The sequence below is a fragment of the Cydia amplana genome, chromosome 4 (genome assembly GCF_948474715.1).
Source record: "Cydia amplana chromosome 4, ilCydAmpl1.1, whole genome shotgun sequence".
In the NCBI taxonomy this organism is placed as follows: Eukaryota; Metazoa; Arthropoda; class Insecta; order Lepidoptera; family Tortricidae; genus Cydia; species Cydia amplana.
Window position 1 is genome coordinate 22,285,890 of NC_086072.1, and position 72,089 is coordinate 22,357,978.

At 39.3% G+C, this 72,089-nt stretch overlaps 3 protein-coding genes and 1 non-coding gene across 4 annotated transcripts in view; 3 read left to right on the forward strand and 1 right to left on the reverse strand.

Moving 5' to 3' along the window:
• The window catches only part of LOC134647434 (galanin receptor type 3), a 12,133-nt gene extending 975 nt beyond the window's left edge, over positions 1-11,158 (forward strand). Inside the window, exons 2-4 of the mRNA XM_063501781.1 lie at positions 392-567; positions 8,778-8,922; positions 10,328-11,158. Of these exons, the coding sequence (XP_063357851.1) occupies positions 392-567; positions 8,778-8,922; positions 10,328-11,007 (1,001 nt within the window). The 3' untranslated portion in view covers positions 11,008-11,158. The remainder of the gene's footprint in view (positions 1-391; positions 568-8,777; positions 8,923-10,327) is intronic.
• Positions 11,159-31,411: 20,253 nt separating this feature from the next.
• Positions 31,412-36,404, forward strand: LOC134647562 (uncharacterized). Its single transcript, XM_063501915.1, has 4 exons — positions 31,412-31,440; positions 34,795-34,931; positions 35,461-35,554; positions 36,266-36,404. The coding sequence occupies exons 1-4, from the start codon at positions 31,412-31,414 to the stop codon at positions 36,402-36,404; spliced, it is 399 nt and encodes a 132-aa protein (XP_063357985.1).
• Positions 36,405-37,177: 773 nt separating this feature from the next.
• Trnah-gug (transfer RNA histidin (anticodon GUG)) lies at positions 37,178-37,249 on the reverse strand. Its single transcript has one exon. It is a non-coding gene; the product is annotated as a tRNA-His (tRNA).
• An 8,743-nt stretch (positions 37,250-45,992) lies between these two features.
• On the forward strand, positions 45,993-51,494 carry LOC134647694 (calcium and integrin-binding family member 3). Its single transcript, XM_063502049.1, has 5 exons — positions 45,993-46,043; positions 46,463-46,497; positions 48,533-48,650; positions 50,303-50,430; positions 51,257-51,494. Exons 1-5 carry the CDS (start codon positions 45,993-45,995, stop codon positions 51,492-51,494), a joined length of 570 nt encoding a protein of 189 aa, XP_063358119.1.
• The last annotated feature ends 20,595 nt before the right edge of the window (positions 51,495-72,089 follow it).

The window sequence follows — 72,089 nt, forward strand, 5'->3', positions numbered from 1 at the left end:
GGGGAGAAGACCGCCAGGCTGAAGTGGGACTGGGCGGGTCACGTATGCCGCATGCATCCAGATAGGTGGGCTAGTATAGCCACCAAGTGGATACCGCAAAAAAAGCGCGGACGTGGCAGGCCCAGACAGAAATGGCGGGACGACTTGGACGCCTTCATCAGTAACTGGCCGGAAATAGCACAACAACGGGAGCTGTGGAGATCAAGGGGAGAGGCCTTTGCCCAGCAGTGGGACTCCTTTAGCTTTAATACACAAACACACACGTGAAAATTGACAGCAATATGTAGCAGTGAAAATTCTTTGTCAACGTATTTTTGGGCCACCAGCACCTTTTAGAAATGCGCATAAAGTGGACAATAAATATGATACTGTAATTATTATTAATGTGCAGGTAATATAAGTCTAATGGCGGCGCTGGCGTCCGGCGGCGCGGCGCGCCTGCGCACGCCGCAGCTGCTCAGCGCATGCGCGGCAGACCTGCTCGTATGCGCAGCTTCAGCCCCGCTCGCCGCCACGCGCGCCGCCGAGCTACACTCGGAGACGTGCCACGTAGGATACTACGTCGAGGTGAGTCAATACTGACTGGTAACAGCTGCCGAACTCCTAACATACAGGTTAACTTATATAACCTATAAGATAAGATAAGATATTATTTATTGTAGAGTCTGTGCGGTGTAGTGTGCACGCACACTCTCTCACATGTACCCTATATATATACCCTAGCATAAGTATCATAGATCAGAATAAACCTATACTCCAGAGATAGTGTTTGTCTTTACGTCCCACACCACATGGCGATCCTGCCAGTGCGGCCTTGCGCTGCACTGGCGGCGCGCCGCGCCAGCCAGAGGACGAACAACAAGAAAACGAAGAATACAAATTAAATCAACAATATTTACAAGGACATTACATTTGATTTCAATCATATTGACAGTTATAGATACTGCACAGTGTGGACAGTTTTGAAAGTTAAACTAGTGCATAAATTAAAGTGTTATAACAATTTAAAAAAAAAAACCTATCGGACTATTGGAACAGTTGATAAGTAGTGATCCGAACTTATAGTGATTTAACGGAACTCTGTTACAAAATTAACGGAAAAAAAAAAAAAGTTCGACCTCGCGTTCGACTAAGTAAATAAATAGTAATAAAAACAGTGGAAAAAATAAAGTGCGTATGAATATTTCTCGAGCAGTGAAGTAAACAAAATAATTTAAAGAAAAATAAGGTGTGACTGTAAACGAGACATAAATAAGAATGGCCTTAATAAAAATTAAAAATAAAATTGAGACTTGTAATTTTTGTGATGTTGGTTGCTGCTGGGCGTTGCTCGTGTCGGTGGATAAGGGCGTGGTCTGCAGCTACGGGTGCCCTAAGCCAAGGCACGAGATCCAGCGTATCACAGTGGTAGTAAAAAAGTGAAAAACAGACATAATTGAAGTGACTTCTATTTTTAAAGTTTTTAATCGTACATTTTTAAGGCATTCATTAACTAATTATTTTATAAGTGTATGAACTATTGATAACATTTCATTTATGATAATGCCGCTAGATGACGAAACACAATATGGATAAAAGGGCGGTCATTATATAACGAGAATAATAATTAATTTTCAGTCTTAAGTGTATTTTGGTGCTAATTTTTTTTTCCTATAATTATTATTTTTCCTTGCCTCAATTTGCTTTCCGGTGATCATTCATATTTTTTTCAAATTTGCTTAAGTATTATGACACAATTACTTCATCCTTCTCCAATACCTATAGCCCACATGACGGCGGCGCGTGTACTCCATATATGGAATGGCACGTGAAGTCTGTCATTTCATCTCAAATTTCATAGTCTTCCTGCAGTGTTTTAGATCTTTTGAATTCAATGTAATTTATATATCATACCTCACAAAACTTAACACATTAATGCAAAAATATACCTCCATACCTCCTTTTAACCATATATCATATTATTATTATACTAGATTAGTGATGTTTTATTAATTAAGGATTATTTTGATTTTAAGACAATTTCTTTTTTGTAATTTAATGTGTTTAGAGTTGACATATAATATGGACTTGACGGATTTAAGATCAAAGTGAAATTAAATAATGACAATATTGATAAATGACGATAAATGAATCGGGTGGTAAAAAAAAGTATTAAATAAAACAGGATTGTGATCGTTTATGAAAAGTTTTATTAGTTGGTATAGGTATGCTTAGGATTGTTTTAAAGCTGGATTTGATATGTGTAGATGGAATTGGTTTTTATTTAAGTAGTGCTTGGGAAGGCTGATATATATAAGTTTTTCAAAGAACGATTAGCCTGATCAACTAAGAGTTGTTGAAATTCTTACATGTTGAAGCTTTCATGGTGTTGCGTTATATGGTTGGTTTTTGAATGTTTTGTGTATGAGAGGGAAATATGAAGTAAAATATATAAGTATATAAATTGAACACGCCTATCGCATCTTCGGTGGCCCGAGAGGCGGCCTTGAGCGATACGGTATAGCGAGGGTACGCCAGGATACAAGGCAGGCACGGAATCCTTGGCGTCTGACCATGATTCGATCGAGCATCAATCGTGGAGACTCCTTGGACACATGGAAGGTTTTATGTATGGACGTGTTAAAAGAACTGCCTGAGTGTATAAATAACGAAATAATAGGTGTGCGTAGGTAAAGAGTCGTGGAATGTAGGTATTGGGCCCCATACATTCCACGACTCTTCTCTTTCCGCACATACTATATAACTGTGTACAAAGATGTTGACATAATACAATTAGGAACCAACAGTCTATCCATAACGGACGTACAATATATTAATGACTAACCTATAACGACTAAATAACAAAACTAATATATGCATACACTATTATCATAATCGTCAAATTCTTTCATGCTGTAGAAGACTCTACTAGTAAGCCATTTTTTTAAATAGTTTTAAATTGTTTACCTTCGACTTCGACAGACTTTATTTCAACAGGCAACTTGTTAAAAACTTCTATTGCTGCAATGTAGGCACTTTTATCCATAAGTTTATTATTGACGTTTGGAATACGATAGTTATATTTATTATGCATGCGCAAGTTATCATTGATTGTCGACAGTTTTATGAAATACTCTCCATTACGCTTTACAAAGAGGCAAAGCTCCAGTATGTAGATTCCAGTAAAATCCGCTTTTCCCTGAAAACATTTCTAACTGAGTGACGCTTGTGCAAGTGAAACATGTTTCGTAAGCATCTTTTTGTAACCTGAATGTAGTTAGAACATCAACAGAATCACCCCAATAAATGATACCATATGTGAGTTGTGAATATACATTTCCATAGTATGCGCTCTTAACGACATTCTCTGAACATGTTTCAGAGAGTATACACTCGGGTGCAAAGAAATCGGACCACCCCAGCATTTTTATCATTTTTTCAATTTCTGTAAAAACTGTATGTGCTACTGTGACATATTATATACCTAATGAAAGGTTGGCTTTTCCTCTATAAATTGATGTGCTTTTCACAGGTTTACTTCCAATATTTTCAGGCTTTCAGGGCTAAGAACTTTGTCACCCTAAAAATGCATACTGGAGTGAAACTTATGCATAATGGGAAAACTGCGATTCTAAAGATATCAAGTAAAAATTAAAACAATTTTCAGCATTTTAATACCGTATATTGCCTCCTCTAGCCCTACGACATGCAGTCATTCAGTTTTTCATTGATCTTATGAATTTTTTTACAGTGTCTTGAGGGATGCCCGCCCATTCTTCTTCGATCGCAGTCTTTAGCTCCAGTAAGGATTCAGGGGCGGGATTTCTGGCCCGGATTCTTCTTTTCAGCTCGTCCCAAATGTGCTCGATCGGGTTTAGGTCAGGACTGCGGGCTGGCCACTCCATGACTCTGATGCCGACCTCCTCCAAGTACTCCTTAGTGATCCGGGCTGTATGCGGCCGAGCGTTATCTTGCATGAGGATGAACTCATCGCCGATATAACCCGCAAATGGGACCACATGATCAGCCAGGATTTCCTCCACGTACCGACGTGCAGTCAAACCGCCTGAATTCGGTCTGGTACCTGGCCCTGTGATGAACACAATGTCCGTCTTCGCTTCCAAAGAAATACCAGCCCAGACCATGATTGACCCCCCACCATAAGCAACACGTTCCTCGATGCAGCATTGAGAGAACCGCTCCCCAGGTCTTCGGTAGACTCGTACCCGTCCGTCATTGCCAGACAAAGTTATCCTGCACTCGTCGGAAAAAAGTACGGAACTCCATTGCTGAAGGGTCCATTCTTCATGTTCGCGAGCGAAGACGCGTCGTTGTCCACGATGTATTGGGGTGAGTTTTGGGCCATTTGCAGCTCTGTGAGCTGTCAATTCCTTCTCCTTCAGTCGTCTTCTAACTGTCCATCGGCTGATAGACACATTCCTGGTCTCTAGGAGCTTCTGCTGAAGCTGAACGGCATTCAGTCGACGATTTCGTAGCGAGGTAAGAACGATGAAACGGTCATCTCTCTCAGAAGTGATGCGAGTTCTGCCAGTTCCGGGTCTTCTGGATAACGTCTGATCTACGCGGAATCTCTGGAAGACACGTTGAACCGATGACTTCGATAGGTTGAGTTGTCGAGCCACTGCACGTTGACTAAGCCCTCCCTGCAATAGGGCAACTGCTTGGCCGGCTTCAGTCGAGGTAGTATCCGTTTTTCTCCAGTTTTTCCAGGTTCAGGCGATGAGAGTAGTGTTCAGGAAGACGTACCAATCACGAATGATGCATAAACAATGATAATGACTGTTTTTATACCTAATGATAAGTGGTCAATTAGTGCATGCGCTAATGAGGCAGTTGGAGGGGGGTGATTTCCAGGCCCATATTTTGCACAATATCCATCCCCACTCCTGAATATTGATGTCATTTGATAGGGCAGAAAATTATCTACCACGTGGTATTTAAATTATCATGATCGAGGTTACAGTTTTTACACAAATTGAAAAAATGTTGAAAATGCTGGGGTGGTCCGATTTCTTTGCACCCGAGTGTAGATAGGTATATACATATTTAAGCTATGTTTTCTGAAACAGGGCTTCTAATATACCTACATATAAATTATGTAACGTTTTGAAGTTATATCTTGAATACTTTACCTTAACCCTCTACTATTGAAACTACTTTAATAAAAGGAACCAGAATTATTAAAAAAAAATTAAGAATCATAAATTAATTTGGCCATGTGATCATCTAGTGTATTAAATACGTTGTGAACCTTAGTACCCATCGTCTTTTATGTGCAGACTGATTAGATTTGGATTTTGAAATACTAACCCTAAATAAATAAATACCCTATGTAATTATAAATATAGCTACTGTAAAACATCTCCTTATAAAAGGCAATACTATCATAAGATTAATAAATAATAAATTATATTTTTTAGAATTTATCTCCTACCGGGCCCTACCGTGACCAGATACCGTGAACAGTAGTAAGCCCTTGCTGTTTGTAATCTAAATTGTATATTTTCCTTCCATATATCCCTTCGCTAACCTAGCTAGCTAAGGAAAATAACTTTATGTAAACATTGCATATTTTAATAATTACGTACAAACATACTTTAGCTACTGTCACGCCCGGATGAAGACAGGTCCCTAGACTAAATAATACCCATTTTATTTTGTTTTATTTTTAATAGGTATTCCTAAACACTATGTAAAATATACTTAATAGCGTTTCGTTATCTAATTTCAGACGAGAAGAAACGCCAAGAAACTCATCTGAATATATTTTTAATGTATGAATTACTGAAACAATCGTCTACTAAATATGACTTAATTACCCTTATTTACCCCAGTAATAGAAAAGCTCTATTGTCACTAGTGAACTGCTCCGCTTGTCACTAGCTCCCTATAACAAAATTATTTAGTATGTCCTCAAATAACTTTGTTCCCCTATCTTTCCCAATATAAAAATATGTTACCTTTAAATCATATTTAATGTACGAGTCCCAGCAACCCATCCATATGCTACTGAAACTAGATTTTAATATATTTTGTACTTTAAAACAATTAACACTACTGATTTTAATACCATATGCAATTAAATTACATGTGAAAAGAAAATAAATAAGCCTAACACCCAAATAATGACTCTACCCTAACTCTACCCCAATTTCACCTATTCTAATGTGTAAATCTAGAGGTGAACCTCTATCTTTACAGGGAGGAGTGTGTGTGAGAGGAACCCTAATTTTAAGCTGTAAGCGTTCGGCCGACAAAACCGAGGTATTGCAAACCCTAGTGTCTGTGTAATTGCCTCCCTCCGCTGTATAGGCCGTAGCCAAGGGTACAGACGAATAAGGCGCCCTATCCAAATATATGATGTGAATATATAAATATATATAACAAGACCACGCTTCTTCAATTACTAACAGATTTCAGTGAGTAAGGATTACTCCTAATGATCCACACGCGAGATCCTCACATCCCTCTGTCAGACCTTGAAGACAACGTAAGAAGTATGTTCGTCACCTGTGTTGGTAAAAAGGTTGACGCCAGGCCCTTCTCCCGACCTGGTACTAACACTACTGGATTCCCGGAAAAGCCCGTTCAACATCCGCTAGGTTAGGCGTTTCCGGTTGATTGACCATGCAATCAGACACTAATCTGGCTCTAAAACACAAAAATCACCAAAACACACGTAAGTATTTACACTAAACTAACAATTGAACAGTCTGACAAAAAGCAGCATAGTAACTACGTAATGTCAAACATTCAACCGTCAAAATAACACCTTTGTTTTAACGTCTACGGGTGAGCCAGAGATCGTGACAATTCGACGGATAAAAATAGAATAATCCGTCCCAGCTTCAACTTGGGGTTTATATAACCTAACAGGCCATTAAGCAGACGTGTTTGACGCGTTAGACGCACTTGAAGTGGTTTGTGGTGGTAAATTATTACCTTTGAACTCGAGCACCATTCTTGAGTATTTTTAGCAAAGATGCAATGCAACTCGGAATAGATACGCAAAGTCTAAGGAAATACGTGCTTCGGTAATCTAGAAAAAGTTATTCTCGAATAGACGGCTTCACACCTCCCTAATTTATACTCGGCTGGTAAGTGTTGAAGATACCGTTTGATATTTAACAATCCCAACACATATCAATGAAAGGACATAGATCAAAATCATATGGTGATCCAGAATAATAATAATAAAGACAAATATAAATAATTTAACTATATATAAACATTCTTTTGATATTTCTATACATTTTCGTTTTTAGTTTCAATGCTACATCAACAAATGACAACCAATTTACGGTGACTACAAACTCACCATGTCAACAACCCTCTATTCCAATCTATTCTCTTTGGTTTAGCCAATCACTTTTTTCTAATTTATGGCCCTTTACGAAACATGATTTAGTTAAAGTTTTTGTTTGTTGTTTGGATTTCTCGTGTGAATATTTTGCTTTTAGTTAAAAATAATTTACTGAATGCATACATTATATTTACTTGTATGTATTTATTTTAATTAAAATTTGTACATAATAATTGAAGTTTTAGGTTTATGAAAATATTAAAGACCGATCAGCTGTGTCAATCATTTTATATGTTAACTAGTTCAGCTAGTGCGTCTAGTTACAATACCTTGATTATAAAAATCAAATCATCATTAGGTATCAATAAATTGACCACTAAACATATTGTAATTGCATTATGAAATAATAATAAATTGCGAACGTATTGACTAATAAGTAATAACAACACGCGCCCGACAAATCACATTAGCCAGTCGATTCCCTCGGCTGCAACAAAATAAACACAGAACGAGCGCCACTCCGACTTCACAATTCTTTATTTTACTTAAGCAGAAGACGGGCGGCATCTTAAAAGCACCCATATTTAAGAGCAGGCGAAAGGCACATAGAGAAGGTTCTATAAGGTAGGTAGGTTGTGTCATAACACTATAGAATATCCTGACAAAAGTCAGAACCTCATAATAAAATCGGTAACGGACCATTACGACGAAGTATAAAAGCGCCTATTAAAGCCTTATTCCAAAACCTTTCATGAACACTCGCCAACATTTAATACTGCAGCTGCAGCATACTCTTCTCTCTCCTCTGCCCCAATCCAAAGATTTAGCCAGCTTCTTGTCTAGTGCTTAGTTGTGATTTCTAAAAAAGCCTGACACTCATCAAGTCCCCCGCAATCCTGACAAAGGATTTTTCCAAAAATCCTGACAGCCCTATTAACTGTAACATCAGATATAAGTACAACAAAAATGTCAATTTCCAAATTGGAATGCCGCTCCTGCGTGGGTGTGTTAGGAAGGCTTGCTTGCGTGGGTGCAGTTCAGTAGTTCCCCAAGTGTAAACAAGTCTGAATTAAGAGCTAACCTTTGCCAGGATACACTCCTTCAAAGGTGATTGCATTGGATTAGAGAGCCTAATTCGGTTACATTTATACTGATCTATTGCGAATTCGATACAAGCTTACTCTGTTTTAAACAGATATTACGTTTATCCACTTATACTTTACTCTGAAAGGAAATGTATAATTCTCAAAATGACGGAAAAAATGTGGATGGAAAGGAAAAGTTATCGCTGGGACAAAAAAAAAATTTCGGTGTTGGTTCCATACTACTTAAGTAAAAGTTGTTCTAAGACACACTTCGCAGAGTCGTTGTTAAAAATAAATTAATAATCAGTGAGGTCTCGTAGAATATAGATTGGTGGAAATGCTAATGCCCCACTGAAATCCACTAAAAAAATGAATTTGTTTGTTTACAGTGTTTCCCCGTGGCCGCCAGCACTTTGAGCCTGGTGGCGATGGCAGCGGAGCGCTGCGGGGCAGTGCGGCGGGGCCGTGGGGCCTCCGCGCGTTCACGGCCCTATTTGGCAGTGTCTGCCGTGTGGCTCAGCGCACTGCTGCTCAGTAAGTATACTGTCTTAGTACCTGGTGGTGATGACGGAGAAGTGGTGCGGGGCGATGCGCCGAAACCGTGGGGCCTCCACGCAGTGCTGCTTAGTAAGGGGCCTGGATCGACTTCACGGGAGCTCTTCAGGCATGCCTAGCTCTATAAGTACTACAAGTAGGTAATAGTAAGTAAATTACCTACATTTATCTGGTGCGTTATTAATCAATGAAGTCATTAGGTACCTATATCATTTTCTCGATAAATGCCGAAGATATGCAGGGGCACCGGACTACGTAAATAAACTGCAAAAGTTATATCGCTTTTTCTTTTTGACCGACCGGTCTGGCCTAGTAGGAGTAGTAGGTAGTGACCCTGCCTGTGAAGCCGCGGTCCTGGGTTCGAATCCCAGTAAGGGCATTTATTTGTGTGATGAGCACAGATATTTGTTCCTGAGTCATGGTTGTTTTCTTTGTATTTAAGTACTCGTATTTGTACATTATATCGTTGCTGAGTACCCACAACACAAGCTTTCTTGAGTTTACCGTGGGGCTTAGTCAATGTGTGTAATAATGTCCTATAATAGTTATTTATTTATTTCTTTATTTATTTATAAGAATTATGAGTTGTTGAGTAACGTTCATAAAAAAATAATAGATCCAAACTAAACGATGTCTAAGAGGGGTTGAATAGAATTTTTTAACCAAATATTTTTTGACAAATAAAAACAGAAGAAATTGTATTTATTGACCTGAAAGATGAGATTTCACCTTTGCTGTTTATGTCAGTCCTCCATTTCATTCCAGTCAATATATTTTTTCTAAAAATAATAAACGCCTAAGCTAATAAATTTCTGAAATGGATCAATATTAAAAACCCCGTCAAAGGTACACCGTACGAGGTATGAGCCGAGTTAATACAAAACTTTATACATCCAAAGGGATGTAAGCGCCTGCGTGGACAGGTGATTTGAGCCTTTATTCCGGAGTTACCATCGCTGGCCTCGGCCCGGCCGGCGACCTGTTGAGTCGCACAACTTTACACCCATTAACAACTTTTAAATGAGACTCCCTAACTTTTATTTAGTCCCGGAGAACAATTTCGGATATTCTTTAAAAATAGGCACAGTTTAACGCGCGCCGAATCGTATACTAATTTTATTAAACAAAAAGTTTTAATAGCGAGGTATTTTGATAAAATAATGGTAACCACACTCATTTCCAGCAATTAATATAATATGGTGTCAGTAAGGTTTTAAATTAGTTCGTAAATACTAAAAAAAATGTGTTATGTTTAGCTTCACATATAGTATTTTTCATTCACTTTTGTTGATGCTTACTTACTATATCGTGCACATGCACAGTATAACTAGGTACTACCCCTACTTAATACGCAACGTTAATACAGTATGTTATCTATCGCCAGGTATGGCGGCCGTGACGGCGAGCTGCGTGTCATGGCGGCCGCTGGCCGCGGCGCACGCGCTGGTCACCTACTGCTTTCCCGTGCTGGCCGTGGCGCGGTGCCACTGGGCCGTGCGCGTCAAGCTGACGGCTCTGTCCCTCACCGCCCGCGCCGCGCACGGCGAGCTCCCCCTGCCGGTGCCGCTCATGCGCCGCCCCACGCACGTCATCATCGTCGCCGGCGTCGGCCCGCGCGAGCGCCGCGACGCCGTCGACGTCGGCGACGTGCGCTCCAAGAGACTCCAGCCGAGTCTGCTCGGTCCTCAACCGTTGACGTCGACGTTACACGCGCGCCGGCGGCTGGGTAACGTCCTCGTCGCTATTGCGGCGATTTTCGCGGCATGCTGGTGCCCGCATGCGGCTATAGTCGTTTGCGGGGCGTTCGGGCTTCAAGCGCCGCCGCTTCTGCAACAGTACGCGCTGCTTTTCGGGCATGCGCATTCGGCTCTTAATGCGGCAGCTTATTGGGTGTTGAATAGACACGCGTTGACGTCGGCGTGCGCGGCGTGGCGCCTGCCGCAGCTGCGGGTGCGGGAGGAGCGGCCGTCGTCGACCAACGAGGCGGCGCTGGGAGCCTTCCACCCGCGCCTCGCGCGCCCGGCGCCCTCGCCGCGCCCGCCGCCCTCCAGCTACCTGTACTAGGTCGGTGCCGATGCCGGCGCGACTACACTTTGTTAATGGATAGATAAGTGTCTATGAGTGGTTAATGTGTGTTGTTAGCGCTGCTGCGCTTACGCCGAGGCACGATCCTCGATATGACCTACGTATCATATAAAATATGTCACCGACCACAGAAAACACGTCAAATGAATCTGCCGTCACTGTCCGCGTCTCCGTTGTTTTCCGAAGGACTAAAAGAAATTATTCAAAGAATCATTTCGTAAATTTCCTCAAAGGGAAAACCACAATTTTAAAGATTGAAAACTCGATGATAAAACTCCTGAGTCAGGAGTCCTGACATTAATATCTCAGTGCATTTATTTGAAGATGATTAAAGTTACCCCACTTGTTCTCCGAGCCCGCAGAACTTTGGGCTCCGTTATCCGCCGCTTTAAAGATTTCCTGCCGAGCCAAGTGGACTTTACCGACAGTTAAATCGTAGAAACGTCTGTAAATCGACTGTGCAATTTTCTAAAGTAAGTGTTTGTCTTTGAAGTCCTCCTCCTCCTTTCGAACTCGACTGGAAGTTGGATAGCATGAATACAACCTCAGAAGCAAATCTGTTGGAGAATAGTCTGTTTCTGCTCGGCTGACTAGACACTTATTTTTAAAAAGTTTATAAACACATTACGGAATATTTATAAGTTGTTATACCTCAATTTTAAATCAATCAAATTTTAATTCAATCGACTTCAAGAAAAGAGGAGGCAATCAATTCATAATGACATTCTTACACTCTGTTACTCAAATTTTGCGCAGATTTCTAGCTAGATCTAAGTCAAAAGTTCTTTCACAGTTTGCTACTGAATGGTAGGTATAAGGAAATGTTGCCCCGGCGTAAGCGAGCCCTCAGTGGTATGTGCGCGCGCGGCCCTATCCCACAGGAGTAAACAAACGGAACAGAGTCACACTCTTCGTCTCTTTACTCCCGTGCCTATCTTCTAAGTTCTGTCGATCTGTGATTCCTGTCTCTCAGTGCCTCGTTAGTCCCTCGTGGGAAAAAGCCCAGGCGACGGGGTCCGTCCAGACAATAATTGTTCCATTCGAATAGTTTGTTGTTGACAGGTTTACATTTATTTTGGTGTCAAATTGACGCGGGCTCACGCTAATCATATTATTATTATTACTTATATTGTTATAGAAATACTTTGTGAGAACTCAACATTCAGTTCCTAAAGGATAGGTATATTATATAGGTACGACTATGATTTAATAACTTATTGTCCTAAATGCTAAAACTGAGGTGACATCACACTGTTGATAGTAGCTGAACTAAAAAGTGTGTTTAAATATACATTTTGCTTTTAGACATCTTGTAACCTGTTTACTTGTTATTTACCTATTTAAATTTTTACAAATGTCTACTGTTATGGATCTTTAATCAAGCTTATGATTTTCATAATTTTATCACCCAATATTATCAGAGATTTGGTTTATCTCTTTATTATTGCGCAGTAAACGCGATCATCAAGTAGGTATGCTTGTCCAATCGAAGCTTATCTTTACAACAGGTGTACCTACATGAAGTGTTAGAAAGAGACGGGACTATTATTGTCGGTATATCACGACAATGATCCTCGTCGCCTGGGCTAAGATTTCTTCGTTATAAACGTGGTTGTTTGAATTTTATGGAGAATAATATCCGTGAAGCAATAAAGTGTATGAAACACTTACTCTCGTTTTATTTTACAACCTGTTCACACGAAACGACAGACGTCAAACAAAAACGGCCATAAATATGGATTAAACTTTTCACTTTATGTCATTGCAATAAAGTAGAAATTAGAATAAAAATTTATAGCCATTCTTGTAGGGATATTCAGGTCTTTATATCTTTTAATGTATTTTTAAAAGGCAGTATAATGTGTTTGCTCAAAGCATACACTTGCCTAATAATCACGACAATAGTTACAGTGGCAAATAGCAGGGCAGTGGCTAGTTGAGTGTGGACATTAGCTACTGTTTGCCCAAACTAACTTAAAGCTAATTGTAGGTGCTTCAATGAATCAAGCAACAGCTATAGAAACAGTTATTATTAAGTTTTAAGGAAAAAATATAGCAGCAAACAAAAAAATAAGACATGAATATATTGCTTAGCCTGGGTTTAGGCGACTCCCCGGCACTTTGTATTCGGTTTATTAGAGTTCAGACTACCCCCGACCGACTGTCCAATCTCTGCTCTCAATTTTATAAGCGTCGACAGTTTCCTCATTATTTAGATAGTAACCTGTTAATATGTACTTTCCCTGTTAATCTAGATTAAGTAAGTCCCCTACGGCAAGCTGAGCACGGCTTCAGTCTAGGTGGTGGGAGGGGCGCCATTAACAAATTAGAATGGAACGACGCGACGCGCGTTTACGGTTCAGACTCGTAGTGGAAAACTAGTTATTTAATGTGACGGTAGAGGTGGGTAAATTTTCAGATTCTGTCAATTTACCCCATTTCACACACAAGCGCACTTCACGCACACTACCTCACTTTACTGGGACAGGTCATTGACCCATCAAGTTTTTTTAAGATTGCGTTTTGAGTTTAGTGTTAACCACTGACCTCTTTTGAGGAACAGAAACTGTAAAAACGTTCCATTGAAAGAAGAAAGAGAAACAATACATTAAATCTTGCTCTCCTTGTCTGTTCATGTCACACGTGACGTATTTAAATTCTAATTTAATTCATTTGATTGTTAACTATTTTCTGCATATTATGGCTTTGTCGAGATACGCGTTTTGTAAAGTTAAACCGAATAAACCCAGATGTCATTAAGTCAGATGTAAAATGTTATTTACTACTCTATACGGTTATTCATAAGGCGAAAAATCAATTCAATTAAAAATTTAAATAAATAAAGTTTCGGCAGGGTGGAAATTTAATTAAGGCCGACAAAATAAAATTTAATAATATATGTCGGCTGATGTACCCCTAAGATCTTTACAGATTTACTTGTACGAGTATCCTATATTCGCTATTTATTTTGCTATTAAATTTATAAAATTAAAATAAATAATTAAATATTATACTGGCATTCCACCGCTATTATTTCAGTGCTGAACTGATTATCTTCGATCGTAGCCTTGATGATGTAGTTGTACTTACACTTACGGCGGTAGGAGCGGCAATGAACCCCGCGCAGCGTAGAACGAGAGGTGCGTTGGGATAAGTGCATATACATATAATTCTTCGTGCGTCTGTCTGTCTGTCCGTCCGTCTGTCACAGTCTATTTTCTCCGAAACTACTGGACCAATTCAGTTGAAATTTGGCACACATATGTAAATTTGGCACACAAATGTAAATTTGTGACCCAAAGATGGACGTGTAACGTAAATAAAATGTATTTTAGAGAATTTGAAATACGGTAGCCATTTTTGGGGGGGGTAAATGAAAAAATTAAAAAATATGTTTTTTAAACTATATAGTGTTACATATCAAATAAAAGAGCTCATTGTAAGAATCTCAAACATAACTTTTTTTATAATTTTAGGATTAATAGTTCAGCAGTTATTCATGAAAATAGGCAAAAAATGATCATTCTCCGCCCACTTTCTCCGAAACAACTGGATCTAAAATTTTGAAAAAAATACACAAAGTAGTTCTTTACCTATATATGTCAGGAAAATCTATAAGAAATGTGCAGTCAAGCGTGAGACGGACTTAATATACGGAACCCTTAGAATGCGAGTCCGACTCGCACTTGTTTTTGTTTAGCTCTTATTAGGTTTAAGGAGTTTTATGAGTGAAAAAAGAAGTTTTTTGTTTTATGTGCCCGCGTTATTGCCGATCGATTGTGTTTTAAACGATAATTAGACAAAAAAACTTGTTTTTCACCCAACGAATATAGATCCCCATGACACATCTTCCAAGTCGCCTTTGGATAGGCTTAATTTTAAAAATAATTGAAATAATGTTCTATATCATTCATACTTGCAAAAAAAGACTAAAAATAATTTACGTGACCAATGCTTATTATTAGTAAATATCTTACAATTTAATATCTGATATATCACACGATACAAAAAAATGGCCGCAAAGTTAAAAGTTTATTTATTTACGTTACTAGTCCATCTTTGGATCACCGACTCTTTGTCATATGTGAAAAATGTGTACCAAATTTCAATTGAATTAGTCTATTAGGGGCGGACACACGAGTGATCTTAAAAGGGATTTTTTTCTTGAATGATTTGTATGTACTTACCCCAACGCACCTCAAGTTCCACGCGGCGCAGCGTAATCAGTAAGTACCTAATAATTAGTGTCCGACCGAAACACAAATTTCTGTATATATAAATATTGTTGTCCTACTTGCTCGCCAACTTTTGGTCTTTGTCACATAGTTTAGTTTCATAATACGAAGTACTATTTCGTATGTTTCGGCCAGGCCGAAAGATTCGGCCGTTTTTTGGCCGAAACCGAAACTACGGCCGAAACATGATTTTATGGCCGAAACCGAAACCGAAACCGAATCTTCGGTCGGACACTACGAATAATCACAATGGTCTTAAGTACCACAGACCCTACTGTCGCTTAAGTCCTTTATGACAATCTCTGCCTATTAGAACTTATAAAAAAAAAGAAACCGAGTAATTATATCCAACTACCGAACCTGCTTACAAATTTTCTCGAGATATTTGAGAAATGTGATATGCAAAGGAGAACATTCGAACAAACGAAAGTATTTTTGCCCAAGCTGAAACGGAGACCTTCGCCTACGCTCGGTCAGTGATGGTTTAGGTACAGTCAGCTGCAGGTCACCCCTGCATAGAAGATTGTATGCAGGGGTGGTACCTTTTCTCTGCAGCTGACTGTACACCTATAAAAAATTGTTGTACCTGCTGCAATTTTATACCGGTACCGTACTTTATATTTCAACAGGTATAGTACCTTCAAAACGAAGCGGTATTGATAAATAATAACGGTACCGTACCGCCTATAAATAATAATAATAATTCAGCCTATATACAGGGTGGTCCAAACCTTGACGTCCAAAAATTTTTTTTTAGATTCCTCACGTCGTGGGCTATCAGAATATACCCCATGTATGTTAGCCGATTTTTCGTAGTTATCGAGTTATGTTTTTTTTTTACTTTTAACTTTTCATATGAAATTCCGGGGTTCCCATACAGAGTGGCTAAAAAATAACTGCATTTCCGTTGCCAGGGAGGTTTTGGGATTATACTGAGCAACTTTTACAATGGGGCCAACCCCGAAACCGCGAAAAAAAATTACCCTTCCATAGAAAATGGACTAGCCAAAATGTATAAAAAGCCAATTTTTTTTTCGCGATTTCGGGGTTGGTCCCATAATAAAAGTTGCTCAGTATAATCCCAACACCTCCCTGGCAACGGAATGCAGTTATTTTTCAGCCACTCTGTATGGGAACCCCGGAATTTCATAGGAATAAGAATAAGAATAGAATAAGAATAAGAATTGTTTATTGCCACATACATGAACATAAAATAGAGTTAGAATTACTTACATAATAAAATAAAACAGTTGTTATCATATACAAAACAAAAGTGAGAAGATCTTTGTATTAGGCAAAGGGTTCCAGTCTCAGCGTGTGCCGGGCCTAGGTGCCCGGCGCTGGTTTTCAGACCGGTCCCAGACTAAGGACGGTCGGAGAATATTACCTACATAGGAAAAGTTAAAAGCTTAAAAAATCATAACTTGAAAACTACGAAAAATCGGCTAACATACATATGGGGTACATTATGATAGAAACACAAAATTTTGCGAAAAGACAATAGAACTTCTAGAGAAAAGAAAGGTACTAATAGCAGACAAAGTGAACAGTAAGGACAATCGAAAGATAATATCAAGCATAAGCAAACAAATAAAAGAAAGCATAAGGAAAGATAGAAAAACTCAAAGACTGAAAAAATTAGAAGATACAATTCAAAGAACGGGTGGAGCCAAGAAAGCTTTTAAAGAACTTAAGGAACAGGGCATGGAATGGATCCCGGGACTAATAAAAGACAAAAACAGCAGATCAAAACAAGTGACAAAACGAACGGATATCCAGAAGCTTGCTACGGAGTACTACAGAGCCCTTTACTCCAACAAAGATGAGAACCTAAACAAAGGTGCCTATCAAATATCACCCGACAGCCTTGAAGAAATACCACCAATACTTAAACGAGAAGTGGAGAAAGCCATCATGTCTCAAAAACTGGATAAAGCGCCCGGACCAGACAATATATACAATGAGATGATGAGGGGCACGTTAGAGGAAGTATGCCCAATCCTAACTGATTTTTTTAACAGCATTCTAACCTCGGGCATAGTTCCAGATCAGTGGGGGGACTCGTACATAATTCTTCTCCATAAAAAAGGAAACAAGGACGATATTGGAAATTACAGACCAATAAGCCTTATATCAAACGTCTACAAGGTCTTTGCAAAAATAATCCTAGAAAGAATCACACAAACATTGGACGAAAATCAGCCACTAGAGCAGGCAGGATTCAGGAAGAACTTCAGCACCATTGATCACATCCACACAATCAAACAAGTAATGGAAAAATACAATGAATATCAGAAGCCCCTATACATTGCTTTCATTGATTACTCCAAAGCATTTGATAGCCTGAATCACGATTACATATGGCACAGTCTAAGCGAACAAGGAGTGCACAGCACGTACATTGAACTAATCAAAAACATTTACAAAAAGAGCAAAAGCCGAATAAAACTCGAATCGAAAGGAGCCCCTTTTCCAATAAACCGAGGAGTCAGACAAGGCGACCCATTATCGCCTAAATTGTTCAATGCCGTACTGGAACATATCTTCAGACAACTGGACTGGGAAGCTTATGGCCTCAAGATCAACGGAAACAGTCTTAATCACTTAAGATTCGCGGACGACATAATCCTTTTAGAAGAATGCCCAATTAAACTAAAATACATGATGGAGACGCTAGCAGTTATCAGCAGTAGAGTAGGGCTAGAAATGAATGCAAGTAAAACAAAACTGATGACCAATACCAAAGAGATAAACATAGAAGCAAATGGAAACACCTATGAATATGTGAGCGAATATGTCTACCTGGGACAAATTATCTCCCCTAACGACTCAATGGCCAAGGAAGTCAACAAAAGAATAGCTTGTGGATGGAAAACGTACTGGTCTTTAAAAGAAATAATGAAAAACACAGATATCAGTATGCACATTAAGAGAAAGACTTTCAAAACTTGTATTCTACCATGTATAACTTACGGATGTGAGACATGGTCACTTACTATCAAGGATAGAGAAAAATTGGCAAAATGTCAAAGGGCAATGGAGAGAAGTATCCTAGGAATTAAGCTTAAGGACAAAATCTCAAACTCGGCGATAAGAAGAAAAACCAAGGTTATGGACATATTAAGTCGGATAGACCATCTAAAGTGGGGGTGGACAGGACACATGCTGAGATGCAAATTAAATAAATGGAGCAAACAAGTCACCCTATGGCACCCAAGAGACGGAAGTAGAAAACAAAAACATCCAAAAACAAGATGGGTAGATGAAATCCGCTTAACCCTGGGGCCTTACTGGTCCAGAGTTGCAGAGGACAGAGTACAGTGGAGAAGGTTGGAGGAGGCCTATGCCAAGAGGCACACCGAACTGCGGGACATATTGTAGTAAAAATAATAAAATCGACTTAATAACCGTTGTACCCAAGGATCGGAATAAAAGGCTATATAGATAGATATAGATAGATAGATAGACATTATGATAGCCCACGATTTTTGGACGTCACGGTTTGGACCACCCTGTATAGACAATAATCTCAACGCTAGCCCAATGCGGATTGGGGACTTCACACACAGCTTTGAATTTCTTCGCAAATGTATGCACTACGAGTATGCAGGTTTCCTCACGATGTTTCCTCCTTCACCGAAAAGCTAGTGGTAAATATCAAATGATATTTCGTACATAAGTTCCGAAAAACTCATTGGTACGAGCCAGGATACCAATGAGTTTTTCCTTACCGCTTATACCGTAAAGAAATAATGCAGTCTCTGCTTTGCACGATTATTGTGTGGACATAATTCTTATAATCACCGAAACATACATACCTCTACGCACAGAATGTCATTGAAATAAAACATTGTTTTTTATAGTAAATTAATATAACATTCGATTTATACACATAACAATAAGCAGGCCAGGCCGCAGCGATATTGGCCTGTAAGCTTCATCTCGGTCTCCAAATCCGCAAAACTCGCTGGTACTAAATGCTGGTCTTGCCGTTATTAATTATCTTGATTCTTGAAGATTATCAGAACAGCACGTTACGTAATCGCATACATAGACGGAACGAACGTCAACAAAGTAGGTGTAGACACTGCAAGTCTTTAGGTATTAAACGAATTACGCTTCGTATTAATAGATGAGTAATATTTAAATGAACATATAATATTCTCTAACATAAATACAAGATTACAATTAATTGACATCAAAAGTCATTGACGTACAGAAGTCATATACATTTTTATAATGACGCAAAATTGATACCAGCATAATGAAAATCAATCCCAATCAGTAAAACGAGTCTTTAAACTGTTTTCATTTTAATCGGGTTTTGAAGGAACAAGTTACTTAAATTCGATTGTAATCGTATTGTTTTAGGATAATTTACTGCTGTTTTCGACCGTTACGACCCGTAAATAACAACAACTCACATTTAAAATTTGACTGGAGCTCGACGTGATTATATTTATTTACCCTATTTTATGAAATACAATTTATCTACTGGTATACATTTTCGTATGCGTATATGATGAAATGTCTTTATTAATGTCAAAAACGAGCTATGATGATGTACACGTCTGCTTCGATGCAAGGCCAACGGCCATCTGACTCGAAGAAGAGTTTTGAGTGATGTCGTCAATGTATGGAAATTATACGAAAGTTTACATTTGGGATTGAATTTCTGTGTTGTATTTGTGAGTAAAAATATAAGTAGATAATAATCTGGTAGTTTAGTTATCTAGCCTTCAAAATCCCACAACAACTCAATTACTGTCAAAGACAAAACTGTAATGCGTCTTGCTCAAACGGAACTCCATATTTTGATTTTTGGACACTTTTAGTGTCGATTTGTAGAGAAATACAGGAAATAAAAAAAAATATGGCGTGAAGAGCCGGTACACGGCTTCTTCGTGAACAGATTTGCGTATAATTTAATGCAGTTATTAATCATTCATTGAACAAATTGATTGCACAAAGTGAGGTCTAAATCGAAAACGTCATATACCGTCCCCTTAATATCTAACACTAACTTAAACCACGATTTTCTACACCCATGGAGTCCATCTAAACTATCATTAATTAACTACACAGAGTTGAACAGAACAAAGTGCGTCTCATTATAAACGTCATATTTGCATAGAAATTTGACATTAATGACGACATTACATCACTTTGTCATTGCAAATTCCATGGAGAGTTAGCTAAACGGGTCCGATTCTAGCTTACGTGATAAGCAGATTGTAAATAACAAGATAATAGTTTTTGTATGAATTTTACATCAAGCTGTGTTTAGGTAAACCTAATCATCTTGTTTGGACCGATGTTGTACTAAACAGCATCCCAGTTGCCCGGTCTTTAATGGATTTAACACAGCAATTTTCAGAGAAATGTTACGTCAGGTCAATAGTCGCGCTTATAGGTCAGGGGTAACGCCGAGAACTGTAAACTTTGATGCACACTCTTTGAATTAAATATCGTTGGTCATTTCAGTGCCGAGAAAACGTATTAATAATAAATCAACTTTATCACAATGACCAGAGAGTTCTTATCGCTTAGATTACATTAAGTCGATTATGCTTCGCTTGTTATTGTTCGTGCTCTTGTTTGCTTCACACTGCAAGTTACCCAATTATCAGCAGTGAAAGTGCTCTCGTTGTGAATGTGACGGTTATTTTCGCAGTCTCCGGCACAGCTCCGACAGCCGTGATCGTCTAGTGGTTAGGACCCTACGTTGTGGCCGTAGTAACCCAGGTTGGAATCCTGGTCACGGCAGTGATACACTGTCACGGCGGAGCAACCTTTTTAGGGAAATTATTTGAAACTGCAACACATGTTGCCAAACTAACAATTTATCAATAAATACCTACTGATTAATTTGTATAAGTATGCAGTGTCAAAAATAATGTACTCATTTAAAAAATATATAAATAAATATATGTATAAATATGTATACCATAAATAATATTCGCACAGGTTTCGTTGAAAACGTAAATTTAGTTTGCATGTTTTGGTTAAAAACCAATTATTACACAATTTTAATTAATAAACTGTCAGTTCATCGAATATTTTAATGAAAAGCGTTGTTTTAAGAACGAATCCAATTATATAATTTACTTTTCGTCAATAAAACCAATCAGTGATCATCGGTTTAATCATCACTTTCTGATTTGCTGATCTAAAAATAGCATAGGCAGCCCCCGCTGTTTATAAATAAAACATTCAATTACTTAAATAAAATGAAGTTTACTCAACTGAAGTGTAACACAATTTAAAGCCAAATTACAAGACAGCATTTTAGAGATAAGCCGCAATCAAACAGGAGTAATTAAGATAAAGCGGCGACTACACGCACGCAAACTCAATCCAAGTTGCACCAAGTGCAATTAGTGCAAACTGATGCCACGGGCGCCGGGCGGGGCGGGGCGCTCGTCTAAGGCTACGTCTCCAACAAAGACGTGCGAGGATACGCAGCAAGTAATGTGTTTGTTAAGAACCAATATAATGTAGCCCACTAGAGTTGTGCTGAACCTGATTCTATTGGTTCTTAACAAACAGATCCCACGCTACGCATCCTCGCACATTTCTGGTGGAAACACAGCCTAACGCTAAACACGTTAGCAAGTCGCTTCAGTGTGTGGGCGAGACAGCGCTATGCATGTGTATAGCGGTATCTTGCCCACAAACCGGAGCGGCGTGCGGATCGAGGATCCAATTACAATGTGAAGACCGCGCCTAGGGCGAAGAACTTAAGTTGCATGCAAGCCGACACGCCGCGAGCGTTTGACAAATGGAAACAGGATGTGTTCCACGACGCAGTACCTACTTAGTTCCCAGTTGTTTCCCGTACAGTGAGCAGCAGAAGTGATTGAGCGAGCGAAGTCTTTAAAATGATCATCACACGCTCTCTTCTTAACAATAAAGTTCTTTAGATCGTTTTGAATGTCTATTAGTTAGGTACTTCTGCTGTTTTTCGGCAATTATTATAGACATAGAGTGCTTTAGTTAAATCATCTTAAAGAAGCAACATTTTGGAGAAATCACTTAAGTAGTTAAGTAGTTAAGGTAACAGACAAACATAGTTACTTTCGCACATACGGATATGCAGTACTACCTGTTTCCTACATAATATGCCAGTAGCTAAGTAAGGTAGGTACCAAGAATATTAAAACCTAATTACAGCGTTTAAAGCATTAATTGCTAAAACAAAATTCTTAAAATTAAATAGCGACATTTAATGGCAATAATCTAAAATAAAATGGTTTTTATTAACGCAAATGAAATCCATTTAGAACATTAGAGCGCGCTAATGAAAGCCTGTCTCCAGCCCAGCAGCGGGCTGTCCTAAGTGTCCCAACAACATTATTATAGACGTCCAGCAAGCTCTCAACAAACTCGTTCACACTTCGTAACTAATAGTCTGGCTCGAATCGAGTAGATCTCGATATATTCTGTAGTTAGGGATATCGCCACAAAACCACCGGTAATTCGGAATGATTTAACGAGTTGACATTTCCATGAAACAACCGCATTCCTGTAAGATTCTGGCTGTATAAATAATTCACAATAGAACACTACCCTGACTGACTGAGCACTACATTAAGATGGCTACTGCAGCAGCGTCAATGTTGCAGCGCTGCTGGTGCAAATGCAACGTTGGGGCACCGCAGCGGGAAATGGGAAACGGGTCGTTGTCAATTTCTTTGATAAATTAAGTGACTGATTGATAAATCTAATCGCGACGCACGGCATCAACCGTGTCAATGTCAACGCAAATGGCAGTAACGTTGCTGCTGCATTCGAAATCAGAATATAACCTTTATTACTTAAATGGAGGTCAGTAGGTAATCGGGTTATCATGCAGAGGTCAAAGTAAATCTGGAGGCCAACTCGGACGTACATTTTGATAATAACATCTTAGTATACATTGACTAAAGCTTGAACACCCCAAAACATAGGCACACATTTTTGGTAATTAATATAATTTTTGTAAAGGTTGGTTAAATTTTATTTCTTTAATTAAATTAAAATCTCTATAGCATGAGGAACATGTGATACCACAATAGTTGTCAATTCTATAATTCGTTTTCATGATAACGAGCTTTAAACAATGACGGAGCCAAATCACTTTGCACCAATGGCCTTGGAAAATTCGATTAGGCTAAAGAAACTCGTGAAAATATTAATATATCTAGAATCGATTAATTTTTGTGTTTTTGAAACGTTGCGGAGACGTTAATGAATGGAAAAACAACCAGAAAGCAGAAAAACACGAGATTGAAATGAGAAAAGAAAAGAAACTAGGAACATACAGCATAAAGACCGAAACCTATATTTTCTTATGTTGCAAAAAAGGTACAAATATCTCAAATATATGCACAAAAAGTGAAGTCAAGTTAGATTAAGAGCTAGCAAGAGCTTATCTGCTCCCAAAATAGTGGTGTTAAATGAAATTTGTATGCAAAATGTAGGTTATAAAAACGTTTCATCATTTTAATGTATTTGAGCGTGTTAAGTGTTAGACGATGGTTATTCTATAGAAACGATGGTTATCATAAGTGCTTGTTGCTAGGCCTACATGAATAAAGTATATTTTTTGACTATTGAAACACAAAATAAAAAGTTTGACTTGTATGAGTTGCTAATACATTCCCGAAGATTGCAAGATAAAAATAATGCTAAGTATCCCCATTATTTATTGGTTGAGCAAGCTTGTGATTGCATCAAGCGTCGCCGTTAATTGATTCGCATAAGGGACATTGCCTATAGAAAAGTATGCAAGAAAGATTTGCGAAAATGACTTAAACCTATTTTAAAGAAGCCACAGCTCACAGTTCGTATTTTGTTAGCATTCATCGTGTTGTCATTACACTATAACAGTGACGAAGGATTATTAACATGATAGACATGCAGACAATACCAAAAGGGTACTTTTGGCGGATGGTAATAAATGAAGGCGGATGGCAATGGACTGGGTCCATATCAATGAATATTTGAAAAAGACACCTGTTAAAGTTACATTCAACTTATCCGCAACTAACTCTGGCTTGGACTACTTAAATAGCACGAGATCTTTGGTCCACCATCCTTGCATTTTTGAGACAAAGCAAACCGCTTGGAACAGGTGTTCCTGGGGGTGATCTGAGCTGATTTAGCCCGGTTGCCGAGAGGTCCCCCCAGCAGGTGGGCAGGGGAAGGGGGGGAAAAGTGCCTCCGGCGCGCCTCACTCAAAATTTTTTATCTGCATACATTTAGCAACTACATATATCAAGTTTGGTATATTTTTCGTGTAATTCGAGGATAAGGAATTCATTTGTGTGACTACATTTTCACTCACCCATACAAAAAATACGAGAAATTCAAAATTCATAAAAAATCTTTACACTTTTTTTTTCGAAAATCCTCTACAGAATTAAAAGTATGAGGATTTGCTGTAGAAAAAAAAAACCTGTGAATAGCCCAGTTATCCTACTATTCTCGATATTGTTGCCTTTACAGCCCGTATTTCAAATCTGCCCCACGTAAGTTCAAAGCCACCCCCTCTTGGGGCAGTATCGAACATTATTCCTTGAGTTGCAAAAATCTAATTTGTACTTTTATCTTTAGCTTTATATATGTGGAAATGCAGTAATTACATAGGTTAATAACGTAGGTTGTTGTGTAGAGGCTTAAAACTGGTTTCTGTAGGTAATATTTTGAACTATGGCCATTAATGTAAAAAGTGTACTAGGCTGCCCCCCTCTCCCCTACATATTGGCACAGGAAAGAATCGCCAGTTCCTCTTGTGCCATGCTATTGCAGCTTCTTTAGGTAGGTAACTTTTGTAGTTCCTCCATTAATTGTAAATAAAATAAATATGTCACCGCAGTACGAGACGGGTCATCTGGGCAATTGGTCACGTGCTGCAAACTTTCTTTAAATATATCGCATTCGTATATTCGCATTTTTGAGTTTTTATATGTTTTCCGAGCAAAGTTCGGTCTCCCAGATATTATAATTAATTTTACAGGACCAGAAAGGACAGAAGTTTTGCCATTCTTGCACGCCTTTTCAGGTTGCGACACTGTTTCTTTTTATGTGTGGAAAGGGAAAAAAATTGTATTTCAAGCTTGGAGCGCATATCCTGTTGTAACGGAGGGATTTAAATACGGCAAACAAGGAAATATTGAGCAGGCGTTGCCAATATTGTCTCTGTTTAGCCCAATGGTTGGCTGGTAGAGAATGCCTCAAGACGGATGACGGAATGGCGGACTTAAGCCATTTGAACTTTTTTGTGTCAATTTGTGCAATAAAGTTTAAAAAATAAATAAATATTGGAAAAATAGGTAACTAAAAAGACACCTGTTAAAGTTACATTCAACTTATCCGCAACTAACTCTGGCTTGGACTACTTAAATAGCACGAGATCTTTGGTCCACCATCCTTGCATTTTTGAGACAAAGCAAACCGCTTGGAACAGGTGTTCCTGGGGGTGATCTGAGCTGATTTAGCCCGGTTGCCGAGAGGTCCCCCCAGCAGGTGGGCAGGGGAAGGGGGGGAAAAGTGCCTCCGGCGCGCCTCACTCAAAATTTTTTATCTGCATACATTTAGCAACTACATATATCAAGTTTGGTATATTTTTCGTGTAATTCGAGGATAAGGAATTCATTTGTGTGACTACATTTTCACTCACCCATACAAAAAATACGAGAAATTCAAAATTCATAAAAAATCTTTACACTTTTTTTTTCGAAAATCCTCTACAGAATTAAAAGTATGAGGATTTGCTGTAGAAAAAAAAAACCTGTGAATAGCCCAGTTATCCTACTATTCTCGATATTGTTGCCTTTACAGCCCGTATTTCAAATCTGCCCCACGTAAGTTCAAAGCCACCCCCTCTTGGGGCAGTATCGAACATTATTCCTTGAGTTGCAAAAATCTAATTTGTACTTTTATCTTTAGCTTTATATATGTGGAAATGCAGTAATTACATAGGTTAATAACGTAGGTTGTTGTGTAGAGGCTTAAAACTGGTTTCTGTAGGTAATATTTTGAACTATGGCCATTAATGTAAAAAGTGTACTAGGCTGCCCCCCTCTCCCCTACATATTGGCACAGGAAAGAATCGCCAGTTCCTCTTGTGCCATGCTATTGCAGCTTCTTTAGGTAGGTAACTTTTGTAGTTCCTCCATTAATTGTAAATAAAATAAATATGTCACCGCAGTACGAGACGGGTCATCTGGGCAATTGGTCACGTGCTGCAAACTTTCTTTAAATATATCGCATTCGTATATTCGCATTTTTGAGTTTTTATATGTTTTCCGAGCAAAGTTCGGTCTCCCAGATATTATAATTAATTTTACAGGACCAGAAAGGACAGAAGTTTTGCCATTCTTGCACGCCTTTTCAGGTTGCGACACTGTTTCTTTTTATGTGTGGAAAGGGAAAAAAATTGTATTTCAAGCTTGGAGCGCATATCCTGTTGTAACGGAGGGATTTAAATACGGCAAACAAGGAAATATTGAGCAGGCGTTGCCAATATTGTCTCTGTTTAGCCCAATGGTTGGCTGGTAGAGAATGCCTCAAGACGGATGACGGAATGGCGGACTTAAGCCATTTGAACTTTTTTGTGTCAATTTGTGCAATAAAGTTTAAAAAATAAATAAATATTGGAAAAATAGGTAACTAAAAATATGTTAAAATTTTATCACATTTATAATAACTGTACGGGCGAAAGTTTTCCCAACATCTTTATTTATATGTCGGAGCGAGACACCAGAAGGACGTATTGCAGTGTTACAGTTCATAGCTTTAAACGCCTGTATAAAATCGATTAGCAATGTTTGGCTACATATTATTTGCTTGTAACGGAATCCTAAAGTTGCGTAGAGAGTAACGCCACCATCTATTGGCGTATTGATGAACTAAGATGACAGGTAGAAGGCTTTGGAACGTCAAGAGGGGTATCTTGAGTGAACGTAGGCACGAGCAGGCATTTTTGTCGTTATGTTGGTAGACTGGTCAGGCAGGTTTACCAACTTGAATTTGGAGGCGGGAGCGGTTGGCTCCGCCGCTGGAACTGGCTTCCTTCTTCTTGATCGGACCGCGCTAGAGATCGGACGTTAGCCAAGCTCGTGCCTAATTCGCTACGTTCCTGAAGGCTTACACCTGAAGGATTATTCTGAAAGCTTATAGATTCTTACGTTCTTTAACCGTTTAGCTAAGTGTTTTATTCCAAGTGTTATTTTGATTTCTTATGTGCCATTATAAGCTTACTTTTGTAAAATAAAGAAACTATGTGTTGTTTTGAAAAGATGTGTCCCGCCGAGTTTGTTGCCGGGTTAAATCTTCTCGGGTCAGAGGTGTAGGGTTGGAACCGGTTTAGTTTGACTGAAATAAAGATTTGAACGATTTCATGTGATCTTTTTATTTGCAATTTAACCAGTCAACATTCTAATAGCAATTAGTTCTTTTCATCATTTAGTACTGAAATATAGTAGGCACTAGTATGGTTAATGAGTCCGAATGTTTATTTCATGCGTTTGTAGCATACCTACTATTTTGGCTGTGAAGTAATACATCTAGGTACTACCCCCACGCGCCCACCGCCATCGGGACCATCCGTCGCCGATATCAGAAGTGGGATAGATGCGGAGTTTCATGTATTGCTTACACAGCCACCTGGGAGCGTGGTGTATTTCTGGTGACCTACATTCCATAATCTGGACACTTTGTAATGGTAAGCTCACGTGTCTTACCTTGATTGAATGGTGAGTGTAATTCATTGTTATTTGGTGAGAATTATTGTGAAATTGTGAATTATGATTGAGGCAGTCGAGCATAGCGGTCGTTACGTGACGTCATCTCTGGTATCGCCGCGTTTCTTTACAATTAATTTTTGTAATCCATTTAGATCGAGGCGATCTCGAGTTATTTTGATTTGAAATCCATACTGTTAATTAAAACCAAGTATTAGCTATCACGACGTGATATTATTTCATCGCTCACTTGTGAATCTACCCTCAATAATTGATTTGAAAATACAATTAATTTTTAAAATCCGTTGAAATCTAAGTGATCTTAAGTTATTTTGATGTGAAATCCATATTTTTAATTAAAATCAAATATTGGCTGTCGCGACGTGATATTATTTCATCGCTCACTTGTGCATCTACCCTCAAAAAATATTTTTTTTTCATAAAAATACAATGCACCGTTAGAAATTGATCCTGCTGATTTGCCAATGCAAGCATTATGTAATCTTTACCCTGTAATGTTTAGTAATTAATAAAATTGCGACAAATTATTGCTCGTAATGCCGTGATAGATCACAAATCGTGTATACTATGGAAACATGAGCTACGCATATGAAAATTAATGTTACAGTGTCCTGCAGCCGGAGCCGAGCGAGCTTGCGGACGCCATTGCGCCCGTGATACAGAGGCGGCTGTGCAGTATCTTCTGTGCTGGAGATTTGGAAATAAAAGGACAGGTTTCGTTCCAATTGTTTATTAGTGAATTTTATTTTGAGTGTAATGGCGAAGCATAACAGTCGAACGTAACTAATAAGCTGTCACTTTTCGTATTGGCCCATTTACCGTGTTACTTATTTTTGGAACACGTGTTTGTTTGTTCATGGAATTAAATAAAACGCACTCATTGAAGTTTAAATTTTATTCTGAGATTTTTGAAGTCCCGTGTACATTGGAAACATGTTTTTGTGTCTGCTACCTTGCATTTCATAAACCTTTTGAGTTTAGCCTGCGTACATGATAAACCTGATACCGTGCAAATGATGATTTCAGTAACAGCCAGCTATGTTGAACCACATCGTGTCTCTCGCAATCTGCCGCAGCAACGGCAACGGCAAGCGGAAAGGATCAGCCTCCGTGCTTGGGTTGGACCTCACCACCACCACCTTTGACTTGGTCGCGTGCATCATACTTTGTTAAGCTGGTGAGCAGTTCCCATTTTGTTGGGATTATTTTGAGATGTTTTACTTCTGCATAGAAGTCTTGAGCGAGTTTCTGTTGTTAAAGCTAAAGAAGAAAGCTATCTTTAGTGATTTTGATCAGTAATGTTCAGTTTCAGTTGATCAGTTGACGCTGATAGTATCAATGGTTCTGAGTAACATGATTTAAAGACCTGTTTTTATTTTCTTTTTTTGGAATTCACTGTTAACATTGTTTTGCTTTCGACGGACTGAAAGCTTGTACTTTCGTATGGGCTGAAATCACGCCCGATGGACTGGACAATACTGTCATGCTTTCGATGGACTGAAGGCACGCCCGATGGACTGGGCAATACTGTTTTGCTTTCGATGGACTGAAAGTATGCCCGATGGACTGGGTATTGTTTAGTGACCGCATCAGAAGTGCCGGAGCATGTAAGAGGTGCACGTGGTCTGCTTTTTATGTGCAGAATGCTCTTTGCGAGGAGTAGCACTTACGCGGCTGAGATGGTTACTTCTGACGAGGGTCTGGTATCTGCCGAAGGACTGGCAATGCACCGAAGGACTGGTGTTGTTTTGTTAAAAATGAATTCCCGTTTATGTACTGTGTTCATATGAGTAAAATTGGAACTATCAATTCAGAATGTTATTTATTTTAAGATGTCTTACAAAAATTTAGATCACATATGACCAATTTATTTTTTAATGCCAGATAATTTCCCCGTAAATTGATATTGACGACAATAGTAGTGATACTGTCGAGCAATGAATTAGAGCTGTTATGATTTGTGTTTTTGATGTTTGGGATTGTTCTGTTTTCACATAAATTTGAGAATATCCGCCAGATGGAGGCGATGATTATTGGAGTGCATCCGTTAGAAAGCGGCGATGATTATTGACGAGTATTTTTTTATTTAGTCGTTGCTTGATGGACTATTTTTGACTAGAGAATTGAGGATTGTTAAAGTAATTTTGAACAATTATTTTTCTGGTTTGATTGATGACAAAGTTTGATTTTAATAGTAATTTGAGTGAGACCCAAATTGTTGGTCAGGAATGACCGAGCGATGAGATACTGTGCTGTATGTTTTGTTTCAGTATCAAATGCATACACCCACACACGAGGACGTGTGTAACGCAGGACGGCCGTGTCGGAGCGAGACACCAGAAGGACGTATTGCAGTGTTACAGTTCATAGCTTTAAACGCCTGTATAAAATCGATTAGCAATGTTTGGCTACATATTATTTGCTTGTAACGGAATCCTAAAGTTGCGTAGAGAGTAACGCCACCATCTATTGGCGTATTGATGAACTAAGATGACAGGTAGAAGGCTTTGGAACGTCAAGAGGGGTATCTTGAGTGAACGTAGGCACGAGCAGGCATTTTTGTCGTTATGTTGGTAGACTGGTCAGGCAGGTTTACCAACTTGAATTTGGAGGCGGGAGCGGTTGGCTCCGCCGCTGGAACTGGCTTCCTTCTTCTTGATCGGACCGCGCTAGAGATCGGACGTTAGCCAAGCTCGTGCCTAATTCGCTACGTTCCTGAAGGCTTACACCTGAAGGATTATTCTGAAAGCTTATAGATTCTTACGTTCTTTAACCGTTTAGCTAAGTGTTTTATTCCAAGTGTTATTTTGATTTCTTATGTGCCATTATAAGCTTACTTTTGTAAAATAAAGAAACTATGTGTTGTTTTGAAAAGATGTGTCCCGCCGAGTTTGTTGCCGGGTTAAATCTTCTCGGGTCAGAGGTGTAGGGTTGGAACCGGTTTAGTTTGACTGAAATAAAGATTTGAACGATTTCATGTGATCTTTTTATTTGCAATTTAACCAGTCAACATTCTAATAGCAATTAGTTCTTTTCATCATTTAGTACTGAAATATAGTAGGCACTAGTATGGTTAATGAGTCCGAATGTTTATTTCATGCGTTTGTAGCATACCTACTATTTTGGCTGTGAAGTAATACATCTAGGTACTACCCCCACGCGCCCACCGCCATCGGGACCATCCGTCGCCGATATATATATTTAATTTATCACGTCCAGAAGTAATTTATTAATTTAATCTACAACCAGAATAATAACAACTTCAGAAATCATCTAAACATACTTAAAAATCTTAAAGCTGCATACCGCTCTTACAATGCAGGTACGCCGCGCGACACAAAACATTTATTTTAACGAGAGTTATAAAAGAAAAATGTCTGACAAGTTTATTATTCTACAATGTATAAGGATAACTGGGCTATTCACAGGTATTTTTATTCTAGAGTAAATCTTCATACTTTTAATTCTGTAGGGGATTTGCGAAAAAAAAGTGTAAAGATTTTTTTTTAATTTTGAATTTTTCGTATTTTTTGTATGGATGAGTGAAAATGTAGTCACAGAAATGAATTCCTTATCCTCGCATTACACGAAAAAGACACCAAACTTGATATAGTTGCTAGATGTATGCAGATATAAAATTTAGAGTGAGGCGCGCCGGAGGAGGAGGAGGAGACCCCCAGGAACACCTGTTCCAAGCGGTTTGCTCGAAGGTAATAATGTCGTGCAAAGTGCCTGTGTCCTGGTCATCACAAAGTCTGTGACATGTCAAATCCTGAGGCTGAAATGAAAGTCTAGTATATTAGCATGATAAATTATAATATTACTGTCAAACCAACAAAAACATTCTTTGCTGCTAATCAGAAAGAAAAAAAACGAGTAAGTAGTACCTACAAGAACTATATTAATGAGTAAACTAAGTACCTATTATGTCTTTTTTTAAATGCAAATAAGTGCAGCGTTCTTCGTTGTCTAAAATATTGATTCTCTAAAATTTTGGTTTGGCACCGATTTCAAAAACTAAGTAATTACCCGGATGGTTATTAATTTTCTTATTATTAGGCATTAATTACTTTTTGGCAGAAATTTGCTTTTACGACGGGATAGGGATAGGGATTGGACATGTATTATAGGGGTGCCATATAAAAATAATTTTGTGCTTTTCAGTGGGTTCGTTTTTTGAAGGCGGTTCCCTTTAAAAAAAAGCGGCCAAGTGCGAGTCGGACTCGCCCATGAAGGGTTCCGTATTTAGGCGATTTATGACGTATTAAAAAAAAACTACTTGCTAGATCTCGTTCAAACCAATTTTCGGTGGAAGTTTACATGGTAATGTACATCATATATTTTTTTTAGTTTTATCATTCTCTTATTTTAGAAGTTAGGGGGGGGGGGACACATTTTACCACTTTGGAAGTGTCTCTCGCGCAAACTATTCAGTTTAGAAAAAAATGATATTAGAAACCTCAATATCATTTTTGAAGACCTATCCATAGATACCCCACACGTATGGGTTTGATGAAAAAAAAAAATTTGAGTTTCAGTTCGAAGTATGGGGAACCCCAAAAATTTATTGTTTTTTTTTCTATTTTTGTGTGAAAATCTTAATGCGGTTCACAGAATACATCTACTTACCAAGTTTCAACAGTATAGTTCTTATAGTTTCGGAGAAAAGTGGCTGTGACATACGGACGGACAGACAGACGGACAGACAGACGGACAGACAGACAGACATGACGAATCTATAAGGGTTCCGTTTTTTGCCATTTGGCTACGGAACCCTAAAAACATAGTCAGTCAGCATCAATAGTAGCGGATGAAACAACGCGCCAAAAGTATCTGGCTCACTGGAAAACTTGTCCAAATAGAATAAATCTTTACAGTTCGCGTTCAAAAGTATCCCACCAAAAACATTATCATGTAAAATGTTGCCAAGACGAAACCATAAGGCTCGCACTGACAAAAAGTTATCAGATATCTTGTAGAGCCAAGCTTCTAACTCTACAGCTTGGCTGTTTCATGACATGGGCGTAAGGTGAAAAATGTATTCACTATATTCATTATTTTTTATTATAAAGTAGGTCTTGTAATGAAACGGCCAAGCCACATATTTTGACTAAGGTGTAGAGTCTGTGAAGGTAGGGCCTGTAGAGTTAGAAGCTTGGCTCTACAAGATATCTGATAACTTTTTGTCAGTGCGAGCCTTATGGTTTCGTCTTGGCAACATTTTACATGAAAATGTTTTTGGTGGGATTTCACATCTTTTTGTAAGTTGCTTATGACAATCTTCCGATTTAAAGGATTGCGGATGATTTACTTTTAAAAATCCTGAAATACGTACTTGGGGGGTATCTTTTATATACAATCTGCTTTTTTACTGATTCCCTATACAAACCTCAACCCCCTTTTTCCCCTAACGCCTTTTTCCACCCCTTTTCACCCTTACGGGGTGATTTTGGGGTTGAAACTATTTTATATCCTTCCCCATAACAATAACTATCTACATACCAAATTTCAACTAAATCGGTTCCGCGGTTATCGATTTCCCATACAAAATTCCACCCCCCTTTGCACCCCCTTAGGGGCTAATAATTTAAAGTTTTTGAATTATTTTGTTTGTGGACTAATACTATCTCACATACCAAATTTCAGCTTCCTAGGACTTCAGTAAGTACCCTAGAGGTTTTGATGAATTGATGATCAACAGTGAGTGAATGAGTCAGTGACGAAATCGGGGTTTTTTAGATATTAATAAAATCCAAAGTATAAGAGCTATACAATTGAAATTTTTTATGCTTAATAAGTCTACTATTGACATCATATCCCGATTGTTTTGTTTATCTGGTATAATCCAACCCCAAGTTAAGAGGGTTCAAAAAAACGACGAAGCGCTTCGAGAAAAGGTAGGTAGTGCCCTTGCGCTTCGCTTTGCTCGTCTTGGCGGGGGCACTGCCGTGCCCCCAGATCTAAGTAAATATTACAGTCTAATAATTATTCTACGTTATACAAAAATAATGTCTCATAACCCTTAAATACATGATTTTTTCGTTTTGCCCGAAATTAATATATATATCACATAATTGTTTGCCGTTTCTAGGAAAAATAGTAAAAAAAATTATATCATCGATTTTCACTGGGAAATCAGTGTTAAAAGTTGCATAGTCTAAATCATATTTTTGGAAATATATAGCTATTAGTAAGGGGTATAGGAAAAATCTTAACTGCCAACAGAAAGGTACACTATTTGTGATGTTCCTATGATAAAATTTGTAAATATAAAATAATTACAAACCCCGAAAAATCTGCCCAAAATCACATACTAAAAATCATCAACTTCCAGGTTTTTCCAAGTTTTCCGACATTTCGTCTATAAACAAATGTAACTTTTATAAATTAAAATACTGCGTAAATTTATGTAATAATTCGGAAAATTTATTAGTTTTACTATTGAAATAATATACAAGAACAAATAGAATTTGTTTAATAATGCATAACATTTGATGTTTATGTTGTGTGTATAAATGCATCACTATGCATTTAAGGGTTAAGGAATGGTAGATACTTTTGAAGAGTAGTTTGATCCGTTACTTTTGATGCTGACTGTACGAATATTCTTTATTGGTCACCAAAACAAAAAAAAACGAAATACAAACAATTGAGCATAATTCACTATTCACAACAACTACGTTTATACATAATGATAATAGAAGATACCTATAATGTATGTTAATTTGAGACACCACATTCAGTCAAAATAATCATGATACCGTAATGATGTAGCATTGTAGTCGGCCGCAGCTGTCGGCGCGGCGACACCAGTCCGCGCGGTCACTATCCGCGTCGCGTCGCGCAATGTCAAAGGTTCTGGCCGTTATCTTACTCGCAGGCGTCACGCTGCTCACGCTACCGTCGCCGGAGGCCAGAGGTATGTTCAAAGTTATTGTATTTACTATAACCTCATTAATAACATTCGCCTCAGTTATTTCTAACGTCTATTCTATCGTGTCACTTACCAACGTCCACGTACTGTTAAGTATCTGACAATTGACAGGTTTCTAAATAGGAATCTCACTGCAAAGAAAGGTACCCCGATGGAAAGTTAAGAGTGTTTGTTACATATTCTAGAGTAACGATGATCATCTTGGGCCCGCATACAATAAAAGATAAATTGATGATCTCTGTCATTGCATAATCTAATCATAATATGTACCTAGAAACTTAATAACATACATACTAAATTAATACCTAAATACCTATATAGATACCAACCATCGATTTCATAGTTGACTGACCTTTCGTAAACTTTATTACATTGAAATAAGATCTTCTTGAGAGCATTTCTTGGTGTCTTTGTTTGTTGATGCCCATTTTGCGGTTACAAGTAAATGTGTGAATTAATGAACGAATGCTGCAATATGTTTGGTTGATTATATAATTAATTAATTATGTTTTAGTTACGGAAGCCCAATGCAGGCAGATGCCGACGAATAACAAACACTGCCATTTGGAATACGGGACTTGGCAGCGAGAATCCGACCACGTCGTCAGGTAATAAATAAACATACATACAGCTCGCCATGCAAACGCGACGTGATAACATATCCTTATTATACCTTCTGTGTAACCGCGCGTGTACAAATATCTCATACTTTGCATCTTTTCGTGACTTAAATTACGTGAACCTAATGCTTGCCGCATTTAATTTGAAACAACACGCTGACGCTAAGATCAAAGTCGCGGGATGGGATGTCACGTTTATATATCATATTTACACGCCTACGAAAATACGAAATAACAAAAACACATTCCTCCTAACACCTCGTGTACAAAAATGTGTTCCTCTTCTGTTCCAAAATGTATGGACCTATTCCTTCTGGATCTCAGATGGTTGTCCAATTTCATAATCAGAACTATCAGAAGTTATAACACTTTAAACTCTCGCGTTTTGTACAATCTCCGTTGGTATTTGCTAGGTTGTCAGTCTTTCCGTGACCATAGCTGTACAAGATAATATTGCAGATCATTGTAGGTAACTACAGGTTAGATTTTTTTTATGGGGCACTTGGGGCAGCCACCAGATCCTGCACTGCTACGCCAAAATGATCTTAAGATGTTTGACATCGTTAATTAAATAAGTAGGTCTCCTAAGCTGTGACTATTTCCGCAGTATAGCACGTGATCTTTAAAAAGTGCCCTACAAAAAAAACCTTCCTGAACATAAGTGATAAAATAAAAATGCGGTTGTTGGTTAATGAACAGATATATCTTCGACTGGGGCGGGCAGCGCTGCGTAGCGTGGCACTGGTGGACCGATCCGACTCGATGCTCGCTACCGGTCGATGAAAACAACTTCGCCAGTGAACACGAGTGCCTCGCAGCCTGCACGGGCTGGGCGTAGCCCATAGGTACACTCAGTCACCTGCAATACTTATGTTACTCTTCGAGGGCCGCATAAATAATTATGTGAAACGCTCCTATGGCTCTACAAATAAGATCGTGTCAGATATGTTTGCGGCCTTTGTTGTGCAACGTAACATATTATTGCACAGATTCTACGAGTAACCACGAGTTTCAAGTAAATACACGGGAGTCCTACTTAATGCATGGACCTCCTGCTGGCACTATGCTCTGCAACAAGTTATGCCAGTGGCTGGTACGTGCTGGTACTGCTGGTAGATCTATGTAATAATATATAATATTTAATTATAGAGATATATTTTTTCAATAAAATGAAGGAAATAAATGTGAGTATTGATTTCTTAAGTACATTTACTATGAAGCTTAACATAACGAGTAAATCATCATCCTGGCGTTATCCCGGCATTTAAAATGCACTTATGTATCTATTAATCGCGTGTCGCTAGTCTCCAAATCTATTTACCCGGATATCTTTGTCGCCACGCTCCTGTAATCTTAGTATTTGCCACAGCATGACACAACAGCAATCCCACGTCCCTACTTCCTTCCGTCAGGCGAGGCGAACGAGGCGGTTCACACTGTAGCGTTGTTCGACAGAACTTGAGCTTTATCTTAAGTATCTATACATATATACTCGCGTTTCATGCGAGCATGCTGACAATTGTGTTAATGTCGCCGATGAGGGCGATGGAGGGAAGAACTGGCTATAATTCTTTTTAAAAATATAAAAAATATGCTCCGCCGTGGTATCATTGCCGTGACCAGGATTCGAACCTGGGTTACTACGGCCACAACGTAGGGTCCTAACCACTAGACGATCACGGCTGTCGGAGCTGTGCCGGACACTGCGAAAATGACCGTCGCATTCACAACGAGAGCACTTTCACTAGAGATAATTAACTAATACCTAACGGTTTCATTTCATTTCATTTATTTATTTCAATATAAACTTACAGTGTAGCACCAAAACGTTTACATGAGACTTACGACTATTAGGTTACATTATGAGTTATACCTATATCTAAGAAAGAAAATTAAATAAAGAAACAATGTCAGCTAAATGATAAAATGAATAATCATTATAGATTAAAATTATAGATTAAAATAAAATAATTACAACAATAAAAAAATGTCAGGTCATTGCCATTAAATAATCAAACTTGGGACACTTAAATTAAATTAGACCAATCGAATTACAATAAGACAATAAAAAATAAACAATAAAATAAATTAATCAGATAAAATACTATTTAAGCTTTGGAGACATTTTCTGCAAAATTCACCAACATGATCAGCGAAAACATCAACATCATGACCCTCAATAGCCATCACAACATCATGTTGCGGTTATTGCAACAGCATGCGCCGCGCCGCGCCGCGAGCCAAATTGCAACAAACTCTAAGGCCGCCTTTACACCTGTAAGTTTTACTTACGTAAGTAGGGACAAAGCTATTTGTTAGAATGAGATAACGATATTCATCTCTCATTCTGTGGTATACCTAGCTGTGTCCCTACTTAATACGTAAGTAAAACTTACAAGTGTAAATCCGGCCTTATCACAAGATTTCGTGTAGAATTAATCTACGCTGTATAGACGTGTGCGCCGCGCCGGCGCGCCGCCGCCGCCGGCCTTTTTTGCCACGCCGCCGCCGCCGACAAATGATCGGCGTGAAATCGGCGTGACCTTGAGTGTTGTTAATTAGCTATTCCGAGTTGGTATTTGGATTACAATATGGATTTTTTGTATAATATATGTTACAGTTGTCAAATATACATCAATTATTAATTAACTGAAATAGAATAGCCAGTTGCACAAACTATTTGATACACCAAGTGAAGTAAAGATAAAGATTAAGAAGTAGGATCTTTTCCTGTTAATAGTGAATTCATATTGCCTCACATACGAAGGCGGAATGCTCCATCATGAAAAGACTTACAATTAACTAGACAACGAAAACAGGGCTCATGTAATGGAGTCAAGCAAAAATCTGAGAACATTGGTGTGCGAAAATTCTCGAGACCCTAAGTTTCCTAAAAAAAGTCGTGTGCCAAAAATGTCGAGAAGAGAGAGACAGAGTGACAACACTGTAGATTCACTGTCAATCTGACGAACAGCGCAAATGCTTGCCCCGCGGAAATGTGCAAGCTGTAAATGGGTAATGTATCATTATCTTGTCACTCGATGCTATGGTTATAAGTTCTTGTAACAAACTGTGCTACTATTGTCGCCTTCCTGACGGGATTAACAACAAGAAATACATCGAAATGGCGACTCTTCTGAAGAAACTAGAAGATGAAAGTTCTAGAGAGGTCTTAAGATCAACCATTCCAAAAGTAAGGCGATTACGATGAAGCGAGTAAGTTTATATCTTGGGTTGATAACCAGTGCCCCACTGGTATGGTGCCGAAACGTAGAGCCTCAAAAATGTGAAGTGGTTGGCGCTTTTGAGATGTAGTGTACGACGAGTGTAGACGAAGACTGCTGCTTATACCTTGGTCAGCTAGAAGAACAAACCCCTCCATTCTTTCTCAGAGAGCTCAATATCGCCACTCAGCTCTTCACAACATGCCATGGGTGAGCCCTTAGATTCTTCGGACATACCTATTAACCAACGCATGATGTGGAGAAACACACGAATTTAGGAATGAATGGCAGACGTGCTCGAGTTGGAGCAGTTGGAGCATGTGTGAAATGGTAGAACACTATGAAGATGTCGGCTTGCGGCAGTCTGACCGCGCGAAATGGAGACAAAGTTCATGTGATCGTAAATCCTCAGCAATGTGAAAACGAGAAAGAAGATACGTCTCAGTGAGCCTGGTGCTTACTGCTTGTACGACAAGAAAACTAATAAACAGAAGCCATAGCAGTCCACTATGTCTAGCAAACTTCAAGGATATTTGGAGTTCTGTTTTGTTAAAGTACGTCATTTTTATTACGATAAGCCAATGAAATCATGAGAAAATTGAGAGTTACCGATCGGATCGAAGGTCATTGGGACCAGGTAACCCCTTAATGCAAGCCAGTTACTAGAGAAATTTAAGTTATTATAGCTATGCTATATTCATTTACAACCCCTATTTTACTCACAGTCTATTCAAAACTATATGTAGTTCACTGACCAGCAACCTGGATTGATCAAATCTTCAAGAAAACAACAAATTAATGATTTTTCTTAAGAAACCTGAAAGTCAAGGTCACGCCGATTTCACGCCGAAAACACGCCGCCGCCGCCGATTTTTTTGGCAAACGCCGCCGCCGATCATTTTTTAATCGGCGCACACGTCTAACGCTGTAGACATACGACCGATGTAAATTATGTTCCAAATAATATAACAGTGATAACCTAATACTCGAATAAAATATATATAATAAATATCCAATATAATTAGTACGATTTAACGACTACTTACGATTTGACGATTTTAATTAGTATACATATAATAGGTAATTAATAATTAGTTATGTATGTAGATACATCGAATTATTTTACGATTTTACGACGCAGTCGTAGTATTGTCAAGTTACTCATCTAATGGTAAGTAGATTTGAGACAACTTAAACTACCCTCTGCCAACAAACTGTCCTGCAGTTTGGCAAAAGAAAAAACATATATATGTTAGGGTTTATTTCATCTGAATAAACGATTTATTTATTTATTTATTTTATTTTATTTACCTATGCACCCTTGCAACTCATAGGCGTTGTCACAGCCGGATGAAACAAAGATCGTTTCTTCTTCGAAGAAAAATTATTTGCTAACTTCTTATAACTATTTCTTTAACTTACTTCATGCATTTTCCAAATGAAGATAAATCTTTACCGTTCGTGTACAAAATTAATACGAGTATTTATGCGACATGTCTCTTTTTGTTACGCTATAAGAGAATGGTAGACGGTTATGATTTGATATTTACCAGTCGCTTTTCGGTGAAGGAAAACATCGTGAGGAAACCGGACTAATCCCAATACGGGCCTAGTTTACCCTCTGGATTGGAAGGTCAGATGGCAGTCGCTTTCGTAAAAACTAGTGCCCACGCCAATTACTGGGATTAGTTGCCAAGCGGACCCCAGGCTCCCATGAGCCGTGGCAAAATGCCGGGACAACGCGAGGAAGATGATGAAGATGATGAGACGGTTATGACGCGAACCCTGATCCGCGACTTTTGATGCTGCCTGTACTGACTATTTATACGAAGTATAACTGCATGATCTGCTTAAAATATAAATGCAGATTTTTCGTCAACAACGTTTCAAGTTCTAAAAACTCAGGTTGTGTATTCAGGACGGTGTCGCGTGTCGTCGACGCGACGCCATTTTCCTCGGAAGGAAACTAGTAGCGACCCGACGACGCGCGACCCAAGAAACGGCTTACGACGGAAATAGCTTTTTATAGGTATCAAACATCAAACGACACCGCTACCGCTTTGTTCGCCGATAGTCGCCATTAGTATACAGTGTAGACAGTGTAGTACATAGTACATTACGACTGTAAATGATAACATTTACCAAAATGTGTTCTTCCTGCGGGCTCAGCACGGTTCCATTTTTATCGACTATCACTATGCCCGTCACTTTCGCACTTACATACTTGTTAGAACGTGACAGGCATGGTGATAAACGATAAAAATGCTACCGTGCTACTAGGGCTGCATTGGTTGTCCGCGCATCAGCAACCGAACCGTAAATAGTTTTATTTTTACATTATTTTTATTTTTAAATTTATTGTATTTTTATTTTAAAATTATGTAATGGGTCTATTGCCTGAATAAAGAAACATTCATTAATTCATTCAAATAGTAACGAGTATGATACGTAATCCACGATCAAAGGCCGCAGCGGCTCAGCCTCAAACATATACAAGTCATAGTAAAGTCAACATCATGTTTCACTTGCGTAAGAAATTAATATTTTACTTAATATTTTAAACACTATGTTAAAGGTATAAAGGTAAACCGGACTAAGGCAAGCATTGTATATAGAAAATCTAAAATAGCTTAGGTACATTTTTCTAACGCTAACAAGAGAAAAATTAACTTTGTGTTGTTAAAAACAGTCTATAATTGATTGACTAAGGTAAAATATTTGAAACTACTAAATGCAGCAACAAAATGGCTGGCAATTTCAGTTTAATTAACAAAGTAGTCTACCTATTCACAGAGTAGTGAATAATTAGCGCATCAAACGACCAAATAAATGGTTTTGGTAAATTCGAACCGAGCTTACCTACTCTCTTCAAATAATGAGACGTAACTACCTACATATAAAATCATATACTTATTTCAGAACTAAAAGAGACAACAGTTGTAAGTAGAATGCTAAACGTAAAGTGTTATTAAGAACAAATAGAAAGCTACCCTCGTTAAGTACTTCTATTCCCTTCCCTGATTGATGATTTTGTAATATTAGCTACATGGGTGCTGTGGTGTATGCTACATGGGTGCTACAAGGGTGCTGCCCCATATTTCCAACTTTTAAAGTTTCTAATTCAATTATCAGTAGACGAACGCTTCTTCAAAAATGTCGATGAAGAATTGCAGCAGGTTTGCATTGCGTACCTAAATCGTATTTGATAAGATATCTTTCATCCTAGATTCTAGGCAGTTAGCATACGAGTAAGAAGAGACTAAGTACGCGAGTTTGTTTAAAATTATGTAGAACACAACATTATTGTTAAAGAAAAAAATAAAAAAATACTTATACAGATCATCTTGAGTAGGTACCCACTGTATTCGACTGTATGTAGGAACAAAAGTTCGAAATACAAGAATGTGACCTCAAAGTGCAATGCAAGTAGTATGAGAAACGTATAAAATGTGACCGAAGGTGTGACCGGTGACGTTGACCTACAGAGCGCTAAGTGGCGACCTCGCTCGGGCATTTGCTATTGTTCCGCGATAAATATCGGCGTTCGGAAAGACATCAAATACCTACCGGCGGGGCGCGGCTAATAGAGGCTTGCCTCTTGCACAGAGTAGCATCAACAAAGTGGAGTCACCGGTGACCTACGAGTAAGTACACCTAGAAAACGCATAACACTGACCTGTGACTGACAGTTTACATAGCCGTCGTTGCGTTGCGCTTATAAGTTTCGCTATCGGATCCATAAAATTTTCAGCCGTATCCGTAAAAACTTTATGTAATATATTTCAAAGTAGGTACTATTTCGGTTGATTGAGCCCTTTCCGGAATTTACATACGCAGCGACATTACAGTGATGTGATGTGATGTTCCACACCGTTCCCAGTCCCAGTACAAATTATAAAACAGCATAGGTAAGTATCGACGGGATGCTACAAATGGGTTCTCGCCTGTTGCATAGGGCACGAGCGCTGAGAGACGGTTTCTAGTCCTAATCGATAGAAATAAATATAGATTAAAGATAATTCCACACGTAGGTACAACATATTTCACTTACGAATCTCGTCCTGGCGATTCGAAGGCTCGTGCTGACGAAGTCTGCGTCCGAATAACTATATATATAAATTCACATATACTATACACTACACCCCAACACAACCGCAACAAACTTGCTGAAATATTTTTATTTAAACATGTTTAATTATTTCCTGCACTACACTACACTGACATTTCAGAAGTACTCACATTGTTCTACTGAGCAAAGAGTATAATAACTATATCTACTGAGTTTACAAACGCCACAGACCAAAGAGTAAAGTAACTATAATATCCTCTCAATTTTATTTCGTGTCTATTCAGTAATTTTTGCAGTTAGCAGGACAAAAGAGTCATTTTTAAAGGCCGCAAATCGGCTGTGCAGAGTTCGCAGCTCCTAATAGTACCTAAGTACCTATTGTATATTGGTTTGCCAGGACACCAAGCTAACTACTGTGTCGTGTCCGATATCTAGGGGCACGGCAGTGCCCCCGCCAAGTCGAGCAAAACAAAGAGGCACGGCCGTACCATCCTTTTCTCGAAGCGATTCAGGCAATTTTCGACGTCCTGTAATTTTGTGCTGCCTGAAGCTAGAACCCTGAATTTTCAGTAATATATAGGGCTAAACATGCTTAAGATATATTCTTAAAAACATTCAATTTGAACTAGTAGTTTAAGAATTATTGTACGTCAAAGTTCCTTATTTTCGACACTGACACACTCACTCACTCACTCACCTACGATCATCATAATTCTAAGATACTTCTAGTATACCCACAAGCTTCAAATTTTAAACTTAAGTAGTTTTCAGCTTATCAAGCCATAGAAAACCTAAAAATATTGCAATATCAGTCACGTTTTAAAGATCTAAGAACTGCATAAGTAAGTTTGTAATCCCATTTAATGTCCGATGTACGATGTGAGTATGAATGAAGATGTGTTTCTTTATGATATGTGTATACATAGTATGGGTATGAGTAACCGAAAAGAAGGACTGCCTACAAAAAGAGACGAGATCCCATCAAAAACATTACATGTAAAAAGGTGCAAGTCTCGTAACGCTTCTACTACAAAAAAGTTTTGAGATGTAATGTGAAACCAAGTCGGTTATTTTAATCAGTACCAGGGGGTGTTAAAACTGTATCAAATATATCTTTAATTTGTAATACATATAATGACTTGGCAATCCCACATAATGCTTTACTCGTACCGTACTCGTAAATATGTGTAATGCTCGAACTGCAATTAGCGCTAGCGTTATGTTCAATTAGAATTATTTTTAATAGGTGACGATGATCCTTATGTCATTTTGCAGCCGTGCGATGGCCAAGTCATTATACGTATTACAAATTAAAGATCTGATGGCACGGCAGTGCCCCCGCCAAGTCGAGCGCGAAGCAAACACTGCCGTACCATCCTTTACTGGAACCATTTCGCCGCATTTTCAGGCCCCTATTTGAGAACCTCTGGATAAGACCAGAACGCAGAAATTTTCGTCATCCAGTAAGCTATAATCACATACTTAAAATCCAAAATTTCAAGTCTGTAGGTCATTTAGTTCCGAAGTTAAACGAAGGCAAAGTTTCGCATTTATGACACTCATTCATTCACTCATGATCATCAGAATAGAATTAGTACTTCCCATAAACTCAGAGAGCTGAAATTTGGTACAGAGTTAGGGTTTAATGGCCACATTAAGGGTAAACCTAAAAATATTGCAATATCAGTCACGTTTTAAAGATCTAAGAACTGCATAAGTAAGTTTGTAATCCCATATAAATATATGGTATTACAAAGTTACTGTTGCAGTTCCTACAAATAGTAGGTAAAGTAAAGGTACACTACGATGTACGATGTGAGTATGAATGAAGATATGTTTAGTTATGATATGTGTATACATAGTATGGGTATGAGTACCCGAAAAGAAGGACTGCCTACAAAAAGAGATGAGATCCCATCAAAAACATTACATGTAAAAAGGTGCAAGTCTCGCAACGCTTTTACTACAAAAAAGTTTTGAGATGTAATGTGAAACCAAGTCGGTTATTTTAATCAGTGCCAGGGGGTGTTAAAACCGTATCAATAAGATATCTTTAATTTGTAATACATATAATGACTTGGCAATCGCACATAATGCTTTACTCGTACCGTACTCGTAAATATGTGTAATGCTCAAACTGCAATTAGCGCTAGCGTTATGTTCAATTAGAATTATTTTTAATAGGTGACGATGATCCTTTTGTCATTATGCAGCCGTGCGATGGCCAAGTCATTATACGTATTACAAATTAAAGATATCTTATTGATACGGTTTTAACACCCCCTGGCACTGATTAAAATAACCGACTTGGTTTCACATTACATCTCAAAACATTTTTGTAGTAAAAGCGTTGCGAGACTTGCACCTTTTTACATGTAATGTTTTTGATGGGATATATATTTGATACAGTTTTAACACCCCCTGGCACTGATTAAAATAACCGACTTGGTTTCATATTACATCTCAAAACTTTTTTCTAGTAAAAGCGTTGCGAGACTTGCACCTTTTTACATGTAATGTTTTTAATGGGATATATCTACCCTCCTGCAGGTCTGGAATTCATCTCTCCCGCTACCCGGTTGGTTTGAATTTAGTTAACTGACACTGACCACTTAGCGAATCTATTATTGATTAAGAACTCTTTGATATATCTGAATCTTGGAATCTTTCCTGAATCAGCGACAGATGTCAAATCCGTCGGACCAACTCTGTCAAAAGTCTCAACACTTTAACCGGTCTAGTTGTATTTCCATGTCTTTTCGTAGCATTTTTGATTGACATTGTTGCGTAATAGGTAAAAGAATAATGGAGTATGCGTGTTTTTTCTCAACATTTTCCTACGCCAACCCTCTGCACGTTACTCTATGTCGGGCGCACCCTAATCCGCGCTTGCCGCCGTAGTTTTACGGCGGCCCCGACGGCAACAGGCTGCCCGCTGTCACCACCACTACACCACCGCTATACTGCCACTATAGCAAAACACAAGCTAGTCAGGCTACTGTGAAACAACAACGAGCATAGGGAGTATAGTACGTAGTACACACACACGTTATTAAGTGTGATCAAGCTTAACGACAGCGAGCGACACTCGTGCGACACGACACGACACAACACGCGTGCGACACGACACATCATGGGAAACAAGGTGGTCACCTTCACGGAGCAGCAGCTCGAGGACTACCAGGTATACATATGCATACATACTCTACTAGTACATACCTCATTTACTCAATATTAATCAGATATTTCTATGTTTAACTGACTTTGGGAATAGTGTTTATGTTAGCAATACAATTATCTATATTTATTTTATGTACACGTGTGGGAGTGTGGGTATGTTGTGTCCTGTGTAAGTGTAACCCGATTTTGGTAAATGTTTTTTCCAATGGAAAAAGCCGCAGACAATTTAACGTTTAATCAATATTAAGTCAAGTACCTATTACTATATAATATAAATAATAAAAAAGACTGAAATTACCTCTTTGAGTAAGTATTTTGTTCGCCATTACCCTGCCCTTGGCGCTTTAGCATCAACAAAGTGATGTAGTTGCTAAGTTGTTCTCTTTATTTTATACTGAATTAACTACAAAGCATTTTATTCAGGACTGTACATTCTTTACAAGGAAAGAAATTCTAAGGTAAGTCTGGCATTTTCTGCTGCAAAAGCAATCCTTAGAGATTCAAATAAGATGAGTTACTTAGTTGAAACTAAAGTTTATTTAAAACAGTTGGCTCAGAATGAAGAAAGTAAAAAATAGGTACCAAGGTAGGCATGCTGACAATAGGTACTCAAACAGAATTCAATTGTCAATTTAGTCATCATTTGTATTGTTGTACTCGTTCTATGTGCTCAAGGTAACCTGCGCTAAACATCAGAACTCTGTTTAATTTAGACCGAACCACACAATTGACAATAGGTAGTATAGTCGGCATCAACAGGAGCGGATAAAACAACGTGTTTAAAGTATACCTACGCCACTCTAGTTTGCTCTCAACGGAAAACCTCTGCTTGGTAACATAACCGCTCACACAGCTCACGTTTCTTCCTGGCGCGTGCAACTCGTTTTCTCTGGGCTTAAAGTGCAGTGCTTAATTTGCTCTATATTTTTTTTCATTAACGTCATGATTGCATTGAGTAGGTAACTATTAGACTACTGTAAGAGCGAATGTCTCTATTTCTTGTATTTAAATAATATGAATAACATGATTTGTAATTTTATATAATTTATATCTATCCTATGTATCACAACAAGTTTTAATGTAAAAATGTATCCACGAATGTAGTGTCGATACAAACCCGATAGAGCTTCACGGCACTTTCCTGTTTGAATGACTGTAAGATTGTAATATAGAATTTAAAAAAATCAACTGCTGGGTTGCTTCGAGCGCCTCAGCAACAGATCAAAGCCGAGAACGTACCTGATTGTAATTGAAATTCACGAACATATTCAGTTGCACTACCTCTGAATTGATGACCTGTTATGCCTAATACTGGCACAGTATAAGTAATAGCCACGCCACAGCCACAACCGGAAAGTTGCCACGTTAATGGAGAAAGCTAAAATATACTTCAATAGTTAATGTTCAAATAAAAAAACATATAATTTAACCACTGCATGAATGTTAGCCCCAAAAATCATTTTTCACTCGTCCAACTTATTTATTTGGAACTTTGTTAGAAATAGGAAAGAACTTTCGAGGGTAGGATGTAAGTGAAAGCACTCCGCTTCATCTATATATTTACTCGTTACTCACAAGGGAGTGCCAGCGCTCATCGAATTTCTTTCACGCAATACCTCCTAAGTAGAGGGTGAAGAATCCTTAGCGGCGATACTCTTTAGAGACCTAAATGCATATTATGTACGAAAAAATTGGCTGTTTCATAGATTCCGTACAATCGGTCGATGAGACGGCAAACATTTCTAATGGGGCAGTAACATTTTATTTGCTATTTCGTAGACGTAATAAAGTCGTATTTCGGAGTATTCAACTAGTCAGGAGCAAACGTATCATGAAAATACAAGTTTGTAACGAACGAATCCTAATTAACATACGATGTAATTATCATTTTAGCGGCACGTGGCGTGAATTAACCGCGGCCCGCGGCCCCTGTAGGTAATGTAGGTATGTACCTGCACTTGCCGCCTGTGTGTATGTATGTACCTATACGTACAAGTACTCGTGATAAGTCCAGGGTGACGCAACTCCGTTAATTGACTCTTGATTTGATGGAGGGCTTCGTGACCCTGACCATCAATGAGAGTGTTACTGAGAGTGTTGCCACTATCAGCCTGAAACATTAACAAGCTACGGCTAGGCTTTATTCTAATAACTAAACACTGGGTTAGGTTAGCTGTTATTGAATCGTCGCACTACAATTACTTACATACTATCCTTTTATCTACATCTCTAATTATTAACGTTATGTATAAGTACTGATTATAAATATTATAATAAACAAATTATAACGGCTGCGAATTATAAACGAATTACAATTTAGTCCCACGTAACTCACATTGTTTTCAATTGCTCGCAGTTTCATTGGTTTTTAATACTCCCACCACGCACTTCCTGCAAAACCTTCAATCTCCAACTCTCTAAAACAACCACATACCCAAAGTATTATCGGGTGAAATGTTGAAGAATCGTTTCTACTGTTCACTATTGTTACAGAGTGTTCAAACGGTTCCGTGAGGTGAACCCCGAGCTGATCCCTAAGAGCATGACGGAGAACCAGGCGCACAGCATCGTCGTGCCCGTCCACGAGATAGAGAAGCTGCCGGAACTCAGGGTTAGTCAGTCACTATACTAAGTAGGATAGCCTTAAGTGGTTGGTCTGTGTGTAGGTACTAGGTACCCGCCACGGCCGGGACACCGACCTCAGCATGATGGAGAACCATCAGGCGCACACCATCGTCGTGCCCGTCCACGAGATAGAGAAGCTGCCGGAACTCAGGGTCAGTCAGTCACTATACTAGGGTAGCCTTAAGTGGTTGGTCTGTGTGTAGGTACCCGCCACGGCCGGGACACCGACCTTAGCATGACGGAGAACCATCAGGCGCACACCATCGTCGTTCCCGTCCACGAGATAGAGAAGCTGCCGGAACTCAGGGTCAGTCAGTCACTATACTAGGGTAGCCTTAAGTGGTTGGTCTGTGTGTAGGTACCCGCCACGGCCGGGACACCGACCTCAGCATGACGGAGAACCATCAGGCGCACACCATCGTCGTTCCCGTCCACGAGATAGAGAAGCTGCCGGAACTCAGGGTCAGTCAGTCACTATACTAGGGTAGCCTTAAGTGGTTGGTCTGTGTGTAGGTACCCGCCACGGCCGGGACACCGACCTCAGCATGACGGAGAACCATCAGGCGCACACCATCGTCGTGCCCGTCCACGAGATAGAGAAGCTGCCGGAACTCAGGGTCAGTCAGTCACTATGCTAGGGTAGCCTTAAGTGGTTGGTCTGTGTGTAGGTACCCGCCACGGCCGGGACACCGACCTCAGCATGACGGAGAACCATCAGGCGCACACCATCGTCGTACCCGTCCACGAGATAGAGAAGCTGCCGGAACTCAGGGTCAGTCAGTCACTATACTAGGGTAGCCTTAAGTGGTTGGTCTGTGTGTAGGTACCCGCCACGGCTGGGACACCGACCTCAGCATGACGGAGAACCATCAGGCGCACACCATCATCGTGCCCGTCCACGAGATAGGGAAGCTGCCGGACTCAGGGTCAGTCAGTCACTACTAATGTAACCTATGTACTAATGGCACAATGGCAGGTTGGTTTATAGTAGATATAGTCACCACACGAAATTGTTTGATCCACACTTACGCTATAAAATGTCCAATTTAGCTAGAACCCTAAATGGCGTAACAATCACGGAGCGTGACTGTACATATTTGTAAACTAAATTTGATCAGTGAAATGTGGTCCATGCACAGTTCCCTTATAAATAGCTAGGTACCTATTTCAATGACATTCAGAATCGTAATAGCTTTCATTAAGTAGTAGAGATAAAGCCGCAGAAATGTAGTTGGTGTAGAACCGTTATCGCGGCACATGACGGCGGCACGTGTAGTGACGGCGCCGCCGCGCCGCATGCTAATTACCAAGTACCTACGGCTCATTTACAACTTCTGCTTCTGATTCGACGCTGCAGACGACAACCACTCAAGTTGCTACTGATTTTTAATTACTTAAACTTGTTACCAAGACACTCCGTACATACCTACATAATAGAGCTCTCAGAGTTGAAGGCTCTATTTATAAAATACGTAATTGTTACTCGTAGGACACATGCCATACTGTACGATGTTTGATCGAGACAGCTAGTTCTATGAAAATTATCTGGCGATGTTCCGTTTGCACATCGCCGCGATGCGCGGATACGCGTCCGTGTGCCCGAACCGGTAGTGTAGATGTCGGTGTGTCGTGTTGCAGGAGAACCCGTTCAAGCGGCGCATCTGCGAGGTGTTCTCGCACGACGGCTCCGGGAACCTCACCTTCGAGGACTTCCTCGACATGATGTCCGTCTTCAGCGAGGCCGCGCCACGCGACATCAAGGCTTGGTACCTAACACCGTAACAAGTTTCAACAAATAAGTTTGTACAGCAAGAGAGTACCTGTAAACCGTCTATGCGAACTAGTTCAGCCAGTTAATAAGCGGTCAGTTTATCGCCGCTAGTAAATCAGCGTAGCGTCTGCTTGTTATTAACAAGCGATAGTACCAAGCTGAGTTTATATAGGCGACTCACATCATACTTATTTTGTTACAAAATTTACAGGTAAAGTACCACTCTCATTGTGACTGTAGCCCGCTAAATAGATGCCCTTATCAAGTCGACACAGACATGTGTGGTGACATGACACAACGTAGGTATGTCGAGCAGATGCCGAGGGACAAAATGCTTAAAGCGATTTTGAAATAACACTGTTTATTTCGAGCTGTCACCGTTGCAGGACCCTCGTTTGCGTGGTTTAAAATATCTTCGAGCGAGATCACTGATCCCTCGACTTTCGTGACCTCAGGACAGTCAGGACGGACGGAATATTTTTATTGTAAACTTGAATTTCAGCGTAGAATCCGATGATAAACGATCACGTAGCTTCATTAGAGTTGATTCATTGCGTTTCTCGGCGCCCGGCGCCCGGCCCCGGCGGCGGCTGCGGCATACGAAAGCAACTCCCGCAGATACTCGGAGCTGCTCAAATTAAATAGACCTACACGTGCTACGGTTACTGTCATGATCATAAATTATTGTTTTAGTTCACTAGGGACAAACAAAATTAGAAAATTATTCGTTTTAGTGTCCATGTAGGTCATCAGTAAGTGAGATCATTTTCAGGATTATAACAGTAGTAGTGGCTATATCTGGTGGGTGGGTGTTTGTGCAGGTACGCGTTCCGCATCTATGACCTTGACGACGATATGTACATCGGGCGCGGCGACCTGCTGCAGGCGGCGCGGCTGCTGACACGCGGCCAGCTGACGGCGCGCGAGCTGCAGGACGTGGTGGCCAGCGTGCTGGACGAGGCCGACCTCGACGCCGACCAGCGCCTCTCCTTCATGGACTTCGAGCACGTCGTCGTGCGCGCCCCGGACTTCCTCTCCACCTTCCACATCCGCGTCTGAGCCCCGCGACGTACCTAACTAACACGCTACGAGTAGATGGCCGGCACAACGACTGGTGGTCGGCTGATCGTTTATCATAACAATTCATTCGACATCATCATTCCATTCCATTAGATTTTATGATTTGAGCAGTAGTGCGATTTTTCATTGCGATGTTAAAAATGTTATTCGATCATGATAAATACATATCTGAAATCCGATACATACCTGGGGGCCTAGCCAAGATAACAATCGTTGATAGAAAACGCAGATCGAAACTTAAATAATGCATGAAAATAATGACTTTTCGTAGCATCTGTTATCCCAATCTTTTTTTTTACGTTTGGCGATTGTCATGTTGGCTCGGGCCGGCCCCTGGTGGTTTTATTCCAAGTGATTACTATACATATAGTATTCAAATGTTACAATCGTCATGAGATTTCGGCTCACTGGCGACTAAACATTGTAAAAGATAAAATGGCTGGCTCTAATGAAACCGACCCTGTACCTACTTAAATGGGTATTGCATAATGTTTTTAGCTACCTATATTTTATATTCATCATCAACATAAAAAAATATTTCCACGAAAGGCGACGCGAACCCTAATTACCAACCACTACACAATATTAAACAAATTGCTGAGCTCTCTTTTTTAATAACACCGGAGAATAAACCATGCTACAGCGGTAGGTAGGTTAGGCTACGTTTAATATAACTTGTATTTCATATTTCTTATATTTATTCATAATAATTCGTCATTAATTATTACACGTCACAATATTATTTATTATTATCTTGTTTGTAAATAAATGAAAAAAAAAAGTTCAAAAAAATTATAATATAACAATAATACAATTAAAATCTAAGTTTAGGTGCTTATTTTGTACTCCATAAACTCATTAAAGCTATAAAAAGTGTGCTCGATAAGCCATCGTTTCAGTTGCGTTTTAAAGCTCGTTAATGACGGCGCACTCGTGACATACCCGTGTACGTGTACCTACCCGTGTACCCGCTGCGCCGAGCCGCCAGCCGCCGTCGCCGCCGCCCGCGGCTGTTTATAATCTCCCGTCTTTCGGGGAAGCTGCATTTCGCCCGGATTTAGTATTTTACTTTACAGAGATTTCCGTTTCGGAAAATAGGCTGAAAGCTTCGAAGTTAATTCAATAATTTTACCTGCCGGGCTAGCACATGATTGGCGCGACAGGATAGATTCGACCCGTCCCTCTTTTGTTAATATAGAAAACGTAGTCTATCACACCGCGAGAATCGCGAGATGCTATCGCGCCAATCATATGCTAGGCCTACTGCACACTGACATTACATCAAAATATTTACGTATTTCCAACACTGAAGCGGCCACAAATACATACGTATTAGGGATTGCTCCCGGTACTGAGTTTGTATGGCGAGAACCGGGAATTGAGAAAGGTATGTTGAGATGGTTTGGACACGTGGTAAATAATAAGTGAAAGAAAGAGAGGGAGAAGTAGAAGAGGGAGTTGTAAGGGGTAGACCTCGGCAAACATTCTCTAATCAGATCGGGGAAATCCTGAAGAAAGGCCAAGTCAAGAGCACCCAAATATAATACGATACGCTAAATAAGTAAGGACTCAAAAAGGCACTAAAGGTAAGCTTTACTTTCTTTAGAAAACGTTAATTCAAGAAATTTTGAATATGTTCGCCTGTGTCGCTAGATAATTATGTACATACATACTTGCTCCACAGGTACCTGAGATGTATCGTATCGTAATAATGATGCCCAGACGTGATCATCAATATTTATCTCGTTATCTTAATAGGCCGTTCACTGTCGCCAGGATTGCCTATTACGGCGATAATACGTCAGGTGTCGCCTACAGACTTCACGCGTTGGCTTAGTTAGAGGCCAATGTAGGGCGTGATAGGTGTAGGTTCTTATGTACTTACTTACATCATACTGTATCTAGCAGTGACGACACGTTAACACGATGAATTGCATCGTATCTGGGGGCACGGTAGTGCCCCCGCCAAGACGAGCAAAGCGAAGCGCAAGGGCACTACCTACCTTTTCTCGAAGCGCTTCGTCGTTTTTTTGAATCCTCTTAACTTGGGTTTGGATTATACCAGATAAACAAAACTCTCGGGATATGATGTCAATAGTGGACTTATTAAGCATAAAAAATTTCAATGTGAGATAGTATTAGTCCACAAACAACAAAATAATTCAAAAACTTGAAATTATTAGCCCCTAAGGGGGTAAAAAGGGAAGCGGAATTTTGTATGGGAAATCGATAACCGCGGAAGTGTGTGTAAGTGCCGGAGCGGGGGATCCGGAATAAAACGCCGGGCGAGTGGGCAGTATAGTACAGCAGCTACAGCGTGTGACGCGAGTATGTGCGGGCGGAGCGGAGGCGCCGCTGTTTACCGACAACGTGGAAATGTCAAGGCTTTCATATCTGCGCATTTTAGCGCACTAGGAAGGTGCATTTTACCGTAAGTTTATTAATTTCCATGCTTGGCCTATTCTGATATGATATGATGAAATAAAATTCTTGTCACTTATTTGTCAAATAAATATAAGTTGCATTATAGAAACATCTATTTAAATTGCCTTTTCTCACGTGTGGAATGTGGATACAATCTATATATTTTTAACATCACGTTAATATACATTACGAGATATACTATGATGTTTTGTATTTTTGACAGATTTAAAGGGCCAGTTGTAATGGAACTACTAACTACATCTAGTTATACAGGGTGGAAAGATAAGTCGGGCCCTGGAGGGAAACTACCTTAAATCCTTAAGCTGGCTAATTTTACTTAAAGGAAACATTCCTTTATTTTTTAAAAGAAACAAAACTGCAACTAATATAATAAAGCTGAAGAGGGTCGAAAGTCTGTACATGGAAGATATTCGAAAAAAAGTTGGTTGGGGATACTTAGAATCGATAACAGAACACGTTCCAACAGTTTTTAGAATTTTTGTCTGTTTGTCTGTTTATCTGTTTGTTTGTCTGTTTGTCTGTTTATCTGTTTATCTGTTTATTTGACCGCGCATCACGTGAAAACGGCTAAACGGATTTTGATGCAAACTATACTAATCTGTCAAGAAACTCCCTGGCCCTATTTTAGGCTAGAAAAATTCAACCCCTAAAAGGGGGGGGTGGCCACTATACTCAATTAAGTTATGTTTGCACCTGAATATTATGGCGCTAACTTAAGAAAGTGGTGTAAACTTTTTTTTGTGTATGTTATTTGTAAAAAACAATATTTTTCTTAGTCAATGTCAAACGTCTTTGCAAATACATATTAAATCACATTTATAGACGGGTCTATCGCGGGTTTATTGACAATAATTAACATTATGTGAAGTGGGTGGTTTGAAAACATGATGTCTACCCCAAACTTTTTCATACATTTTTCGTCGGGTAGTTGCACAAATCTCTGTTTTGACATTTTGTTAGGACATCAGTTAGCCGCGACCATGACCAGTGAAACCTGTGTCGAAACGTCGGTAAATAAAGGTAATAAAATAAATTTCGAGATAGGCCCGTCTATAAATGTGAGTTAATATGTGTTCGAAACGCGAAAGTTTTTAAATTTTAAATAGGTAGTCTTTGTAAATGTCATACAATTTGGGACTTGCATTTTAAACCTTTCCGAAAAAAACGAACTTTTCGCGAAATTCTCGCAACGTATTGAGGTTACAAGGTAGCACGGTCTCAGAAATCTGAGGAAGAATCGGAGACGTTCACGCAGTGCGAAGAACGGTTGACCGCTCAGCGGATTCGCACGACAGACGCGCTCGACGGTAAGTACTGTGGTGCATCAGCGGGTACTGGAGAGCCCAGCACACATTAACCTACACTAGTAGTTCGCCCCGAACTGAGAACTCGCGGTTCGTCAAAAAGATCAATTGAAAGCAGTGCTACTTAGTCCAAGATGGGCATTTCGTAATTGAATCCTGATTCCACGATTACTTGAAATTACTTTTTAATCTGATTACCGATTCCCAGATTAGGTACTTTGTAATGTAACAATACCGAATTACTAAGTACAATTCCATTTGAGGAATCAGGAATCAATTTCTCGAATATTACAATTACTAGTAATTGGAATCAATGTCGATTCCTCATTACAGGAATGCATTACTTGATGCCTTTCAGATTACATTTCGTACTACTACTATCAAAAGTACATTTCGATAGTAGATATAGATGTTGTTGACTTACTAGGATGCATCTATATCTTATTTGAAACAGGTGCGCAGATTTCGAATATGATGACCATGACCTATAAAACGACATCCATGACGACTTTTATGACATAGTGCATGGCCGCCATCTTGGATTCCAAAATAGTCATCATTTTCGAAATTTGCGCCGGGCCTAAACCTATAAAACGACATCCATGACGACTTTTATGACATAGTGCATGGCCGCCATCTTGGATTCCAAAATAGTCATCATTTTCGAAAACTGCGCCCCCTAAAACCTATAAAACGACATCCATCACGACTTTTATGACATAGTGCATGGCCGCCATCTTGGATTCCAAAATAGTCATCATTTTCGAAATCTGAGCCCCCTATAACATATAAAACGACATCCATGACGACTGTTATGACATACTGCATGGCAGCCATCTTGGAATTCAAAATGGTCATCATTTTCGAAATCTGCGCCCCCTAAAACCTATAAAACGACATCTATGACGACTTTTATGACATAGTGCATGGCCGTCATTTTGGATTCCAAAATGGTCATCATTTTCGAAATCGGGGCCCCCTAAAACCTATAAAACGACATCCATGACGACTTTTATGACATACTGCATGGCCGTCTTTTTGGATTTCAAAATGGTCATCATTTTCGAAATCGGGGCCTCCTAAAACCTATAAAACGACATCCATGACGACTTTTATGACATAGTGCATGGCCGCCATTTTGGATTCCAAAATGGTCATCATTTTCGAAACTTGCGCCCCCTATAACCTATAAAACGACATCCATGACGACTGTTATGACATACTGCATGGCAGCCATCTTGGAATTCAAAATGGTCATCATTTTCGAAATCTGCGCCCCTCAAAACCTATAAAACGACATCCATGACGACTTTAATGACATACTGCATGGTCGCCATTTTGGAATCCAAAATGGTCATCATTTTCGAAATCTGCGCCCCCTAATATGTATAAAACGACATCCATGACGACTTTTATGACATACTGGATGGCCGCCATCTTGGAATCCAAAATGGTCATCATTTTCGAAATCTGCGCCTCCTAAAACCTATAAAACGATATCCATGACGACTTTTATGACATACTGCATGGAGTGCATGGCCGCCATTTTGGAATCCAAAATGATCATCATTTTCGAAATCTGCGCCCCCTAAAACCTATAAAATGATATCCATTACGATTTAATGACAGTGCATGGCCGCCATCTTGGATTCCAAAATTGTCATAATTTAAAAAAAAAATCTTTAAAAGAACAATATTATAAATGTGTAAACCGAGCACTTTCATTTGATACCAAACTCGACCATACTTTCTTGCAATTAACATGACCAGAATAGCAAGACCCCTCACAAATGGCTTTTTAGCATTTTAAGCTCTTCTAGCTCAATAACCTCTTGTTCAAGCCAGCTCAAAATTTAATGACTAAAATATAATGCCCTCGACTATACGTTCACCCAATTTCATTTAAATTAGAATAAATTTACTTAAGTTATTGAGTATCAAACTATCCTTTGAAAGTTCAGCTTAAAAACATTGAAATGCCGGGACGTGCCCCTAGCCAGCCGTGTGTTCAAAGTCGAATGTAAGAACTTCGCTTCGCTTCGCTCGCTCGTTCGATTAATACTATTGTTCTATGTTTAAGCACTGACAGCCTGGACGCTTCGGGCCTTCCGCCCTACGCGGAGCTCGGCCTTCGGCCTTCGCACTTAGGCACTTATACTATTGTTCTGTGATTAAGCACTGACATCCAGGACGCTTCGGGCCTTCGGCCCTACGCGGAGCTCTGCCTTCGGCTTTCGCATTAGATATCCACACCAAAATTCAACCATTGCGGCGGTGTCCCTGACATAGCCTCTCTCAATTTTTTCTATCAAAAAAATTCGCGCTCGCTACGCTCGCGTTTTTAACTTTTAAGGTTAAGCCTACTTTGATAACTAAGCGACTACTACTACGACGGACGCTTCGGGCCTTCGGGCCTAAGCGGAGCTCGGCCTTCGGCTTTCGCATTTAGACACTAATACCATTGTTCTGTGATTAAGCACTGACATCCTGAACGCTTCGAGCCTTCGGCCCTAAATGGAGCTCGGCCTTCGGCTTTCGCATTAGATATCCACACCAAAATTTCACGTAAACCACTGCGGCTATATGTCCCTGACATAGCCTCTATCAAATATCAAAAAAATTCGCGCTCGCTATGCTCGCGTTTTTAATACGATTTTAAAGGTTAAGCCCACTTTGATAAAGGTGGCATTCTGGGCACCCTACCGAGCGACTACTACTACGACTTAAGCATTGACATCCTGGACGCTTCGGGCCTTGGCCCTACATGGAGCTCGGCATTCAGCTTTCGCATTAGATATCCACACCAACGTTTCACGTAAACCATTGCGGCTGTGTCCCTGGCAACATTTTTCTCATCTCTCAATTTTTTTTCTATAAAAACAATTCGCGCTCGCTACGCTCGCGTTTTTAATACGATTTTAAGGGTTAAGCCCTACTTTAATAAAGATGGCATTCTGGGCACCCTACCAAGCGACTACGACTTAGGCCAATTTATAATTAAACATTTTTTTACACTGTTAAAAGTAATCCCCGGTACATACATATATGTGGATATTTAGTTGTGCATAGATAAACATAACTGTAAATAAAGTGTAAATACTCGGCCTCAAGTTTTTGATATCTATAATATTCTCCTTTCCTCTAATCTTACTTCTAACTAATATAATATTAGACCTAAATTCGAAAGTTTGTTAGGAAGTATGGATTTCTAAGTGTTTAATTCTTAATTTTTCATGCTCAGAATGATTTGACTGGAGGACAGAATTGGATGATATTTGTCATGGACATGATTTGGATAGGTATAGTCAAAAACGTAAAAATACAAAAGTAGTACTGTATTGTCCGTTATACACCTACTATAACTCTGTGTCGTTTAAATCACGTCTAATATTGGAATAAGGGCGAAAAAAAAACTATTGGTTTTGGAGTGTAGTTTTGTTTAGTGGTAAGTACCTACCTAATTATAAAATATTGTATCTGGACTTCAGTCCGCTAATCGTATCCATCTGTCAACTTTACTTCAAGTTCCGCCTCCAGGGGAGAGAAAGAGAAATTAGGGATGAATTAGCTTACTGACAAAGACCGAATTCCACGCGGTCGGAGCCGCGGGCACAGCTAGTATTTCATATTTTAGCAGTGACTTTTCTGCGAAGTAAAATATCGTGAGATGAGAGAATCGGACATATCACAATAAGGTCTACCTACTTATGCATTATTTTTATATCCCAGATAGTAAAGTTACAGTTGTATTGCCCAATTTCTACCCGATCTACCCGGTTTTGTATTTAAATGAGACTCTATCTTGTTTGGTACTAAAATGACAGTTGTATTGGGCAGATTCTTAACTAGTTTTAGTAGTTTTGTCAATCGCACTGTCACTTTAGTATCTGAGACATTAAAACAAGAGTTTGTTTTAAAAAAAAATAAGAAGAGGGTAGAAGAAAACTAGTGCCTGCGCTAATTCCGAGGATTGAGTTGACGAGCCGACACCTCCACCAGGCACCCTTTAGTAAGCCGGTGCAAAAAACCGGAACAAAGGGAGTATCATGACCTTTAGTGTCGTACTATAATCATGTGACCAGTGTTGTCAGCATAGCAAAAACCAAATAGCACTGGCGCGCCCTCAAATCCCACGACTCTTCTCTTTCCGCACAGAAAGCAGCATCAGAAGCAGTTAAAACAGTCAGAGGTTCATAACCGAAAACCGAAACAGTTCATACCTAGATGGCATTAGTAGTCCTATCGGATACAACTTTTTTTTTGAATTTTATTACGATCTAAGATAGAACAAAAAAATTAAATAAAAAAAAAGGTACTTACTGTAAGTAAACGACTGACCTACCTACCATTTTAAAGATAAATTAAATTTAAATTTAAAATTTTAGATAAGGAACAGATAACAGCGAGGTAACGCCGCCAGGGGGTCCAATCCGCAGTCAGATTTGTTGGATGGGGTGTTCTTTTTATAATTGGTTTATAGGTAGGTAAGTTTATAGGTAGGTAGTTTGTGTTTTATTTTAATTTATAGGTAGTTTGTGTTTTGGGTGATTCCTAAATTTTGTCCAAAAAAATTTTTTTTTCATCAACGTTTTTATTTTTCATATAAATTATTACATATATCAAAAGTACATACAAAAAGCAATTTTTTCTAATTCATATGGTCAACCTTAATACCCTCAGGAAAGGTAAATAAAATGAGTACATAAACACGGTTGTGACAAAGTGTCCGTCAGTCGTGACATTTCGGCATTTTAGTAGCCAACTCGACTATTTTGATTTGTATAGTAATTTTAACATAGCCTAAGTCACTCCTATGACTACGACAAACCTAATGACAGGTCATACTTTAAAATCCGTCAAACATTAAAGGCAGTAGAGCGTGACAAAGAATTCGATACACATCATACATACATAAATACATACAAGCGAAAAACATTTTTTTGCTTTGGCAGTCGGGCAAAAATAGCAAATGATCTGTAGCTAATAAAAGTGCATTTCTGAAGAGTGCAATGTGCCTCTAAATTAATCAAACGAATTAAGAATGTCACGACCACGTGTCTAAGTGTCACGAACGTGGACTCAAAAGTCCGTGGCCGTGACAGATTTTTGAGGCCACGGTCGTGATAATTTGGAACATGCTCGATATTACATAAACATTTCGTTTGATTTTGCAAATGTTAAATAATTAGCTTAATCTGTAGTATGAGGTATATCTTATGTTACAAACAATAACGTGAAACTGCTACTTACTTTTAAAACTCAAACACGGCGGTGACGCGTTAAGGATGACCGTTTTGTCAAATGAACATAAATAAATAATTTTCGACAAATCTTTTCCCTTCAGCCATTTGCAAACCTGACAACAACACAGTGTTGCTGTTCTAAAACAACTTTAATAAGGTTGCCAGTAGTAAAGATAATTTTCTACCGAGTACCGCATGTTTATATTACCACACGCGGCGGTGACACGAAAACTGATCACAAAATGTATGTTGTTTAAAATTATATAAAGTCGTTATAATATAACGTCTTTATATAATTTTCTTTATATTATATCCATACAATTTTTAAACAGTGTTGTAGAACAGGGATTAGTGTTTTATATTTGACATAAATTATTGCAAAATCACTTCATATTAAAAAAAAAATCACAAAATCCGGGGTAGTCACACTACACGGTCCGTGATATTTCGCATTTGTAATTTTTTTAGTTTTTAATACTCTTAGGACAATACATTTAGGTTGACCTAAATCTAGGGGTAAATTGCTAAGTATATTGATACAGAGTTTACTAATTTTCTTAAAAATATATGCTATTCTTACATGTAACACAATACATTTTTTATTTTGTTTCTAGTTATAATTAAAATTTATTGTTCTTCTTTCAATTAAAAGTATAAGTAAGGAACTAAAAATATACTTATTATGTGTATCTGGTAGATGGCACTAATCAGTAAAAGCGTATAAGTTAAATGGCGCTATTAAGATTTCCCCCCGAATCATGTGGCGGTTTCACAAATAAAGTGGTTAGGTTAGGATTTGAGTTAGGTTATTCTAGTCAGCGAGAGATCTTGGGCGGCGTTCCATAACTTCTGTGAGAAAGTTATGAGAAGGAAAGAAGGAGCGGAGCGGGCGCGCGAGGCCAGAGCCGATGCGCATCCACTACGATAAAGACGGAGGGGAATCAGGCGGCGGCAATTCGTCAATGCCTTGATTCCCCAGTAGAGCTGCGGGCTGGGGACCCGCAAATGAGGCTCTACACGCTCGAGGAGGGGGTGTAGCGTTACACAATCCCTGCTCCTTTATTCTGAGGGTGCCTCCGGTGAACAGCCGGGGAGGCCGGGGGAGCATCGTGGTAGAATATTAGTGACCTCACGATGCTCACCTATAACGGCAGAGAGGGTAACGCCGCAGGGGTTTTAGTGGGTATTCTCCTCCCCTCCCTCTGATTAGCAGAGGGAGTTACGGGAGGAGCGAGTCCCACATATCACCCCATGATGGGCCTCTCTAGCCCGGGGTGGATGCATAAATGCATTTCCCCTGCGTCAAAAAAAAAAAAAAGGTTTTGAGTTATGTTAGCTTTTGAGTTAGGTTAGCTTTTGAGTTAGGTTAGCTTTTGAGTTAGGTTAGCTTTTGAGTTAGGTTAGCTTTTGAGTTAGGTTAGCTTTTGAGTTAGGTTAGCTTTTGAGTTAGGTTAGCTTTTGAGTTAGGTTAGCTTTTGAGTTAGGTTAGCTTTTGAGTTAGGTTAGCTTTTGAGTTAGGTTAGCTTTTGAGTTAGGTTAGCTTTTGAGTTAGGTTAGCTTTTGAGTTAGGTTAGCTTTTGAGTTAGGTTAGCTTTTGAGTTAGGTTAGCTTTTGAGTTAGGTTAGCTTTTGAGTTAGGTTAGCTTTTGAGTTAGGTTAGCTTTTGAGTTAGGTTAGCTTTTGAGTTAGGTTAGCTTTTGAGTTAGGTTAGGTTAGCTTTTGAGTTAGGTTAGGTTAGCTTTTGAGTTAGGTTAGGTTAGCTTTTGAGTTAGGTTAGGTTAGCTTTTGAGTTAGGTTAGGTTAGCTTTTGAGTTAGGTTAGGTTAGCTTTTGAGTTAGGTTAGGTTAGCTTTTGAGTTAGGTTAGGTTAGCTTTTGAGTTAGGTTAGGTTAGCTTTTGAGTTAGGTTAGGTTAGCTTTTGAGTTAGGTTAGGTTAGCTTTTGAGTTAGGTTAGGTTAGCTTTTGAGTTAGGTTAGGTTAGCTTTTGAGTTAGGTTAGGTTAGCTTTTGAGTTAGGTTAGGTTAGCTTTTGAGTTAGGTTAGGTTAGCTTTTGAGTTAGGTTAGGTTAGCTTTTGAGTTAGGTTAGGTTAGCTTTTGAGTTAGGTTAGGTTAGCTTTTGAGTTAGGTTAGGTTAGCTTTTGAGTTAGGTTAGGTTAGCTTTTGAGTTAGGTTAGGTTAGCTTTTGAGTTAGGTTAGGTTAGCTTTTGAGTTAGGTTAGGTTAGCTTTTGAGTTAGGTTAGGTTAGGTTAGGTTAGGTTAGGTTAGGTTAGGTTAGGTTAGGTTAGGTTAGGTTAGGTTAGGTTTTTTTTTTTTTTTTTTTTTTATAATAAACTGTTATTTATGGGTGAATGGCCCTCGCTTACAATACGGGCGACCAATCACCGTGAAACTGTTTGTTATATTTCTATGTAAGTGTGGCTGTATGCAGGGACTCGGTTAAATGAGCTCCCGCGACACAGCCGTTTACTGTTGTGAGAAATAATGCCTCCGCAAAGAATACGGACAACATTATCTCATGTTTATGTGTACTTTATTTGATTATTATGTGTTATTAAATTTCTTTAAACTGTTAATTATGCTATTTATATATTTTGAAAATGACTCTATTGTTGATTCTTTAGTAATAATACTGCTTAAGTTGTATGGGTCTACGTTGATATTTTGGCATATAATTTCATGTTTAATCCGAGAGTAATCGTACTTTGGGCACTGCTTCAGTAAATGCTCGATCGTTTGTGGAGTAACATTGTCACATGGGCATGTATTGTCGTCAATTATTTTAAAACGTTGCAAATATGTTTTATTATAACCGTGGGCAGTTAATATTTGCGTCAGTTGAAATGAGATTTCCATAGATCCACGCAGTGCCTTAATAGAATCTATGTCAGGCAGGTACTTTTTCACGTGTATCCCGGTCTGACTATCTACGTACCATTTGTTGTGTAGTGTGTGAATATTCTTTTTATTATGTAGTTTGTGATAGGACAGTGGGAAGAGGTCGTAGTCAGGAGGCTTGTGTGAAGATGCTGCAGCTTTAGCGGCCATGTCAGCTCGTTCGTTGCCGTCGAGGCCGACATGAGCTTTGATCCAGCAGAAATTAATTTCTGTTTTCCCTGTCTCCCTGACCCTGTGGAGAATTTTGTGAATGTTATTGACAGTTCTATTGGTACTGCTGCGGTTTGAGATCTCCATTAAAGCGGCCTTAGAGTCCGAGAAGACAGTGACTTTAGGTAATTCCCGTACATGGCATTCGTGGCAGGCTCGTTCTAGGGCGTAACACTCAGCCTGAAAGACGGTACAGCTGCTATGTAATTTGAGTTTTTGCATGTAGCTCCTACCATCAGGGTAGTCAATGATAACAGCTGCACCGACCATACCATTGTATTTGCTACCGTCAGTGTATGCTCTATGCATATCAACATCATCATAATAGGGTTCCAGTTGTTCTTGGTTTACTACCTCGGATATCTCTATGTTTATCCTTTCAGCAGGATGTAATAATTCCGTTACCGGGACTCTCCTGTCGTATCTTATGTCGTCAGGTAAGTATTCTGATATCTGACAGCGTTTGACCAGCTCTGTAGAGGCCACCTCTTTAATCTTCAGGTGCAGTGGAGTCAGGCCAGCAAGTGCAATTGATTCCACTGTAGGCAGAGTACGAAATCCATGAATAATCTTTAGGGCGAACCCACGCTGGAGACTAAGTAATTTGTTTGATACCTTTTTATAGCTCGTGGCAGAGTGCCAGATTTCGGCGGCGTAAGTTATGATTGGCTCGATGACTTGCCTGTAAATGGTATTAACGTTTCCAGCGTGGATTCCCCAAGTTGGCCTTATATAAATACAGAGTTTTTTATATATTGTCTGGGCCTTTTTGACAATATACTCGCTGTGTTTTATAAAGTTCAGATTCTCGTCAATGATCACTCCTAGCAGTTTGAAATCGCTGTCAGGCTTTATAATAACGCCATTCATATAAATCTGAGCAGCCTTGGCCTTCGGGGTAGGAGTGATCATTTTCGTTTTCTGTGGTCCAAATTTTAGTTTGTTACTTACTCCCCAGTGATGGACTTGTTGGAGTATACAGTTGGTATTATGCTGTAATTGTTCAACATTATCCCCAGTACAAATAAGCAGAACATCATCAGCATACGCTTGGATGTAGTTGCCCTGAGGCAGCTTCTGGTCCAGCAGGGAGTCGATAATAGTGTTCCAGAAGATGGGTCCAAGGACTGATCCTTGGACACATCCTCTGGATTGCACTTTAGTTACTGTTGCATCAGCGTAATTTAGTATTACAACACGTTCTGTGAGGTAGCTGTTCACTAATTGATATATATTTTTGGGACATTTGGCCTTTTTTAAACCATTTAGCAAGGCCGGCCACCAGGCATGATCAAAGGCACCTTCAATGTCTAGCGAGATAGCCAGTACTAGCTTTTTATTTTCTTTAGCCTCTCTAATGCAGTTTATGGCTTTAGACAGCGCATCAGTAGTAGACCGCTGTTCTTTAAAGCCATACTGGTGTTCGCTACATGTTCGGGTTTTTTGAAGAAAGTACGTTAGTCGCTTTGCGATGAGTTTTTCAAGTACTTTGCCTAGAACATTGATTAGACCGATCGGTCTGAAAGAAGACAAGCTATTGTAACTATCTTTATTGGGTTTAGGTATGGTCTTTATATAAGCTGTTTTCCAAGGTGTAGGGAAATGATTGAGTATAAGACATCTGTTATATATATTTGTGATTAAGTTGGGGTAATTATTTATGAAATGTTGGCATATATCGGCAGTTAGATTATCTAAACCAGGTGCTTTTTTGGAGGACATATACTGGATAGCTTCTTGGACCTCTGCAACTGTGAATGGGATTTCATTGTCTGCGTTATAGTTATCATCTAGGGCTGAATTTCTTATTTGTGTGTGGTAGGCAGTATCCTCATTTGGGTTGTCATCCGGGAAGAATTTAGTTGTTAATTTTTCTGCTGTTTCTGTGGAGGTTTTAGTATAATTATGTGCGTTAATTTGCAGTGTGGCAGGTGGCTGTGACTGTGGTTTTGATTTTAGGAGTCGGTTTGTTACTGACCATACATCATCCTTTCCTTGTTTGTTGCAGAAGTCACGAAAGGCGCTTGTGGACGTTTCTCGCATCTTGTTAGCGTATTCGTTCCGCGCCTCCGTGAGCTCCGCAACAATACTGGTCAAGTCTTTATTGCCACGTTTTAGGTCCTGTAAACGATGATGTAGATAAATAACTTTCTTTTTAAGTATGGTAAGTTCAGGTGTCCACCATGGTATGCGTATGAAGGGGGTTGGTTTTCTGAATGTTGAATGACAGGTTTTAGAAATTGTTTTTGTGATATTGTTTATATAGTTGTCCAGTTGAATCTTATCTAAGTTGTCAATGTTAGTATTGTGCAAGCCGGATGCAGTCATGTTTTCTTGTAGCGTGTTATTAAATATTTCCCAGTCAGCGTTTTGTGTGTTGTATTTGAAGGTAGTAGATGAGGTCTTTTTCTTTATTTTGTTGGTAAGATTTATTTTAAATTGTATCGCGTGATGGTCAGAGGATGGTGTGATTGCATGATTGATTTTCCAGTCTTCAATGTTGTGGGCATAAGTTGCGGATGAAATAGTTAGGTCGATGATAGAAGTCCTAATTCTATTGTGGGTAATAGTTTCGAAAGTAGGTTCACTGCCTAAATTACATGTGACCATATCGCTATTAAAAAGGATTTCGTAAATACATTTGCCTCTATCATTGTTTATGGAGGAGCCCCATGACGTGTGCCAGCCATTGAGATCTCCACACACTATGTGCGTCTGGTGTTTATATAATGTTATGACTTCCTCCATGTGATGTAGTGTTCGTGCCGGGTCATCTCTAGGCTCAATGTAAACAGATGTCATATACATTTTCTTATTGTCTCTTGTTACAATTTGTATAGTGACTAAATTGGCAGTGTAGTGCTGTATCATGCCAAGGCATGCACCCAGCCCACGTCTAACCGCAATGCAGGCCTTGGTTGTGATGTTCTTGTCACTCTGTTGATAGATGTCATATTCAGGTATATATCTCATTTTCATGCTATTCCCAGTGTATGGCTCAGTAATAAATATTACGTCATATTTTTCGCTAATTGTGCATCTTATTAGTTCTTCGGTGGCGTGTTGGCTGCGACCTAGATTGGCTTGCACAACTTTTAGCATTATTTTGTCAATTGTTCTCAGTGGCCCGATGGTTCTATGTGAATTATTTTGACTTTGTTGTTGCATCTGGCTGCCCTTAGCAGTACTGGACCGATAGCCGAGCTATCCGGTCCCATTTTTGCCATTCTGGGCAGTCTGAGCGGTAGGCTGGGTGATCATGTTCTTTTCCTAGTTTTTTACAATTAGCGCAGCTGGGTTTACTGATCTCCCTTTGTGGACAATTGCGCGTATCATGTTCTGATGCGCAATGGCCGCAGACGTTTCCGCTTGCACAATTTAACGCTCTGTGTCCATATTCTTGACAGCGGAAGCACTGTATGATCGGTGATTGATCGTATACAGGTATCACTTGGTACCCTACTCTAATCTTGTTATCCTTAAGCGTGGCCCACATAGAAGGGCTAACCTCAATGACCACGTTATTCGTCGCGTCTGTCCTGCCCTTAGAGCGACGAACAACTCTGATTAGTCGGTCTGCTTGCGGTATGTCACCGATCATGCTCTCGTTCTGTTTTAGCACAGCCTCTGGTACTTTCTCATTTGTGACATCTGGCGTGACACCTACAAGACGCAGCAGAGGTTTGCGCAGCTGAGGCGTGGTGACTGTGAGTTTCTCTGTACGTTCCTTTAGAGCTTCAGCATACTTTTTGCGGTCGCTTTCAGTGTTACAGGTCACTGCAACCTTTTGCTGTCTTGTTACACGGACATTGTTGATTGCTATTCCCATTTGCACGACGTCGACTTTCTGTTTTATCTCCTTCACAATCTCATCACCGCCGTGCCTAGGATCAATTGATTCTATCATAACGGTATATCTTGGTTGAGAAGGAGTATCAATTTGCCTTATTGCTGAGTTTGTTAGCTGCTTTTGCGCTCGCCTCTGTCTCTTTGATAATACTGGGGTGAAGTCACTTTCCCCTTGCCGTACGTCAGTTTCTACGGGCGATCTAGTTGTGGCGGGTCGCGTAGTCTGATCTATCGCACGAACTGCGTCATCGCAGTCATCTCTTGCGTATCTTTGAAGATTCTGTATTGTCTTTTTTATATCTCTGAGCTCTTCACGAATGGTATCCCTTATTATTTGTTCCGTTTCATGTTTTTTCGGAAGTTCCTGCATCTTTTGTGTGAGACCATTCAGGCGCTCAGTTACTCCAGTCATGCCCATCTCATTCAGCCCCTCATAGGCGTCTGTTCTGCTTGGGGTTGACAGAAGGTCTGTCTGCCTAGACAGGTTTCGTGCGGGTGGAGGGCTCCTGGCATCCTCGAGCACCTGTTGGATCTCTTTCATTCTCGATGGCTGCATATCATACTTCATAATGTGCTTACATTTGTCGAGGGCTTTTAGTATTTCGAAAGACGCCCTAGTTATGGCGTCTTTATTTAATCTATTAACGCTCTTCTCCTCGTTAACCGCCCTGTTGGTAAATTTAGCCAGGTGGCCAACAACGGAAAAGAATGAGTCCATATCAGAGACATCAGATGCGCATGCTCCGATATCAATTTGCTCCTCTGGCTTGAGTTTCTTAGAGAGCTTTGTTTTAGGCTTAGCAGTTTGTGTTGGATTTTGTGACTGCAGGTCTGACAGCGGCTGCTGCGATTGTGGCAGTGTGAGTGTTTGCGGCTGCGACTGTGACTGTTGTTGTGGCTTCGGCTGTCGCTGCGGTTGTGACTGCAGACGCTGAAGGAAGGCAGACGAATTATTAACGTCAGTGTTTATGTCGAGTCGACCGCCCTGCGTACCATTTACGTTCAATGTGTTTAGCGGGGTTTCAGAGTCGTGACTGAATTGAAGCGGTTCCATCTCGCAAGAACTGTCAATGTTGAATGCCACCGCTGGCCTGCGAGCGTCAGCAGGTTCTTTATCAGCTGTTACCTCTCCGGCGCGTGCAAGCGAGAAGGTCGCATTCAAGTTGTGGCTATTTTGCTCAGGCACTTCCATGTTAATAAGGCTCACTTCGCTAGAGTTAGCTGGAGCGGTGTCTGGCCCATCAACATGATGCAGGCTAGCCTCTGTCTGTTTCTGGGAGGCCCCCTGCGGCTCCGGCGGCTCCGGAGTGCCCTGCACCTGTTCTGGATGAGCTTCGTGCTGTTCTTGTTGTGCAGATCGTAAACGATTTTTTACAGGTGAATGGAACATTGTTGCAGTAAATACAGATTTAGAAAATTAATAATTTAAGATCTAGAAGAGATATCAACACAAATTTAATACTGTAATATACAACTACTGAAGTGCTACTAACATACAAATTTTGAGATTTTTAAGACGAAAATTAGCGAAGAAATGAATAAATTACAAATAGTTTAAATTTTTAAAAGAGATGTTAATTTTGAAGGTCAAGGAAGGATTTTTGAGAAAATTTTATATAAAAGAAATTATTAAAAACAATGAAATCTATTAGACAAATTTAAAACAAGAGAAATCTACCGGCTAGAAGTGAAGAAAAATCAGTTTAAAAACAATTGCTACGATAATTCTTGCAGGCACCGCAAAAATTTCAGGAAATCTTAAAATTAGACTAAGAAGTTGTAAGAAAACTATTTAATATTATTATACTGAAATTTAGAATAGACTAAGACGGATTTTATTGTAAAGTAAAATTATTGAAAAGTTAAAAAACAAATGAGTTATAAATTTTTGAAAAGTTGGAAAATTTCAGAATCACTAAAAATTGAATATCTCCGTAACCAGACACAGTACAGAGACAAGAGTAGTACCAAAAAATAGGGCTTATTGAGCTTTAAAATTGTGCAGAGTTTCAGAATTTTAAGAGAAGATTCGTAGAACAAACTATTGAAAAATGTGAAAAAGTTAGGTCAAAAGACGACGGAAGTGAACTTCGAAGTTATTTTAAAAACTGTAGGAGATACAAGGTTGTGTTATATGACAAAAAGGATGGAAAAAATTAACTTTACAAGATAAAATATAAACTAGAAAAATCTATCGAGTGGATTAGGAGATATTAATGAAAACGTAGATTGCTCGTAGGTCACTGGCAGGCGCAATTTTTAAGTGAAGAAAGTTAGATATTTTTATGTGAAGTTGTATAAGAGTAGTCTATTTTGAGAACAGAGTTATTTAGAAATTACAAAAAGTGATTTTTAGAAAAAGAAAAAATGGTCATAAGTGGAAAAATGGCTGAGTTACGAATTTTTGAAAAACTGAGAAATTTGAAAAGTATAAAAATTAAAATATCTAAAGATCCAGGGGGGCTATGAAAGTAAGTAAGGTGTCAAAAAATCGGGCTCAATTAGGGCTACAATTGTGCCAAAAAACATGAAGTTCGGGTAGTATTTGGTCACTTTTAAAAGAGCTTGGTTAGGTTAGGTTAGGTTAGGTTAGGTTAGGTTAGGTTAGGTTAGGTTAGGTTAGGTTAGGTTAGGTTAGGTTAGGTTAGGTTAGGTTAGGTTAGGTTAGGTTAGGTTAGGTTAGGTTAGGTTAGGTTAGGTTAGGTTAGGTTAGGTTAGGTTAGGTTAGGTTAGGTTAGGTTAGGTTAGGTTAGGTTAGGTTAGGTTAGGTTAGGTTAGGTTAGGTTAGGTTAGGTTAGGTTAGGTTAGGTTAGGTTAGGTTAGGTTAGGTTAGGTTAGGTTAGGTTAGGTTAGGTTAGGTTAGGTTAGGTTAGGTTAGGTTAGGTTAGGTTAGGTTAGGTTAGGTTAGGTTAGGTTAGGTTAGGTTAGGTTAGGTTAGGTTAGGTTAGGTTAGGTTAGGTTAGGTTAGGTTAGGTTAGGTTAGGTTAGGTTAGGTTAGGTTAGGTTAGGTTAGGTTAGGTTAGGTTAGGTTAGGTTAGGTTAGGTTAGGTTAGGTTAGGTTAGGTTAGGTTAGGTTAGGTTAGGTTAGGTTAGGTTAGGTTAGGTTAGGTTAGGTTAGGTTAGGTTAGGTTAGGTTAGGTTAGGTTAGGTTAGGTTAGGTTAGGTTAGGTTAGGTTAGGTTAGGTTAGGTTAGGTTAGGTTAGGTTAGGTTAGGTTAGGTTAGGTTAGGTTAGGTTAGGTTAGGTTAGGTTAGGTTAGGTTAGGTTAGGTTAGGTTAGGTTAGGTTAGGTTAGGTTAGGTTAGGTTAGGTTAGGTTAGGTTAGGTTAGGTTAGGTTAGGTTAGGTTAGGTTAGGTTAGGTTAGGTTAGGTTAGGTTAGGTTAGGTTAGGTTAGGTTAGGTTAGGTTAGGTTAGGTTAGGTTAGGTTAGGTTAGGTTAGGTTAGGTTAGGTTAGGTTAGGTTAGGTTAGGTTAGGTTAGGTTAGGTTAGGTTAGGTTAGGTTAGGTTAGGTTAGGTTAGGTTAGGTTAGGTTAGGTTAGGTTAGGTTAGGTTAGGTTAGGTTAGGTTAGGTTAGGTTAGGTTAGGTTAGGTTAGGTTAGGTTAGGTTAGGTTAGGTTAGGTTAGGTTAGGTTAGGTTAGGTTAGGTTAGGTTAGGTTAGGTTAGGTTAGGTTAGGTTAGGTTAGGTTAGGTTAGGTTAGGTTAGGTTAGGTTAGGTTAGGTTAGGTTAGGTTAGGTTAGGTTAGGTTAGGTTAGGTTAGGTTAGGTTAGGTTAGGTTAGGTTAGGTTAGGTTAGGTTAGGTTAGGTTAGGTTAGGTTAGGTTAGGTTAGGTTAGGTTAGGTTAGGTTAGGTTAGGTTAGGTTAGGTTAGGTTAGGTTAGGTTAGGTTAGGTTAGGTTAGGTTAGGTTAGGTTAGGTTAGGTTAGGTTAGGTTAGGTTAGGTTAGGTTAGGTTAGGTTAGGTTAGGTTAGGTTAGGTTAGGTTAGGTTAGGTTAGGTTAGGTTAGGTTAGGTTAGGTTAGGTTAGGTTAGGTTAGGTTAGGTTAGGTTAGGTTAGGTTAGGTTAGGTTAGGTTAGGTTAGGTTAGGTTAGGTTAGGTTAGGTTAGGTTAGGTTAGGTTAGGTTAGGTTAGGTTAGGTTAGGTTAGGTTAGGTTAGGTTAGGTTAGGTTAGGTTAGGTTAGGTTAGGTTAGGTTAGGTTAGGTTAGGTTAGGTTAGGTTAGGTTAGGTTAGGTTAGGTTAGGTTAGGTTAGGTTAGGTTAGGTTAGGTTAGGTTAGGTTAGGTTAGGTTAGGTTAGGTTAGGTTAGGTTAGGTTAGGTTAGGTTAGGTTAGGTTAGGTTAGGTTAGGTTAGGTTAGGTTAGGTTAGGTTAGGTTAGGTTAGGTTAGGTTAGGTTAGGTTAGGTTAGGTTAGGTTAGGTTAGGTTAGGTTAGGTTAGGTTAGGTTAGGTTAGGTTAGGTTAGGTTAGGTTAGGTTAGGTTAGGTTAGGTTAGGTTAGGTTAGGTTAGGTTAGGTTAGGTTAGGTTAGGTTAGGTTAGGTTAGGTTAGGTTAGGTTAGGTTAGGTTAGGTTAGGTTAGGTTAGGTTAGGTTAGGTTAGGTTAGGTTAGGTTAGGTTAGGTTAGGTTAGGTTAGGT

What these genes read in the sequence shown, in the direction of transcription:
- LOC134647694 (XM_063502049.1), top strand. Translation starts at nt 45,993, where the DNA reads ATGGGAAACAAGGTGGTCACCTTCACGGAGCAGCAGCTCGAGGACTAC. An exon ending in AGCAGCTCGAGGACTACCAG is followed by an intron (nt 46,044 to 46,462) that starts GTATACATATGC and finishes CATTTTATTCAG; the next exon opens with GACTGTACATTCTTTACAAG. An exon ending in AGAAGCTGCCGGAACTCAGG is followed by an intron (nt 48,651 to 50,302) that starts GTTAGTCAGTCA and finishes GTCGTGTTGCAG; the next exon opens with GAGAACCCGTTCAAGCGGCG.
- LOC134647562 (XM_063501915.1), top strand. Translation starts at nt 31,412, where the DNA reads ATGTATAAGGATAACTGGGCTATTCACAG. An exon ending in ACCGTCGCCGGAGGCCAGAG is followed by an intron (nt 34,932 to 35,460) that starts GTATGTTCAAAG and finishes ATTATGTTTTAG; the next exon opens with TTACGGAAGCCCAATGCAGG. An exon ending in GAATCCGACCACGTCGTCAG is followed by an intron (nt 35,555 to 36,265) that starts GTAATAAATAAA and finishes GTTAATGAACAG; the next exon opens with ATATATCTTCGACTGGGGCG.